This window comes from Numenius arquata, chromosome 8 (genome assembly GCF_964106895.1).
Source record: "Numenius arquata chromosome 8, bNumArq3.hap1.1, whole genome shotgun sequence".
In the NCBI taxonomy this organism is placed as follows: Eukaryota; Metazoa; Chordata; class Aves; order Charadriiformes; family Scolopacidae; genus Numenius; species Numenius arquata.
In genome coordinates, this window is record NC_133583.1 from 60,235,726 (window position 1) to 60,296,673 (window position 60,948).

Below are 60,948 nucleotides of genomic sequence, written 5' to 3' on the forward strand. Positions count from 1 at the left end.
TGCGTCCCCCGGGAGCTGTGTGGAGAGATTAAAGCTTCTGGGATGCTCCGATATGGTGGGGATTGGGGATACCCAAGGACGATAACAGGAATTACCGACGACTGCTCGGAAGAAAGGGCACTGAGGGCTCCTAACCCCCTCGCATCTGCAGTTATGGTGTGATAAAGGTTTTGGGGCAATTAATAGCGTGTTTATAGCATCAGCGCTAGCCTTCCTGGCTACCCAGGGAAGTGCCGGGACCAGCACACCGCCCTGTTCCCAGCTCTGCAAAGCTTTGACGTGCCGCATCCCCGCTGAGTCCATCCGAAGGATTTTACCTTCTCCATAAAGAAAAAAAAAAATCAGGAAAAAAAAAAAAAAAACAAGGAAAAAAAAAAAAAGCTTGCTTAGGTTTGCACTTGCTGGCTCAGCCCTGCAGACTCCAGATCCCACTCCATGCCACATTTTAGAAGATGTGATATGTCTGCCTCCATCCTCATCCTTCCCTGAGTCCCTGTAATCCCAAATATAACCCCGGCGTGCGCAGTTTCCCAGGCGGCAGCGCCCCAAGCCCATGGCCGTCCTCGCCCCGTGACCCGGGAGCTGCCGCCGGATGACGAGGGGACAACCGGCGTGCGGGAGCGCAGCCGGCCTCCCCGCCGCTCTGCCGCAGGAGCCCGGAGAAGAGGATGCAGGGATCTGAAAGGCAAGGTAAGGAAAGCTCAGCCGATGGCTGGAAGGAAGAGCGAGAGGGGTGCCCGATGAAAGAGGGGACGTTGTTTACGGCAGGTTTGTGCTGAGTAATCAGCGGGAAGGCACGTTTGGATCCCGCAGCTCGGGAAAAAACAACATAATACTAATCATCATCATCATCCTGCTTTAAAGCCTGGTTACATAATGGGTTGGAGGGAAGGTGTTCCACGGAAAACTGCTTCTCCCGGCGGCGTCGCACGTATCGCTGTCTGAGGGCAAGTTACGGCGCTGGGATTCAGCCGCGTACGCCTGGGCATATAGCGCTTAATAACCTCGAGCCGCCTCCTGCGCTGGGTACCTCGATAACTCCACGCGGAACACGAGCAGCTCTTCTCGCACCCCCAGAATAGGTGTCTGTGTGCTCTGGGGCTGTGACAGCTGTTTGGGCATATTGCTTTCCGTGAGGAAAAACGAAGTGATTTTCTGATTTTCAGGCTTTAAATAATAATTGTGGCTGCTACCTGAGCGTAGCTGTGCTTCCTACAGGCAGGGTAATTGGGTGTATATGCCAGGGTATAGATGCTGCTATGAAATACTGATATCCAGCCTTTTGCTGCGCATCCACTGGGAAGCTGACCTTCAAGCCCCCCCCCCCCCCCCCCCCCCCCGTTTTCTTATGCTGAGATAGACACAGAGCTGCACTCCCTTTAAAAAACCCTACTTCAGGCCAGAAAAGAGAGGGGGGGGGGAAAAATAAATATATAGGTAAACGCATACATCATTGCATTTGCTTCAGTCCTGCTGAGGCAGCCCCAGCCGGGTGCCGCGGGAGGGGACAGCAGGGACGGGGGGCTGCCTGCTCCCCACCCTCCCGCTGCTCCAGGTAGGTCTGTATCCCCCTCAGCATCCCCTCGGGAGCACCGCAGCTTTAAATCAGGAAATATTTCATGTTTTGCTGATGCGTTTGTGTGGCTGTCGTTATTATAGTCTTATTTTGGCTACCGCCAAGGAGAGGAGGAGAGGGGGGGGGAGGAGGAGGAGGAGGAGAAGGAGGAGGAGGGCGAGGAATATTTTGGACAGGCCCCCAGGACTGCAAACTACAGACTTTATTCACCTCCGGCGTTTAGACTAGGGCCTCCATCTTCTGATAGCCCTTCGAGCGTGGATTTCTCTTAGTCACAGCCTTCTCTGAGGAAAAAAATAATTAAAAAAAAAAAAGAAATAAATAAATAAAATTTAAAAAAAAATCAGCGTACCAAGTAATTCCGATGGCACAGGCAGCGTGAAGGCAAGCCGGGCTGCACTATATTTAGCCAGCCGTGACACAGCCGGCGTGTTTATGGTCCCAGAGACGCTCCCAGCCCCGAGGAGGACAGGAGGGTAGATGCAGCATTTCGGAGGGGCCGCAGCCTTTAAGGAGGAACCGCGGTTTCGTCCTTGAGGGCCGGGATTTTCCTGCCCGCCGCCCGGCAGCGTAAGCGCCAAGGTTTAATTGCTGACCCCACTAATCCTCCCGGCGGGCGGCTTTGCCCCGCTACAGATTAATCCCGGGGCCTCCCGCCGCCTCGCTTTCGGCGAGACACCGAAGCTGGGGTTTTGGGGCAGGATTTGCTAAAATCCGGCTCGCTTTGCTGCAAAAATATGGTGGCAGCCCCGGGGAGTTTGGGGGGGGGGGGGGAAGCGTGGGAAAAGGGGATCGCTGGAGGGTCGGGGCGGAGGGTTTGGTAGCCAGGTGTGCCTCCCGGGTTTTGGGATCAAAATTGGGCTATCGGGGCTCGGTGCTGATGCCACGGGGTTGTGTTTTATCTGCCCCCCCCCCCCCCCCCCGCCCCCAGCTCTGCTCAGGTGGCTGAAATTCACTTTGTAAAGGGAATTAGCGTCACCACAGCGGGAGGGATGTAGGAAAGGATATAACCCCAGCATCTCTAATGAACGGCTGGTCCCAAAGGGGAGGCTGCTCCTCTCCCGGGATGCTCCAGAGACAGGGAGATGTCTGAATCCGCTCCGGAGCTGCTCAGGGGGGTCCTGTCTTTGCTGGGTGTGTGGCGTCCCACAGCACTCAGATTTGGGGAGGAAAAATCTCTGGCTGCTGGGAACACGGTCTGGAAATCCCAGCTGCAGCTGGACCGGATTGAGATACTGTAGTTTCCATCCACCATAAAAATTAGATTATAGCTGCTTTTTCAGGAGTGGATAAAGCAGCTGTGGGAAGCTCTGAACATTAAAATGCTATAAATATTATTTTTTATTATTTATACTAAATTATAAATAATATTTTATGAACTTTTGTGCTAGTTTACATTGCAATAGGGTATGAGGCCCTGTTTTGATAGGGGCTATAAACAACATAGAGATGTCTTTCTCCTGAATAAGTTCTTGCCTTCGGTAACCAGAAATAATAAGGATGGGAAATGGTATCTCTTACATCCCTGAGTCATGGCTGGGAGGCAGAGAGAGGGAGAAACCGGGTGTGCGGAACAAAATCATGCAGGCAGACTGAGGCGGGGGCCAGGATTTTCTCCAGTTCCTCTGGAACGGGGTTTTTGCCCTGCAGGAAACTTGTGAAGTTTATTCCCTTCCCCGGGCCTTGTTTTGAAGTAGAAAAAAATGACCCAAGTGATAGTTTTCATGGGCAACTTTACAGAAGGAACAATTTGCTTTCTAGCTAGCACAGGTTTCCCTGGGGTACGGCGTCTGTGCTCGGGTCTGTGCCCCGGCGCGGGGGAATTGTCAGGGCACCGTGGGGCGGGATGCGGGCAGGCTCCCTGGCTCTGCACACACTTACTCCTGGCATTAATTTTTCCACCCCAACAGATTTTTTTTTTTTTTCAAGGTATTTAAGCTGAAACACTTCCACACAAAACTCCCAGCCTGGGAGCCACATGGCATAATTATTTTAAAGCCCACGTGGTATAGACGAGCTCCTGCAATATTACCTTTCTGAGTTAACATACATGATGATAAATTCTTTCCTGCCCTAAGTGGTATTGAAAACCCCAGGTGGATCTGAGCGGAGCCGTGTTTCCCCCAGCCCCATCGCCTGCCCCTGGCCCAGGGCAGCCTCGGGGAGAGCATCCCACGGTGCGGAGCAGCTTTCGCTGAGCTCTTACAGCAGCACGGGAGGCATCGCCGGCAGAGGAAGGTTGCTCGGAATCCTTTCTGCTGAGTCAAGCACACCTCATCTGGATGTTCACCGAGCTTTTCTATTGCCTGGCATCTCGAAGGCATCCCAGTGATGCATTCCCAGACAAGCGACCCAGCTGGGGGATCCACAAAAGGCTGATTCAGTCAGTGTTGTAAGGAATACCAAAGTGGGGTTTGTTACCTTTCGTGGTGTAAATGGGCCACCAGGAGAAGGCTGAGGGCTTTCACACCCAGCCCTGCTCCCTGCCTTGCTCAAAGGGGCTGGAATGTTACTGAGGACCAGACTTCTGGCTCCCGCACCGCTGAACTTACAGCCTGCATCCAAAGTCATGATGATCTGCTGGCAGCCATTCCCACGCCGATGCAACTGGGTGTCTCTCCCCTTGAATTTCATCCAAGCTATTCTTCCAAAACTGCAGAGAGCCCTGCGGATTGAAATCACCATCGTGGGAGAGAGCATGCACAGCCCTGTAGCGTCTGCTTGAGTATTGCTTTAGAATGATGAGCAGTTACAAATCTGAACCCAAATTGCAGCAGTTTGGTGTGATACAGGACCTGTAAGTCAGCAGATACTCTGAGCGGAGACAGCCACCATTTTTTAATGTGTCGCAGCCACAACAACAAAGCTCTAATAATATAATTTTTCCTATTAGTATTAGATAAAAAATGCGCTACCACAATCTGTGAGAAGGTGGCATGACTTTAATGGGGATGTGTTGGGTTTCTGGCAAACCCTCCTGGTGTCATCAGGCCCACCTGCCTTCTTCCTACCCTTCATCAGCCGGACCTCACTTACGTATTCATCCAAGAGAAACCCTCACTTTGAAGCTTGGAGTGAGGACGCTCACCCCTGGCCCGTTCTCCCAAAGGAAACCCCCATCCCATCCATCCTAGAATGATGTAGGGATGGGAGCGGGTGAGACGGGCAACAACCCTCGGCAGGGGTTGGCAGTGCCAGCTGTAATTTCCCTTCTGTTTTCGTGGAAAGACTCACTGCATCGAGGGGTCCGTGGTCGGAGCTACCTGAGAGCAACGACCTGACTATTTTCATTCTATTATTGGCTGCTGGAGCCCGACCCTGAGCGCGGCAGCCGTAGCTGGAGTTGCCCTGGGATGACTCACTTGCTTGTATAATTTTTCTCCTTGTTTTTACCACCAGCCATTTTCCAATGCCAAAAAACCCCCCAACCTGCTGAAAAGAAATTCAAAATTACACTTTGGGCTTTTTCTATGTGTTTGAAAAAGCAAAGACCTGGGCATTATATTGTTTTAAATGCAGGTGCTGATGCGAGCTGCAGCTATACGTTGCAAGTGCTTGAATGGAGTAATTCAGCTTTTTAACTCCTTGCAAGCAGGTTTAACACAAAGCTGAGATTTTTCCGGGGTACCGACTGCGAGCCCACCTCTGTCCTGGCTAATGAATGCAGAACTTCCCTTGTTGCTAATGGAAATGCTCGTGTGTTTCTGAACTCGTGCCTTTCATTCTAACAGGGATTACACGTATACATATTTTGCAGGCTTGGAAGCTCTAGGAGGGCTATGCCCAGATATTTCTTGGTATTTAGTCACTAGAGCAAATGAGGAATGATAAATGAACACTAGTTAGGCAGAAAAATATCTGCTTTTTTATCTAACTTTGGCCTGAGGAAGTGTATGAATGGCTGTACAGCCTCCAATTTTCTAAGTTTGCAGGCTGGAGACTTCCTGAGCTAACAGTGATGTGCTCCTATTTAATGGCCCCTTATAGATTTGTTTTTTCCCATATATTTCTCCACCCTTTTTGTGAAGCATGTACATTTTTAGCATCTACAACAGCCTTTGGCAACAGCTCCACGGCTCGGCATTGCTGAGGAGCCAGTCAAATCCTTAAACACTCCGAAACAAAGTCTTGGGCTGGAATGAGTAAGTTGTGTGTCATCCCTGACAGCACTTTAACAAGGCTGAAAGGCAAGAAATAAAAAATATGCAGCCCCAGCAATACAGTTAATGGCGTGTGCCATCACGGAGAGGAAAGGATGGGAAAGAAGACAATAACAGAGTCAAACACTAGTCACATCCTAGTGTCACTGGAAAACAAAATAATAATAAGGAGCTGTGCAGGCTGACTGGTGTGCCCAGATAGATTTGGCAGGTAAGCAAAGCAGGAGCAGCCTTGCCGAGGTTGCGGTGAAACTGTCCTGCTCACAGAATCACAGAATGATATGGGGTTGGAAGGGACCTCTGGAGATCATCTAGTCCAATCCCCTGCCAGAGCAGGTCCACCCAGAGCAGGTCCCACAGGAACGTCTCCAGGCAGGTTTTGAATGTCTCCAGAGAAGGAGACTCCACCACCTCTCTGGGCAGCCTCTTCCAGGGCTCTGCCACCCTCACAGGAAAGAAGTTCCTCCTCAGGCTTAGATGGAACTTCTTATGTTCAGGTTTGTGCCCATTTCCTCTTGTCCTGTTGCTGGGCACCATTGAAAAAAGACTGGCCCCATCCTCTTGACACCCTCCCTTGAAGTATTTATAGGCATTGATCAGATCCCCCCTCAGTCTTCTCTTCTCCAGACTAAAAAGACCCAAGTTCCTCAGCCTTTCCTCATCAGAGAGATGTTCTAGTCCCTTCATCATCTTCATATCCTTTGCTGTACCCTCTCCAGCAGTTCCCTGTTCTTCTTGAACTGGGGAGTCCAGAACTGGACTCAAACTCCCCAGATGCTCTTAGGATAATTATACTCAAGTTTTGGTGCTATGACCAGAGGAAACGCGTTTGTGGGAGTGGTTACAATGCTTTCTCTGCCATCATTGTTCTTGCCAACAGGGGTTTCCTTCTACAGATGCTTGCATGAGGACCATGAACACCTCCAAAATGAAATTACAGCTGTTGCTTGACAAATGCTGGTGAATATGTTCTTTGGTGTCCATCCACTGGAGAACACACTCACTGGAGCCCCAGCTGTCAGCGAGGCACTGAGTGTTGCAGGTGGGTTTCACCGCAGCAAAGGCTCGAGGCTTCCTCTGAGGAAAGAAAGCAAAGGTTTCATTGAGCCCGACATTTGAAAACAACTCCGAAATTTTCTCAGGACCACGTCTGCTTTTCATGAAAGATGAAGACAGGTATGGTCAGTTTGAAAGTTCCTGAATGTCAGGGGGGGTTAACAAAGGATTAGATCATTCGACCCCCCTCTCTCCATCTGGTTGGACACCCTATTGGACTGTGGGACACCATATCCCACACCGGTAAGATACGCTACACTGCCCTGCGTGGCCACAGGCAGGCTGTGACAGCAACCCCAGGCACAGCCACACCATTCCCACATACAGAGAAAGGAACCACATGGCCATCCTTGACTTCAGGCCAAGTACCACTTATTTATTATCCTCAGCACAAGTCCGGGTGCTGCTTTGAAATTGTCTTTCTGGCTCTGGACCAAGAGCCTGTACCCATTTTGCCATCAAGTGCCCGTTCCCAGCGTTGTGCATGGGAATCGATGCTCCTGACCAAGTAATGAATGGAGCCTCCAGGTGAGAGGACAAGAAGTGTCGTACAGGTCACATACGCTCCAAAGCCATTTGTGCTTGACCCACATCTCAGCTGAACATGGAAATGGGAAAAGCTTATTCTACAGGAGTAGGAATTGCAACAGGAGGGCTCCTGGGGTTTTATTTTGACAATGAACTGCCGGGAAAAAAAGCCTTAACGCATCCTCCCCGATTGCCTCGGTGCATTCAGAGGGTGCAAGAGGGGAGGCTGGTGCCTATGGATAAAACATAAGAGTGATGGGAAGGCTCCAGCTAGAGGGAGGGAGGGTCTGGCAACCCAAGTTGAACTGGAACCCAAGTTCAAGGCAGTCCTGGATTGAGGGTCTGGCTATTTTTGAAGAAAATGATTATTTAGAAGACACTGTTTTTTCTAAGCTGGCCTCAGAGATGAGTTGTAAGGTAAATCCTTTGGCTGTACATGTAAAAGTTTATTCATTGCCTCTTGTAAAGGCTGCAACTGATTTGACAATTGCTGTTTTGCTGGGGAGGCAGGAGGAGGTAATTTAGTTCTGGTTTTCTTAGGACAACAAGTAAAGCAAAAAGGGTGATATCACATAACCTCCTGATGACCTCCGTTAACTGTCGTGATTTCTGAATGGGTGCCTTTTAAAAAAAAACAAACAACAAAAAACCCATGACCTTCTTCTGAGGCGGAATTGTTTGGGCTCTCACCACAGCTTTGCTTTTGTTCCTCACCACACTAAGCCTTCAGCAGGAGGGAAATGCAATACTCTTCTAAGGTGACAAGAACCAGGTGAGTTGAATGGAGAGCAGCAATGCAAACAAGAGGTAACACTTTCTTGAAGCTAATTCAAATGGTAGTATATGGCTTAAGTTTTTAAGATCTTTGGTTCGTGTTTGAACATACCAGGCCAAAAATAAAATAGAAAAAAAAGATATTCTTTATCTGCAGCAGTAATGACCCACGATGCAAGTTATTTCTTGCAGCTCATCTGTACTGCTCGCTGGTGGTAACTGGGGTGGCCTCAGCACAGACAAGGAGTTTTCCTGGCTGGAAACAATTTAATCAGGTTTGCTTGACCGGGGTTAAACACCTGGCTCTTATTTAAAATGCTGGCAGGTGTGGAGGCCTTGAGCACCCCAGGGATGGAGATGCTGGTGTCAGTGCTGCCTGAAGAGGTAGGCAGTGGGACAGACCCTTCTAAGAGTGTGGGCATGGGCTATAGAGTAATATTGCTATAGGGTGGGTCCAGGAGGAAAGACCCAACAGAAAAATGTGGTGATGTTCCTGCTTTCCTGCTGGAAAAGTGTTGTAGGTGCTAGGGTTGGAGCTGAACCCCATAGAGCATGGCTGAGCTGCTGTGAGCAGGGCTGTGACCCCATGGCTCAGCGTGGCGGCTGGGGAAGGACTTTAGGTTTGGTCTGTGTTGTTTTTATCAGGACATGGGGCTTCTGGGGTTAAATGTGATGCTGTGGTAGATACAGTTGTTAGTTCTATACCCAATTAGTTCTTAGGGCAGAAAAGATGGCTTTGCTCCACCAAATTTTTGATGACAACTAGATTAATTACCAAGATCTCAAGCAATACCGTGCTACCTGATGTGTATGGCAATGGCTGTCCTGTGGGTCTGGGCACCAAACGAACACAAAAAGGTGGTGGCTGTTATTTTTTTTCAGACCATCAGAACTTTATCAAGCTGCTTCAATTTATACAGGTGCTCAAGCCCTGTTATGCTGGTAGGAAGGCTCATAGCACAGCTCAAACCCTTCATAAGGTGGTAATGTGTGATGGGATGGGTTTAGCTGGGTTTTTTTGGTGGTTTTTTGTTTTGTTGTTTGTTTGAGTTTTTTTAAAAGCTCATTTTATAGAGGACTTGCTATAGGAATGTTGAAGGTATTGGAATGTCAAATTCTGTAGTCTGTGAATTAAGTTTATTTGATTAGGATTTGAGTGCTTTGAAGAGGGAAAAGGCAAAAATGTTAATTCTCTAGAGTACGTACACTTTGTGGAGGGAGAGTTCATTGCTCACAGTGGAGTAACTTTGGAAAAAATGCTTAGTATATTGAGTTTTAAAAGTATTGCTCCAGATATTAAATTAATTTTCAAGCTATATTTGTAATTCTCACAGCACTGCACAGTTTGAGTGTGTTCGTGAAGAACTAAGAGTATAATATTTCACCTTGACTGTTCATCTAGTTGGAGGAAAGGTGGAAAAAAAATGAAACTGCGCCTCAGTAGAACTGGTGCTTGATTACAGCTACGCAAAGGGACTTTACCCAGGAGAGGCTGCAACCCAGACAGAGAAAAACAGAGAGTTAGAGGCTGGCAAATCAATTGACTTTTCCAAGGTCAGTAACGGGGAGAGAGTTTGTATCTCTTGAGTCTTGAGCCACACACAATCCTCCTTTGCATGTCATTAACATCTCCCCCAGCCTTAATGGCACCTGCCAGCCTCACCATTCAAACAGAATCCATCGATATTCTGTAGTATCGTTAGCCACCGCTCAATAAATCTGCAAGGATGTTAATGAATTTTTCTAAGTAGCTGATTCCCTAGCTCTTCTTTCTTTACTTTCATTTTTGAAAGTCACGTGCACTTTAACACGTTATTGATTTTGGGTTATTTGTACGTGGCATTCTTTATACCGTAGACCTCCAAAAGAGAGAAACCATGTGGCCCTTTATTAGCCCAACTTAAAAGAAGAATCAGGGGAGAGGGGAATATCATTTTATACGTTCTCTTCAGCTAAACTTCCCATAGGGCTGGAAAATGCGTGGATAAGAGTAGCTTCAACTGAATCCCACACAACATGCTTCCCTAATCCCATCTCTTTGTGTTTGTAGCAATGGTAATTATGAGCAAGGAGGGGACTTTGAAGTCTGTTTCCTCCTCCCTCCTCTGCCCTGAGGTCCCCTGGAGAGGCTGCACTATCCCTGCTTGGTGCCTGCGCTGATGCTTTGCAGAACCCTCTTTCTCCAGGCTGGAGCTTCGGGGTACAGTGGCAATTCCCCTTTGGGACTCTTTGGTGGGAAAGAAAGCCATGATCCCCCAAGCTTTGGGACAGATGTTGAATCAATTATTAATTCATTTCTTTCCGCAAGGAGAAGCAATTTTTTTTTTTTCTTTCTAAGTGTTACTGTACTCTGCTTCTGCAGAGATGACAGTGGCATCAATGCTGGGTAGGAAACGTTGAGCCAGAGACGTGCTGTGAGGCTCCAGTCAGCACTGACAACTGCTGGGGAAGTTCTGGACCTGCTCTGGTACCTGGAGAAGGGCGAGCTGTAATTCCTGCTGGAATGAACCTCTCCTCTTGCTTGTACCCTTTTTTCCATGACAACATTTTCAGTAGGACTTTCCTTTTGCTTTCTAATGCAGACAGACCCTTGCTGCTCCCCAGTTAGAGACGTGGCTTCTGGGTTTAGGGTATGAAGTTATCTAAGCTGAGCTTCTTGAATTGATGGATAAAGGCAGCAGAGCAGGCCAGAGACCACAGGCAACAGTTTAAGATGGGGGTTAGGTTGTGTAGGGTGTTGTGTTGTGCCAGGTTCCTCAGCTTCTTGCCTCCAGTGGGAGCGTGCTTGAGTATTCATGGAAATGTTACATAGTGCTTATGTGCTTCCTTCACCCAAGAGCCTGTTTTTTTCATGTTCGGGCTGTTTTTTGAGCAAGCAAAATAAATTAAAATCCACCTTGACGCCCCAGATTTCCCATTTTTACCCTAGAGCACAGGAATTGCTGTATCCTAGGTTGACTAGGAGAGACTAACAGGCGTGATCCCTAGTGAAAATACCTGCGCTTTTATTTTTTTTTTATTAAATTGCTGCATATGGGTGCCGAGAGGGAGGGGGACCCATTCCCACCGGGGGGCATTGCAATCTGTCTATTGCTTTGTACAGACCCGTGTATGAAGAGCTCGGTCATGGGTGGGTAAAAAATCCACAGTTCTAACCTTGAGTTCAAGCTGTTATCACTGCGAACTGCGAACTGTTTACGTCAGGTTAGTTCATTTTAGTTTGCTGCTTGTAAATCTGCTTGGATTTTTTCGGAGGAAATTCTGGGTCACAGATGTACCTTGTCTGCTCTGTAATATAAAACTGCAGGAGTTATATAAACAATGGCACATGACGAGGAATGGCTGTACCAGATGCCCACTGCCTTGGAGTGTTAAGCAGGGAAGTTTAAGCCAAGTGTCAGTAATATTTCAAGTTATAGTTATTGCTACAGAAGTGCTTATTGATGTTACAGCTTTAGAAGCAAACCCACACTATTTTTCTAAGCAGAGTACTTTCCGTCCCTTCTGTGAGAGATTGAAGGCATACTTGTGTCTGGATGCTATGGCTTCTTTTTGCCTTTGTTTTTCCTTAAATTAAAAAGAAATCCATTTAGAAGAGTTTAATAGTGGTCATTTCCTCTGGAGCATCCCTCAGTTCGTCTGCTCCATGTACAATGAAATTATGATCTAGTAGCTGTGGTTGCAAAATGCATCGAGCGAGGTATGGCTCATCAGTTGTTCAAGGACACAATTTGTGTTGGTCTAAAGTCTGTTTATTTGCAAACAGCTTAAATCAGACTGGTGAGATGTAACAACAAAAATGACTTAGCAATTGGTGGCAGTGCTTCTTCAGCTGGGTGACAACAGCTTTCAGCCAGCAGTTGCACATGGGCTTGGGATGCTGGTCATAGAATCATTTAGGTTGGAAAAGACTTTTAAGATCATTGAGGACAACCAAACTGATGCATCCCATGGTGCCCACTGTGACACAGGGTTTGGGAGTCCCTCCAGCTACCTGCCCACAGACAGACGTGGTGTTACACCGAACCAGAGATGCTCTTTAGGTTTTTTGGAGGCTCTGTGCAGAAATGCTGTGCCATCCTCCCCTCCTCCAGACTGCAGAACTGGCTCTGTCAGCCTGTAACTTGGTGACCTTGGCCCGTTCCCAAGGAACACACCTTTCCCTGGCATGATAGAAAGATCTTAAAGCCGATTGCTATTTCAAGAACCTCTTCATGCCAGCTGTACAGCAGACCTCTTTCAGGAGAGGCATGCGTTTGCCAGAACGCATGAATAATATGCCCTGGAGAAAGGCAACGCCGTAGATCCAGTGCTTTTTTTTTTTTTTTTTTTTTGCTAACTAATGGCTTGCAGCAGCAGACAGTTGGGGGGGGGACTGAAACTGCGTGGACCGCTATGGCTCCTCTGCAGCCTTCCCTAGCATCTCGTCAACTAATTAATTTGAAGATGCTTCCACCCGGGGCCTGATATCCAACCAGCTCGCGATTGCTTCCGGGCCGGGGAGGGGAGGGGAAGGGCGGGAAGGGAGGGGAAGGGCGGGACGGGGACGATCGTCCCCGTCCCGCCCTTCCCCTCCCTTCCCGCCCTTCCCCTCCCCTCCTCGGGGCGGCCGGAGCACTTGCCTTCCCCTCCCTGCCCGCGGCGTCCAGAGGAGAATTCTCCTCCCGCCCTCACCCATGAGCCTTCTGGGGAGCTACCGGAAAAAACCCTGCAGTGACGGCTATGAATCTTTACAGCTGGTGGACAACGGCAACGCTGAAGGCGGCGGGGACAAGCCCGGGGCTAGCGCGGCGGCGACGGGGGCGAGTGGCCGGAGCCCGGCGCGGCAGCAGCAGCATCAGCAGCACCAGCAGCCCCGCGGCGAGGGCGGCAGCACCATGGACAGCTCAGGTAGGGCCCGTTGCCTCCCACGGGGGTCGCCGGCCCCACGCCACGGGTTGGGGGGGGGGGGGGGGAGGGAGGTAGGGGGAGATTGGGGACATTGGGGTGTCCCCGTGTCGTGGACTGCGCAATGATGGTTGCGTGTGTGTGTGTGTGTGGGGGGGAAAGCTTGAATAGCCGGGGAGACAATAGCGGCCCTTTGTCCAAAGGGGAGGGCGGTGGGATGAAGGAAATCCACCCGCGGCTGGTTGGGAGCGCCGCGAAAACCAGCCGGCTAATAAGTCCTCACGCTCGGCTCCTGTTTGCAGCCCCGGGGAGAGACAGGTTGTTCTGAAGCTAAAATGGATGGAGTGGTTTTGGGATCTTTCCCCAACTGACTTAATTCCCAGAATCATCGTTACTTTCTTTTTTTTCCTCTCCCTCCTCTAAAAAGCACTCAGAAATCTGAGTTGGATTAATTCTGATAGATGATGCACCATTTTATTTTATTTTTTTTTTTAATCGGGGAGTAGGGGAACCAGATGGTCTTTATGACTGGTAATGGGATAGAGAGATCTTCACCTCTAAATCACAGGTTCAAATTTGCCTGGATCACCAGTAATCGAGAGTACTCAACCGATGGCTTTTAAGCGATCTCTCAAAACGAACTGGCTGTGGTTCTGGTTGGTTAGATGTGCCCATCACAATGGACATCTACAGCCTTTGCAGGGAACTTCTCAAGCTCAAACTTGTGCAGGGGAAATACCCCGTTCAGTTGTGGGGGAACCAAATTTGATGTCTGCCAATTACTGTGGGGTGACCCTGCAGCAATACCTGTACTGGTCCATGAAAGAAAGGGCTGGGCCCAAGGCACTCAGCAGGTACTTACTCATTGCCTTTGTTTTAATGTGGTAACATCTTCTCATGGGGGAGGGAAACCCCTAATGGCCCACATCTGGACTTGGGTTGGGAGAAAAACCCCTAATGACCCGTGTCTAGACTTGGGTGGGGAGATTCTTACCTCAATTTTTTTTTTCCCCATGCTTTTTTTGGTGTAATAAGAGTCATGTTTTCCTCTTCCCCCTTGCCGTTTGAATTTGCTTTCAAGAGTTACTTGTTTTATAACTTTTTCTACTCCTGGGCTTTAGAAATGTGTTTGAATTTGCTGCTATGATACCTCTGCTACGGTTGCTTGTAATCATAGTATGTGTCAGTAGATTGTTACTCACAGTGAGCTGCTGTGTTACAGTTATTTGGATACTTACATTGGCATCTGCTGAGATTGTTAGTTAGATATCGTGGTCAGTTTAACGTCTGTTGTTAAAGCAATTATCTGAATGAGTTTCCTAGAACTTTAACTGAAGGTGTTAGTGTTGTGGAAGGTGGTGGTCGCCTCCAGCCAGGTGTGGGAGCATCCTGCAGCTCCTGTCAAGTCATGGCTTTTGTCTAGCGTCAGCTCACTCTATTATTTGGGTGTTGCTGTTGCCATCGTTCTGTTCAGCTTCTTCAAGCCATTCCACTCCCTGCTGAGCGGGGGGAAAAGAAAAAGCGCTCTCGGAGAGCCAAACAATACCTTTATTTACAGGTTTTGTGCAATTTTCAGCCATTTCAACATTTCAGCTACTAACTCTGAAGACATCCCAGAGCAGTAATTGCATCTGTGCCCTCTATCAGCTTCTAGGATGTTCTTCCCTTAAACACATGGGCTTCATCAAGGGCCGCCTCTGGGATTTGGAAGCAAATGGTTAAAAGATCTGAGTTAACCAGAGTTTGCTTTCTTTAGTCCATTTTGGTAATCTCACTGCCTAAATTTTACTATAAATGACACACCTGACACTTAAGCAGCAGCGAACCTCAGGCCTTAATATGGCCCTTGAATTGAGTTTATAGGATTATTAATTTTTAATACCTTACCTGTTTAATAAGGGATTTTTTGGTGTGTGGTTCTAAATCCTGGCATGAAATTAAAAGAAGCTGCATGAGTGTGATGCTCTGCTCTAAACCTGAAGTCCATGCTTGTATCTGCCTTGTTCATTTGAACGCTTTCTGCTGACAAACACCTAGTTTATATCATTTTATTGCAAAGACATTTTTCTCTGCCAAGTATGCAATTATAAAAGCTTAAGGAACTGTACCCACCCCTCAGGTGTGCTTGTGATTTCGAGTTATTTGGTAATTGAAGCTGCTCGTGGATTGTGGGGTGTGATTTATCTTTAATGCAGCGTGAAGATGGATGCTTGGGTGAGGGGGGTGGGATCAGGGGGCAGTTTAAGAGAAAGATGGGAAAATAAGGTGGCTGGGGGGTTGGCTTATTAGGAGCAAGGAAAGAAAACCACCATCCCACCTTCTGTGTTTTGTTTTTTAAAATTAGTATTTATAATATGAATGTATTACAGAATCACAGAATCTTCTTGGTTGGAAGGGACCTTTGAGATCATAGAGACCAACCAACCAAAAAAAAAACCAAACCAAACAAACAAAAAACCCAAAAAACCCAACAAAAAACCAACACCAAAACCAAACCAAAATAAACACTCACAACCACACAGCACACACACCCACAAACAGACACAAAACAACAGTCTCGGGCACTAGAGCATGCCCTGAAGTGCCACATCTACATGTTCCTTAAATCCCTCCAGGGATGGCGACTCCACCACCTCCCTGGGCAGGCTGTTCCAGGGCCTGACCACTTACATCAGTAAAGTAATTCTTCTTAATATCTAATTCAAACCTCCCCTGCCGCAACTTCAGGCCATTTTCTCTGGTCCTGTCATTATTCCCTTGGGAGAAGAGGCCAACACCCGCCTCTCTACACCCTCCTTTCACATAGTTGTAGAGGGCAATGAGGTCTCCCCTCAGCCTCCTCTTCTCCAAACTAAACATGCCCATTCTCTGACACTCCTCCCACTAATGATGCCAGAGTCTAAATTCCCAAGAAGGGCAGTGGTACAGCATGTTTCAGTTGGGGAAAAGAGACCCAGATTCTCTGGGAAGGAGGAGGGTGAGATAATTTGGTGACACATTACAGTGTTAGAGAGGTGTGCTGCTGGGTTTCGGTGGAGCAGGGGAGTCTCTCTTCTGCCTAATTAGGTAGCAGACCCTGATGAGGTGCCCTGGCCACATCAGAGCTTGTTATGTACTTCCCACACACCTGACCTCCCTTGTGTTTCAGTTTTTCTTTTTTTTTTTTTTTTTTTCTGTTCTCTTTTTTCCTGGTTTTAAATAACGGTTTTACATGTTATGGAACAGCTGCTGCTGGAGTTATCAAAATGGCTGTTTGCAGGTGAGGAGTGAAAGGGTCCTGAGGTACAACCCCGTGTCACCAGGCAATTTGGGACACGGTGCAGCAGGCTGGTGTCTCACTCTGGTGGGGTTAATGCCGTGCTGGACCTCAACATCTCTGGGTGCAGTTAAGTGGCATCTTCGGTGCAGTTAAACAGTTGAAGGATCAGAATCTTCTTCTTCTCTCCCCACGAACTAAGCTCCATCTGCCCCAGGGCCATGCACTCTGGGTGCAGAAAAATGGTCTTTTCTCTCTGGGAGATGTGTGTAGATTAATATTAGGCAATTATAGAAGTTAGATGGGTGATTTGTGCTGAAGGCAAAGTGCTGGCAATTCTGGGGCAAATTGCCATTGGTTTTGCTAATGTGACTGTATTTGCTATTGCTGCAGTGACACTAACTCACATGAAAAGAAAGTGGGCCCCTGTTGGGTTTTTTCTATTATTTTTTAGTAAATTAATTCAGAGTAATAGATCTTAAAGTATCATCTTTCAATGTGGGCTAGCAATCTCATAAACAGCTTTTTGCAATGAAAATGATCAGCGGTTACAGCTTTGCTGTAACTTCAGAGTACTTGTGATTATTAGCTTAATATTTTTTGGGGCTGGTATTGCTTAGTGTCCAAAAAAAAAAAAAAAACAAAAACAAAAAGCAGCCAGGAACTAAGAGCATCGTGTGTGTGGGAAGGGGCTGCTGTTGGAAGGCAGGATCTGACCACGGCTGGAAAGGGAAGGGCTCCTGGGGGGCTCTTTGACCCAACCGTGCCCCTGTGCCGGCACGCTGGGGCTGCGAGCGCTGGGACGGAGGGTCTGGCCAGGCTGTGTCTGGTGGCTGAGCCTGGGAAAACCAGATGTTTTTCAAAGTCTCTGGGATTGGTAAAGGCTTGTTGGTTCCCATTGTTAAAAATTCTTCTGCTATCATCACCCACGGCACACAGAGGAGCACTAACGAGAGGTGTTTAACCGGAGCGGTGGCGATTTAAGTTGCTCGGAGTATAGTTTGGGGTACCTGTGTGCTCACAGGCAGCATAAATGGAAGCCCCTGCCCACAGCGATGTCGAGCGCCTCCCTGCTAGGCTGCTAGGGGTTAGCTCAAAGGAGCCCAGAGAAAGAACTTTATTTCAGGTAGGGCGGCCGGATCAGTTACTGCTGGTATCTGATGATGCTTGTGTCATTGGTTGCTTTAAACTTTGCCAGACTTCAACCAGTCAGAGTGACGTATCGGTCAGTGCGGGGTTTAAATCTCAGATATTTAAATCTCAGAGTGTGGGCTGTTCGTACAGGGTTATGGTTAAGTTCTGCGATGCCTTGCACAGAGCTTTAATGCCCACCCAACTTTAGCACATGACCTTAACTGCTGAATGTTCAGCTCCTGATGTAATATTTTAAGCAGCTCCTATGGAATATGCCAGAAGCCACGCCATAACGTGATCCTAGTGCATAACTCTAATGGGACCTATACGTTACTGCCAGTTCCTCCAGAGAGTGTGCGGGACTGGGGCTGGAAGGTTGAAGATGGAGGGAAGGGGAGACTTGAGCTGAAGGTGGCAAGGCAGAAAACATCGTGAGTTTGGAAAAACAAATTCCAAGAAGAGCATCAGTAGAGTACTCCTTTTGTCTCTCTATTTTTAAGTTGCTGAAAGTGCTCAACACAATGAGGAGCAGGCAGTGAAGAAGCAATTTATTTAGGTTTTCACGGTGGCATTCAATAATGCTTTCTTAGCAGCTGGCTGAGCACTGAAAGAAGAAGAAGTTCTAGGAAATAAGATAAACTAACAGCAAGGATACGTGTTACGAAAGGGGAAAAATAACCCACCTTCTTTCTACGCTCTTCTGTGGTGTTTATAAACTAGCTAATCAACAAAATAGCTTTTAAACACTCAGGGGATAGACTCGCTTGCGCTACGTGCTTTCTCAGGCAGAGCAACTGCGAAAGAAAAGTGTTTTAAATAAATTGTCAGTGTTGAAGTTGAGATTTCTTGAACTGTTTTACACTTGCAAATATAATCTCTTGTGCTCTGGTGATTCCTTTTCACTGAGTCAGAAGAGAGACATCTCCATGTCACTGGCAGAGGGACAAAGACCGTCGCTGACAATGTTGTCTTGTATTCTCTTCTAGCTGCATTTTCAAATGGGGAGGTTCGGTTTAATAACTCTTTTGTTTTGTTGGTGTTTTTTTGGACACTTGAATGGTTTGGTGCTGGCAGTAGTGCCTGCCTTTTTTTTTTTTTTCTTGTTGTTGTTTTGACAGGGAGGAGAAGCAGGGAGAACGTCAATCAACTTTAAAGACCAATTTCATGGTTTGTGCTCAGTATTCCAGCCTCACATGCGCTTTGTTCACTGTAGTATGAGCTTTATAAGGGAAAATATATAACAAGTCAAACAAATTTGGTACAGCACTGGGGAAAGTTTTTTTCCCTCCCTCAACTTCATTACCCTTCTAAAGAAGGAAGCAAAAACCCCTCTGGAAATCCTACATATTGCTCAGTTGATGGTGCAAGCAGCAGTTTTAGTTACTACTTCTCAAGTCAAAGCAGAAATATCTTAATTCTTCAAATTTCCATGAAGTTTACATTTAGGTAGTCTCGAATGAACCTTCAGATAAAAAGCCTTGGGCTCATACACTATTAGTTCTAGCATCTTATCATAGAAAAGCACAAGAAGTAGTTCTTGAGCTTCTCTACCCCACAGCTCGCTCTCCGCTGCCAGCGGCTCCGAGTGCTTCCCGGGGAAGATCAGGGACCCTGTCCCAGCCCACACACAGAAAAGGACCGTGACTTCTTGCGGGAAGGGGGAATACAGCTTTTCCTGAAGTCGGAGCAGCTCTTGAGGAGGGAGGTGACACTGCCCACCTGGACATGTGTTGCCCAACAGCCACAGATATGCACAGAAATCTCCCTGTAGCAGCAATTCCTTAAGGTGTGAATGCAAACCTATTCCTATCAAAGCATCTCCTTTAGGAACTTCTGAGTTCCTCCTCTCTTCTTTCCTTCCTCCTAATGTCTATACTATATGAGCCCCTTCTAAGCTTACAATGGCTTTATTTTCCCAGCCTAAATTCATCTGAAAAAGGTGCTCATAGCTTTTGGGAGTGAGAAGGGCAGAACAAGACGGAGTGACCCTTCTGAGCTGCTGAGAAGTTCTTGGGCAGGTAGTAATGCTACTTTGGGTCTTGAAGCAGTTTCTATCTATTCCAGGCAAAAGGTCTGGATAGGGCTAATTGCTGGAAAGTTGCAGTAAAAAAAAAACAACCCAAAGAAACAAACAAAACCCCCCAAACAACAACAACAAAAAAACCAACCCCAACTACTCCCTCAGTTGAATAAATTATTGAAGATGTCTTAATGCTCGGGATGTCTACACCGCAAGATAGATCTGTGCTGAACCCTCTGTGCGCTGAACCAGCCCTTACGATGGAAGGGAAGATATTGCCTGGGGAGCAGTGGCTTTGGCAGCTGCCTGTCCTTGCCTCCTGAAAGCTGGAAGCTCTTTCTGTGCTCACCTCCTGTAGCCCGTCCTCTCCCAGCCTCGCCTGGTATGGCTTCTACAGTTGCAGTTCGTATTACTACCTCTGCCTGTGTTTTATGCAAAGTGCCTGCTTAGGAAAGAAATATTCTGGCTTTTCCCTGTGTTTTGGAGCTGGCCATGCTCTGGGGGAGCTCCCTGCAGCCGTGTCTCCTCTCTGTCAGCCCCCAGCTCGCCTCTGGTGAATGCACCTTTCCCCTCCTGCTGAAAAACCGCTGGGTTTTGTCTTGAGCAGTCTCGTCGTTAATACTCTTATTGCAAAATAGCCAAACTGCACTGGTTTTGGAGTGAGGGGATAATGCTGGTTTATGATTTGTGATCTGATGAGCCCTTATCTTGCGTTAGGCTCCTTGGCTTGTAGTGCGTCTTCTGCTTCCCTGTGCCTTTAGAGAGTCCAAACATCTTTATAGCCTGGTCTTAAACTTCCCTTTGGCCACGCTGAAATCACTGCCCTGGGCTTTAACCTCTTTTCCTTGGGGATTACACATGCTAAAGCAGCCTTCTGCCTGAATGCCTCCACGATGTGCTTTAAAGCGTCAGAGTGAGCACAGGGTCTTGGTGATGGCGTTTTCAAGTGGTGGAGGCTTGTTCTGCTGCAGTCGTCCTGCAGTTCTACCCTGCACGTGTTTCGCTCTTTGTTTTTACAGAATATCTGTGCTCAGCCTTGTAGGGAATCTAACTCCACCAGGAATCTGGGACAGCGGTGGAGGAGGGGACAGATGAGACTGATTTATTTTTTTTTTCCCTTTTTTTTTTTTTGCTACCAGTCTTCAGGGTCTGTGAGCCTGAGGAACTTCCCAAGTAATTTCTGCAGGTGGGAGTGCTCTCCTTTCCTGCAAATGGCCCTTTATTGCTGGTGTAGATGCACCTGTTGCTGCTGATTTCTCCCCCTTTGCCAACCACCACTCGGTGCCTGTTAAAAAGTTGATGTAATTATGAAACTTGGGCTACGTCTGCCCTAAGAGAGGATGTAAGTGCGTATAATGAGGGGCTGCATATAATTGAGAGGCTGAGGGACTTGGGTCTTTTTAGTCTGGAGAAGAGAAGACTGAGGGGGGATCTGATCAATGCCTATAAATACTTAAAGGGAGGTTGTTAAGAGGATGGGGCCAGTCTTTTTTCAGTGGTGCCCAGGGACAGGACAAGAGGAAATGGGCACAAACTTGAACATAAGAAGTTCCACCTAAACATGAGGAGGAACTTCTTTCCTGTGAGGGTGGCAGAGCCCTGGAACAGGCTGCCCAGGGAGGTGGTGGAGTCTCCTTCTCTGGAGACATTCAAAACCCGCCTGGACTCGTTCCTGTGCAACCTGCTCTGGGTCGATCTGCTTTGGCAGGGGGTTGGACTAGATGATCTCCGGAGGTCCCTTCCAACCCCATATCAGTCTGTGATTCTGTGATAATGGAATAGATGTTTTGGAGTCTTTCCTTAAATGTGATAGAGCTCAGCTGTCCAGAAGGGAGCTGTGTGCTGGAAGGAACGGTTAGGCAGGATTGGGCTTCAAGGTGCTGAGGTTGTGCTCTTAAATGTAGTTGACAAACAAAGCACTCGGATCTAAGCGCTATCGATTATCGCTGGATGCAAAGGAGCCACCTGCCTGGAGATTTCCATTTAGAAATACCTGCCACCCCCCCGCCTTGAAACAGGGGTTTAAACTCTTCCAGTAGCATCTGTAAATTGATTTGTAATCCCTTGAAAGATGAAGTGCTGAGCACAGAAGACAGGCTCGGTGTGGGGAACAGCAGGAGCTGGGGATGCTGAGGCCACTCAGGCATGTGGGGACTCTGCTCTGCCTGGCTCAGTTTGGCTGTCTCTCCGTTTTTTGCATACCTATATCCCTCCATAGGTGACGTGCCTATATGAGGATGCTCTAATAACGTTGTGGTAGGGACGCCTGCACCAGGGCTGCTCCTCCTCTCCTCGGTGGGCTGTCGTGCAATGCTGAGGTGAAGCCCGTCAGTACGGTGATGGGGCCACAGCAGCCTGGCTTTGATATCCCTTAATGCTGGTGTGAAATCGTGGCCCGTGTTACACAGGCTTCGCTGGGAGAGCTGCGTGTGGGAGAACGTGAGCTGGCAGGGCTGCTGGGGGTGGTGGGGGGGGAGGAGGCAGAAGCACAAATAGTATCATTTTTTGCTGAGTGTTCCCTAAAAACAATTCAGGCTTTGTTGCCGAAGCCACAACAACAGCGGCTCAACTTCTTTCAGTTCGGGGACCTTTAAAAGGGCCCTTTCTGCCAAGGCACAGGGCAGCCTCCACCACGTCCCTCGCTCCCCTTTCACACTGTGCCCTGGTAATAGTGGGGGAAGAGAAGCAAACAACTCCCCCTGAAATACTTCCCCGAAAGGGAAAAGGCCGTAGGAAGTGGCTAAAAACTTCCAGAAACGTGGAATCTGGGACACGTATGCAGCAGCTAACAAGCTTTTTTTCTCATCATAGTGTCAGGCCCTCACGCTACCACAGAAAGAGAATACAGAGGAGTATTTAATACTCCCAAACTAACGCCCTTGTTTTGGGAGGGCGGGAGATGAAGGCTTTAATGCTTTTCTAGAGAAGAACAGTGGTGAGGAACAGGGAAGGTCTAGCTCCGTCCTTGCTCCATCTCTAAAGAAAGCACAGGCAGCAGCTCTCTGAGCGCAAAAAATAAATAAGAAAAAAAAAAGAATAGTTTGACATTGAAGATACTATTACATATAGTCTGGGCAGACTGAGGTAAACCTGCTTCCTTTCCTATGGCTTCATGTCTGCTTTTTGTCTGCCCTTTGCAGGCAAAAGGGTCTCTCTACTCTTGCTAAGTAACCTATGAAACGCAGTACTTGACTGCCCGATCTGCAATTTCTAGACGTCTTGCTTTCACCTCCCCGCTCTCAAGCTAAGTATTGCTTCATCAGCATAAATATTCCGGCTGACACAGTCTTAAATGCCTTTTAAATGTCAGCTTATTTCCCCCTTAATTCTCTGGAGAGCTGGAATTCATGTCCTGTGGTTTGCAGGGTTTGTGGGTTGCCTGGGCAGGCTGTTGCTCAGGGACCCCCCCCAGGCAGATGAGGGCCATGATGGGCAGATCTTGCAGGGAAAGCTTCCAAATCGGGCATTTCTCGCTTGTCCCAACCAGTGAGCATCTCCACCAGGTGGTGGTAGTATGGAACCCTCTGCTGATGGCCCCTCTGTGGTCCCTCGTGAAACCTCTGGCTGCAGGTGATGGTGACTGGTACCAAAATATCCCTCATCATGCAGGATCACCCTCGTTTCATTCACCCATTTCTGGCCCCAAAACCCAGTCTTTCAAGCTGGACTGGTTTAAGTGTCTTTGCTTTTGAGACTAGGCACAGACACTGCTTGTGGGACTGCAGCAAGTGGGGTCAAAGACAGTGCTCCTTCATGGGGGTGAGGGACGTATTTTCCTTCTGGATACAGCGTGGTTTCTTTCTCTGTCCATGAGATGAGTCTGAGTTTGACTAATATGTACCCTTTGGTTTTGCTCTACTAAGAGAAGACCAATGGTAGCAGGCCTCTTTTGACATTATTGATAAGTATCAGTCTCTCTAAAAGCCCCCAACACCCAAAAGCTGTCCTAAAGCATTTCATGTTGCTCTGGCTCAATGCCTGTGCCTTTGGTGAGCAGGTCATGGTGGGACAGCAGGCGGAGGAGCTCTGCGCAGCCATTCCTATACAGGAGTGCATCCTTCTGAACTTCCCCGATGATCGCAGCGTTCTCCTCCGAAGCTGTGTATCTGCTTTGGTGGGACGTGTCTCTAGGGACTGCGCTGTCTCGGCAGTCTCTGCCATGGGAGAAGTTCTCCTGCACCACACATCCTTTTTCTGGTACTTTGTAAAATTAACTAGAGAGCAAGAAGGGAGCTTAAGTGCTCTAATGAAGCTCTAACTTTCCAGCTTCCATCCCGTGCAGAACAAGGCCAGTGCTGTCAGTAGAGGCTCCTGCAGTTGTAATGTGTCCAGAGAAATCCCACCTTCCAGCTGATGATGAGAAAGCGCTGTGATAGGAAGGCTACTGTATGAGATATTTTAGTTTGGGAAGGAGAGGCAGCAGGTTGTCGCTGTGTTTGGTGACTGCTGGAGGTTTATTCTGAACGCAGAATAGTCTCTTCTCGGGGCAAGTACCTTCAGCCAGAACAAATACAGACTTCACCTTGTCAACCGAATGGATGAAGTTGTCTCTGTCACGCTGCTCCGTTGACTCAAAGCGCTTCACTGAGGAGATCATCGTTGCCATCACCTAACAGAGCTACTCAAGAAGAGCCATCCCATGCATCCCGGGCACGCTTTGCAGCACACGCACAGCAGCGAAACCGCTACATTAAAAGTTCCTTTATTAGGAAATGAAAAGGCTGCCGTGAGCAAGCGATCCCTCTGAAACCTGTGCTACAAACACAGGTCAGAAGCGTGTCTCTGAAGCGCACTAAGCCTTTCGGGGCATATCCAATAACTGGGTTAATGAAGAATTCTTGCCACGCAAGGAACAAGAGGCATCCCTTATACACAGAGACTAATTCTCCATAATGAGACTTCTGGACAGCAACTCCAGCCCACGGTCAACGTTAGCTGAACTGCCATGTGACGACATGCCAAAAACTGGGATCCGAGCCACGTGGCAGGCTCCTGCGTTGCTCACTTGCAGCAAATTATTTCTGCTCGGACAAGCTTGTGACCTCCTGTTTCTGCTGTACCAGAAGATGCTTCTGGGGCTTGTGTGGGGCCTGTGAGTGTTAATTTTGGCTTTGGCTGCAGCACGTGTGCACGTGGACTGTAGGTCCTGGTGGGATGGAGGGAGCGTCATGTGCCCCAGGCACCTATTTTTAATACAAAATGTGCCTTTTGCTGTTGTGCTAAGGGAGAGGACTGTTTCTCGCTTCTGGGTTTACCACCCGACCCTGGTAGGAAGATCTTTCTGTGCAGGGAAATGCCTTTATGCCGCTAACTCAATATCCTGCCCGAGCTCGTGGTGATCACCTCATCTGCACGCTGAAACCTGAACCTCCTCCCTACTGGGCTCCGAGAGGGAGCAATAATGGGCTCATACTTTCGGACTCGGTCAGTGTCCTTGGTCCTCCTTCTACCACAAGAGTAGATCATAGTTCTCTGCCAATGTCCTTGAGGGAAAACTCAACTGCTCATTTTCCAGTGCTTATATGTTCAAGAAAAGCAAACCTATGAAGCCAGCTTCTTCTGAACGTGGTTCAAGGATGCACAGTGGCCGCAGTAGGTGATGCTGGGCCAGGTGGTGACTTCCACAGGAGATGTGTAGGATGTGGGGCTCAGCCCTCCCTGTCCTGGTGAACCATTCCAGCAGCTGTTGCACGTGGTCCAGGGAACCGCAGATGTCCTTTGGGAAGGTCTGCAGTACCTCTGAAGGCCTTCATTTACCAGAGGGGCTTAGCACAGAAATGTTTTATTCGGCAAAAAAATGCAGGGGAAGGCTACCTTTTTTTAATCAATTTTTTTTTTGGCTGTTCTTGTGGATTTCTGTATATATTGTCAGGTTTGTGTGTTAATGCATTAACCTTTTTTGCTCCTCTATATATCTTTATGCTTTGTATGAGATGCTGCCTGGCAGAGGATCCTTTGAACGTGTTTATTTTGTTCTTCTCTGAACAGTCTGTGGGGACTGTATCATTCCCAGTAACTGTGAAAGCCTGTCTTTGTCAGGATGCTGCTCTGAGCCAGTGACTAAAAGATACCCCAGCAAATCAGTGCACCTGGTGTAGGCCCAAGTGCTGCTGCATTGTAAGCTTCCTCAGTCGCTTCACAACAGCTAAGCAACACTTGCCTCATGCTAAATCTTAATCAAGAGCACAAAACTAGTGTTTTAAGTAGCACCAGCTTGTGTTTCTTCATTAACCATCTCTTCTGTCTCTCTGTTTTAGTGTATGTTGTAAACTTGGAATTAATTGCTGCTGCTTCTTTTAGGAATATAGCTAAATTCTCATTCTCTCTCTCTACTTTTCCTTCCTCTCCTGCCTTGGGTTGACCTCTAAAGATTCTAGATTTTCCATGCTCTTGAAGCCTTTCTGTTGCTCTCCTACAGCATTTCAAAGAATAAAATCTGTCCCGTACTATTGGTCCTCTGATCCCTTTGCCCCCCGTTCCTTGTTCCAAGTTACCACCTTTCTACCTTCCTTTCTTTTAAAAGTTGACCTGCAGAACTGAAAGTACCTTTTGAACATTATCTCCTCCTTCCACCCCAGCTCTCCTAGCACAGAGTAATATGAAAGCAAAGGTTTTGAAGAGAGATCAAACACTGACTCCGTACTTGGAAGCCAACAAGCTACTTTTTTTTTTCTCTTGTTTATTTTGTTGGGATTTTTTTAATCATACCTGAAGTAGACACTTGCAAGTGGTTTGGCAAAAGAAATATTCCTGTGCCTTGAGAAGGCAACTTCTGTTCTGAAGCTGGCAGAGTGCAGGGGAGAAGAGATGGCCTCTGATTTTACTGGTCAAGCACATGGATCATGTGTGTGTGGATCATGACCACATCAGAGTGCATTAAGCACCCTCTGTGCACAGGGGAATTAATAGCATCATTTTACCAGTGGAGTCTCCAGCTTGAAGCTAGGTGTAACATCTATTGATAGCTCACTCCAGGTTTGAGAGAGTGAATGCCATTTAGATGGGTTTGGAAATCTACACAGTAAATCAGTAGGAGCTTTTCTAGATGTAGGTTTTTTTTCATGTTTCTTAATAGTCTGAATGTGTGTAGAATATTTCTTTTGGTAACGATGATTGTGAGCAATATTTCAGTGGTGTGCATCTAACACTACTTGCAGATGTGCTATAGAACCAGAGAAGTGATAGTTGTAAAGTCTATTTGTAAAACATATAACAAGCACTGGCAATGCCACCAGCCTGCCTTTAACCATGATATATCTTCCCCATTTCTGGGTGCTGGAGTAATTAATAATGACCAGCGCATTCATTTTACAAAGCAGCCATCCCATGGCTCTACAGCAGGACAAATGTTCTTAGACTTTCCGTGTGCTCTGGGAAAGGCAACTCTTAGTGGATGCCAACTCGATTATGAACCTACCTGAGAGCGTAGCATGCCTTTACATAGGTTGCTTGTTGCTTAATTTGCTATGCTAGGGGATCTAGGATTGCTGACTAATCTGACATAATTAGGTACCAAATGTATAATTACAGAAATGCAGCTAAAGTTTTGCTAAGATCAAAATAGTTGAGGCCTAGTGAACAGAAAGCGATTTAAGTAGGTAAGAGTTTATAGCTAATAAGCAGTTAAAATCAAATTTTACTAGGTTTGTTTCTAACAACTCAATTCTGCAATAACACAAACCCACATTTACCCAAGTCTAAATCCAATTTATTATACCTAACTTTTCTGAGAATGACTGATGCTATTAACACAGCATTGCTATAATAAGGCTGCAATAAATCAGTCCTTGGTTAAGGCAGTGGAATAGTTAGTATAATTGCCAAATGCCAACACTTGAGGTGTAAGGCCACGTCACAGTCCATCAAAATAACACTTTAAATGGCTTTTGCTCTATGTTAGTCTCTTATTGACTTCGCAGCTTCATGCTGTATCAAGCTGTGAAGGAAAACCTTACCGAGGGGGTCAGCTCTGCTCTGCTGTAGCCTTAGCAATTTGCTGAGTCCTACGTTAAGGCCACAAACATACAAATACCCAAAAAGGTTTTCATTCTCAGCTGGGAATTTTAATTCCTGAACTTTCTTCTCTTCTTTCCATCATCTTCCACCAGGGCAAATCTAACTGGACCCTTAAGTGACTTAAAATCACTCCAACTTCCCCTATATCCATAGAAATGGATAGTCATAAGACAACCTTTGGTCATCTGGCTGCAGTCAAACTGGCAGCTGTGACAGTTGAGCTGAAGAGCTCTTGTATATACAAGCGCCTTTTTCTTCCCTCTGTGGAGGTGGTTGTTGATTTGGTCTTGGTTGTGACCGGCAAATTAGCTGCCTGCTGCATAGCTGGTCTTGCTTTGGATTGGGTTGAGAAGTGAAGGAGCTTGTGTGGTGGTTGTCCATACTGTACTGATACTAAACAGTCAACCTACATACAATGCTGAGAGTTGATGATGGTTTCTGAGCCCAGGTGGCAAGAACATGCTCTCTTATCTCTGGAAAATCAGGACTTTAAAATTATTTTTACCCTATGCTTGACATGCAGCAGCTCTCATGAATGTTCATCTGAATAGAGGAGCGGGTGTGTTGGATCTGGGGATTTGTTCCAAGTGACTGATGTTGGCTTTGGCTTTGTTGTACTTGAAGGTGCCTCATCACCAGACATGGAGTCCAGCTATGGGGGAGGCTTGCTGGATATGGTGAAAGGAGGAGCAGGGAGACTCTTCAGCAATTTGAAGGATAACCTGAAGGATACCCTGAAAGATACATCTTCAAAGGTCATGCAATCTGTTGCCAGGTACAGTACAGCTGAAGCTGCCTAATGCAGGTAAAAATCACTAGCTCTGAAGCGCTGAGCTGCCACCTTAACTAGCACAGCCCAACTTCCCGCTAACCTAGAGAAGGAAGGAGGTGAAAATCACAAGTGACTTCTTTGATTCTGTCTCATAATTGATTGGTATTTGGCCTCAAGGAGGCAGGAAAACCAAAGTGAAAAATTTGTGAAAATAAGTGATGCTCACAGTAAGCGAGCATCAACATCCTGAAATCTGGAAAAGGCCCCACCAGTGAAAGCGAAGCACTTGGGCTCCGATTCCTTCATTGACCCCCTTGGCGTCCTTCTGCTCAGCCACCACTAAAATATTTTGTCACTGAAAATTGGCCCATGTTGTATGCCTTCCCTTTGCTGTGCGAGGAGGCTCTTCTTGCTGATTTAACTGTTCCCTTCGCTATAGCCACTTCTTGAGTTGGAGAAAGCTGAGGTCACTTTGCTTTGGTTACCTCTGCTGGTGTTGTCCCCTGTGCTTGGCACTCTACCTGCCTCCGAGCAATGTGGGGCTACAATAAATTTAAGAAACTTAATGCAGGCAAGACCTCAGAGGCTTTGAGGGATGTGCAAAGTGCCAAACTACGAGAGACTTCTCCTGAAAACTGGCACTGAAAATTAATGACAAAAGGGAAAAGGGACCTTCTTAGCAAGCTTCCGCATCTAGTTAATTGCGTATGTAGAAGGGAAGGCTGGGTCACTGTCTGCAGGAAGCTATTTGTACCCTCTTCATGAGGCATAATGATAAAGTACAAAGAATCCATTTTAAGATCATTCTTTTCTTGTGTCAAAAGCAGATCTTTGCGGGAAAAGGCTCTTCTGGTTCCTGTAATGGGCTGTTTTCTGTAAACGTGTGCATAATGTCTGTCTCCTACTTTGTCTTCTTTTAGTTACACCAAGGGGGAGCTAGATATTTCGTACATTACCTCAAGAATCATAGGTAAGTAGTGCTTAAGTATCGGATAAATAAAGCCTGTCGTATCCCAGCGTTCAGAAGTCCATAATCATGTTGTGGTGCATGCTCAGCCTGGCTTCTTCTTGTGTTTCCAGTGATGTCTTTTCCAGCTGAGGGTGTCGAGCTGGGATTCAGGAACCACATTGAAGACGTACGGACATTTTTGGATTCCAGACATCCTGACCACTACACAGTCTTCAACTTGTCACCCAAGTATTATCGCAGTGCCAAGTTTCACAACCGGGTGAGTGTCTTCTGAGAGCTTTAACAAGAGCCTGGGGAAACTTCTTGCGGAAAGGGGCTCTAAGTCGTTTCTGTCTGTTCTGAGTGGCAGAATGTAAGAAGATGAAAATGGAATTACAGGATTTTCTAAGTCTCTGTGATCATTTCTGAGTTTTAGCTGATGCCTGGAACTGTGGGGATTAAAGAGCTGGAAAGTTCAGGGCATCATGCTTGTGTTGGGACCTAGTGAGAGTACACCAGGAGCCCCTGGCTCCTACATGGCTGTTAGAAGCTGCTGTGGAGAAATAAGGCGTAAAACGAAAGCGCTTTGCAAGAAATTACCAACAGAGAGGGTAGATTTCTTTCATGTTGAACAATCCTTCAGTTGTGCTTTAATCAAGTAGGAGCCCTTAGCTGGCGAAGCACAGGACTGGAAACTGGATCTAAGGGGCACTTTTGCCCTTCCACTAGTGTATGACTTTAAAGATCCACCTCCGCTCTCTGCCCCAGTTTCCTTCGCTAAAACCAGAACAGCATACGGGAGCATTGCAAGGCTCCGGTTCATTAATGGCTTTTAGAGGAAATCTCTATGAAATATTGCTGTCAAAATGCAAGATTAGATCTAATCTTTCAGAAAACTTCTGGTTCTTTCCCTCTCCCACACGGGAGAGTGATTTTTTTTTTTTTTAATTTAATTTTTAAAAAGTTCTTATTTTTTGTTGCCTACAACGCAAAAGGCAACACCAGTTGCCAGGCTTAACCCTCGGTCAGGGTAAGTGAATCTCAAGCTGCGTAAGCCTCATTTCATTTTAATTTGAGGTATAGCTGAATCTATCTTCAGCAATTACTCTGATCACCAGAAATCCCTCACTCTCACTTACAGCAAATTTCTCAGTGGCAATCAGTAACCAGCCACAACCTCAAATATGAGTAAACGACTGGGGAAGATTAATTAAAAGCTATCAAAGGCTCTGAATCTTCAGTCTCACTCGGTTCTGGTGCATCACTGTTGCTGTAGGCGAGAGGAGAAAGACAGATCTACTTTTGAAAGCCCAGTGTTAAACATCTGTTGGCGTAGTGCTTGACCTGGCCATAACTCCTCCATTCCCCTGTGCTTTATCTCCTACCCTACCAGCAGCTTAACTTTGTGTGTTGTTCTCGAAGCATGACTAGGTGCTTTGAAAGCTATCGCCTTGACATACACTGGAAGAAAATGATGCATCTTTTAATAAAACACTGTACTTTCAGGTTATGGGCTAGGAAATACCGAGTCCAGGTATTTTTCAGGAAAATGAAATGTGCAGAACAGAATACATGAAATCAGATGAAGCATGAAACAATTATAAATATGAGGTTGAACTTCATCTATATTGGGAAAAATACTAATGGGTTATCAAGGAGGTGAAATCATGCTAAGAGTATTTTCTGCTTTGGATGAGGATGCCAGCTGAGCGGAAGTTTTGAGAGACACACTTGTTCTTTGAAGTGAAAGGCTTTTTTAATTCCTATCATCTTTAAAATTTTTTGTTCCTAAGATCAAAGTAGGTCACTTTGCCGTGTAGTGGCACAGGCAGGAGATGACAGTTAATGTCCTGCTGGGCCATTTTCCTGCCCTGATGTGGCTCTGTGGGGCATGAAGACCCAAATGTCCAGTCTAGTGAGGAGAAGAGGGGACTACGAACACTAAAACCTGCTGCTGAAATCTGGCTGTGCTCTGTTCTCCTCCCTGCCTCGCCTCCCTGGCAGGAGAGGAGAGCTCACGGCTGCTCGAGGAAGTGTGAACAGTTTGAAAACATATAACTCAAATATAACATTAAACAAAACCAGACTTCAAAGTCCCTGATGGGTCACATTCTTGGCTGTTGCTGCCCTACTGCTAAAGTAAAACAAGTGCTGGCTGCTTATTTCCAAAGCTCTAGAAGAATTCCTTTTACTTTTCCATAAGTTTGTCCTTCATGAGTGGTGGTGAGGTTATGTTTGAAATAAACACCGTGCCACACAGTGCGTATTTAATTTCCTAATTGTGAACCAGCAGGCAGATGTGTAATTATAGGCAAAGTAAACATATAATTATGGACTGTTGGGAAGTGTACATTATTCACTTGAAAAGTGATAATGGCTTTTCCAGATGCTTGACAGTGTGTTGTCATGAGGTCTGTTCAGAAGATCGTCTGTGAAAGGGTCACTGGTCATATTAATTCCAACAGCCATTTGCAATCTGAATTGTGCTTTAGTGCCCTAATTGCAAGTGAATCTTGTGCCTCTAGAAGCTGCTGCAAAAGAAAGTATTTGGGGTTGGGAGGAGAAGACTTTTGCTTGATATAAAATAATAAAATAATTGGCGTGACAATATAAAATAACTTGTTTATGGCATCTGTACTCTGGCTCTGAAAAATTGAGTGTTTATAATCCTCTGTAATTCAGATTTTCCAATGGTCCCATAACTGCAGCAGTGCAGACCCTGCCAGGTCCATGGAACAGGAAACTGATGCTGTACTGGGGGTTACCACTTAGTGAACCTTTGGGTGTTCTGTGCCCCCTCAGCCCTTCCTGAAAATGTAGAAAAAAAGGTAGAGGCAAGGGAAAATCAAGTATATACAACAGAAGGAATGAAAACAACCTACAGGTCTGGAGATGGGAGAAGATGGGGGATGAGGACAATGCTGTATAGAGGGTAAATAGGGAGTGGTTGTTCACAGCCTTCCAAAGCTTGAGCATGGTTTGACTTGTTGGGTAGTTTCTACAAGGCAAAACCTGCACTTGCTCACCCAATGCACAGCTGAATTTCAGGATATTGCAGAGAACAAAAACTTTCATGATTCTAAAAAGTGATTGGGCAAATATCTAATTAGATATTGGATTGGGCAAAACTTTCTCCCAAATGCTAAGCAGAGGTCCTCCAGCTGAGGAAGGCTTGGCAGTGGGATAGATGCGCAGGGTTAGGCAGTGCTGCCTGCTCCCTCTGTCCCCGTGTCCTCTGGGTGTCATGGGAGCCATGGTCTGAGACACTACACAGCTTGGTAGTTCCCTGGTTTGAGTCAAGATTCCTGTTTCTGCTACGAGATGTTGTGCAGGTGTTTGTGAAAGAACCTTAAATACAAGTTTTATGAAACCTGGAGCACTTCCTTCCTCTCGGAGATGAAACGGTCAGGTATGGAAATCATATGGCTATTTAAGAACATCTGGGCAAACCATCTCCTTCCTGCCCCCGGTTCTCATTAGGCTGGATCCAAATCTCAGCCGAGAGAGAAACTGATTCTTTGTCTGAGGACAAGCCTCGTGATGTTTCTCCTTTAAATTTCTTCTGGGCAGAAATGCCCTTTAAAAAAGATATTTCAATTAAAACCAGATGAAACGGAGATGTCTGTAGAAAGCTATTTGATGTGCTGTTTGAGACTGCAAGGAGTGTTCTGGAGATAAGTGTTATGACTCAGAACTAGTACATTGATGAATAGTAACTAGACGTACTTTAGGATCTGTGGATTTATTTTTTTTTTTTTCAGCTCTAAGAAGTCATTCAATTTCTGGCTCATATCTTAACTACACTCAGATATTACTTTTTTTTAACAGAAGTTTCCCTTTGATCGATCTAATATCTGTCAAATAGGGCTTGAAAATCCTATGACACAAAATAGCTGAGACCAACAGATGCTCAGTATCCTTTGAAAATCAGAGCTGCAGTTTATAGGGACAAGTTGTACAAAGGCTTTGGAGCAGAAATCAATGCGCTGCGTCGAGACTGGAGTGTTATGAAAGGCCACTCAAGATAATCTGACTTGAAATGTAAATTTTTAAAAATGTGTAGTCAGTGACAATGCATCAATATTACGTTATTTAATTGAGAATTGCCTTTTTGTTTGCCTCCTCATAACTCGCGAAGGTCACAGAGCAGAATTATGCATGAGAAGAGATGGAGTGGGTTTTGAGCACATAAGTCTAGGTTGTAAAAGAGAAGTATGTTTCTTGGCAGGAAGCAGTTGTGAAAGCGTGCCTTGCTTCATGCTCTTGGGAAGCTGCCTTGTGTTCACTGTGCGATTCCTGTAGGTCTCCGAATGTAGCTGGCCGGTGCGACAAGCGCCCAGTCTGCACAACCTCTATGCCGTCTGTAAGAACATGCACAACTGGCTACAGCAGAACCCCAAAAACGTCTGCGTCATCCACTGCATGGTAAGAACACCAGAAAGTAACCACACTTTTAGACCTGTGAGTCGTAAGTGATATTGCACATTGCATGTCTAGAGTCTGCGTACAAGGATGTTGACAATTTCTCAAAGAAAAGTTGCTGGGGTAAAAGGGACCCCCATAGAAAGGTTCATCATCTTCCATGTGCAGCTGCAGAGCTAAGCTGGAAGACCTAAAGTAGAAGCAGGAGTGCAAAGCAAGAGAGGTGACAATCGTTCCAGTAGTGGATTACTAGAGGTGATGAGTAGCAAAAAGGTTGGAACTTCACCTGAGAACTGACCGTAAGGGTTGTCAGCCTGCTGTGGTTCTGCGTTTTACTGTGAGTAGTCACAGGACAAAATACAGCCTCTAGACTGAAAGTTACTGATGGACGATGGGGAGAAAACACGTAGTTGGGGATTCTGTTGACCTATGAAACCGAGATTGTTGAAGTCTCTTGTGGTCACTACCCATCAGGCCTGGCTGAAGAAGTCCAGTTGCCTTCTGCCCCTCTTTGTGCACCACAGCTGATGTAGTGCTAAATCCCCCATAAGGGTTGCTCAGCACTGGGCAACGTATAGGCAGGATGTATGAGAGTGGTGTGAGTCTGTATGAATAACTTGTAATTTACCCCCATATAACCTTTAATATTGACAGTAATGCCCAAAAGGGAGAATTCTGGGTTTTTCGTGGAGCCTAAATTAAATCCAGGAGGCTGTCAACCCTGATCAGCATAAACTGGAAGGAATGGGGGAAATGACTGATCCCAAACTGCGTAGACCTTACATTTGAGTCTGGCATTTCTTCCTCGCATAGCACAGCCAGTGGCTACAGGATATAAATTCCATTCACACAGAGATGAAAACACACTTAATGCCTCCAGTCCTGGAAATCTAGCTCAAGAATCAAATTCCTTTCCTGTCCTTTGAGCAGTGAATATCAGAATAATGCTGTGAAGGACAGGGAGTCCTTTTTTAACACTTTCTAAGGACTCTGCAGAAGCTAAATTTACGTGAACCTGAGAGAGCTTTTCAGAGAAACTGGCAGGGGCTAAACCTTAAAAAAAGCAAATAGCCTGTTATCCTTGAGCACGTGCTCAGGCTCAACAGGTTACTGGGGTCTGGGTCAGCTCTGGTGTGGCAAATCCTACATTATGGCTGGAGTGCCTAAAAGCTGCCTAATATAAATAATTACAAGGAGCCTGTGCAACTCTTAACTTGTGTTTCAGACTTTGAGGGTGACCGATGGGGCAGTAGACTTCCTGCTCCTTCCTTGTAAATGAGCCTTGACTTTTGGGCTCTTCTGTCTCCCTCTGGCAAGTGGGAGATGAGCTGGGTGACATGGCACTCTGGTAGCACTGAGCAGGGTCTCGTACCCATCACTACGCTGTGAACGAGCACCCAAAACTAAGCAGGCATCAGACCTGGATTTTGGTAGAAGCTGGTGGAAGAGTTTTTTCTTGTTTGGCTCACCAGAGCTGGGGTATGGTCCATATGGCTCATCACCTCATATGTTCAGCAGAGCCCTGGGGCACTGGTAATACTTTGATTTTTTTTCTCCTGCTCTTTCTGTATTTTTGGTCTTTTTGTATCGGTCTGACTCGACAAACGTGCTTCCCTTCATCACCACCCTAAATGAAAGGTAGACCTGTTCAGGAGCAATCTGTAGGCTGAGGGCTGCGGAGCTTTTTGGGTGAGGGAACCTTGGGCTGGATTTTTTTTGTTTGTGAACTCTTCTAGGTAAAAAGTCTGAGATGACTGCCTGCAGTTGTGGGACAGATGTACCTTGACCCCTGTTCCAGGCCTATGTTTGAAATAATTATAATATTACAGCTTGGGAGCAGCCATGAAATGCCATTTGTAGACAAAATGTACTTCTGGGCTTTCAAAACAACTCTAAACCATCCTCAGCTTTGGCTGCTTACTGGATGTTATCTTAGCTCTAGTCCAGGCTAGAGTTGCTCACTGCATCCTAGGTATTAAACAAGTGACACAGCACTGGAAATTCCTCATTCTTATGCGGTCTCATTCCTAGTCTCTCTGGAGAAATTATTTTATGTGGTTTAAGGAAGCGTGTGAGTGTTCTGTTGAAATTTTAAAGGATATCTCTGATACTTATATGTTGTTCTCCCCCCGCCTCTTTCCTTAACAGGATGGCCGTGCAGCGTCAGCCGTCCTGGTCAGTGCCATGTTCTGTTTCTGTCACCTCTTCTCTAACCCAGGCCCTGCGGTGCAGTTGCTGAACACAAAGAGACCTGGAATCGTACTGTGGCCATCTCACAGGAGGTACAGTAAACTACCTAAATGCTACGTGAGTGCGTGATGGTCCTCACACTAGAAACTGGCCAAGCAGTGCTCATGCATTAGCCATGGCACTTTGCTTTGACAGGTCATAACTGATGTTTATGGCCACTTCCATTTTACCCACATTGACATAACAGTAATGGAGGAACAAAATCAAATATTACAATAGCTTTTCTCACCAGCCCAGGAAAGCTGTCAAACCTGTAGTTAACAGGGTCTGGATGAACCTCTCTCCCTGTGTCAGCTTCATCCCTTTACACCATAAAAATGTCTTTTTTTACAACTTCTGTTAAGCAGAGGAAAAACTGCCTCTCAGAGTAAACCAAAGATCTAGTGTTATGTATGTAATAATAATGATGATCCTTCAGTACATGACTAACAAAGTAATTCATCTGCTATGTGCATGTAAAATAGAAAGCAAACTTCTACTGGTAAACCAGAAAAACCATTGCCCAGCATCTTCTCTCCTAAAAGGTGAGGAGAAATGGTCTTCAGCTCATTTTTAAATGAGCTAAAGGCCAACTTCCTTCCTCTTGAGCTCTCATTCTTGTAATTAAATGAAAATAGAAGCACAGATTTTGGGCCAGCTGTGAGGATGCTGGGGCTCATGGAAACTCCAGTCCTGCAACTGTGGAAAAAAAAATATCACACTTTCACTGGATTTCAAGGTAGACTTCAAGTTCAGAATGAAAATTACTCACCTGGGATGGAGATTTCAGTAATGGCTTTCTCTCCCTGCAGATACATAGGATACATTTGTGACCTAATAGCAGACAAGCCCGTCATTCCTCACTGCAAACCACTTACTATCAAGTCAGTCACCCTCAGTCCAGTCCCCTGTTTCAACAAGCAACGCAACGGGTGCCGGCCCTTCTGTGACATTCTCAGCGGGGAAACCAGAATCCTTACCACTTCCCAGGAGTACGAAAGAATGAAGTGAGTTGCTGTGGTCTCCTACCATCCTTAGGAGGCTTTCGTTTTGTTGTAATGATGTGGCTAATAGCTGTGCTGCACTCACTGCCAGACTGCCGGCTAAATGATGGAGAGCGTTGATTAATTGAAAGTGGGTGGCTAATGTTGAAAGTTGTTAGGTGGTGGGATGCCTTCGTAGAGATAGTTCAGTGCTGTGTTGGTTTCCACTGTGAAATATTGGTGTTTTAACTAAGCCAAAGATTAAGCAGAGTGCTGAATGCACCTTCTGTTTCCTTGGGCTGAACGAGGTGATGGCTTTTATTGTTGATGTTGTTGATAGGTGGTAATGGCATTGTGGAAGGGAGCTTAACTGTGGATTTCCTTCTCTTCCCCTCAAAGAGAATACCGTGTGCAAGAAGGGAAAGTCCTAATTCCACTGGGAGCCACTGTCCATGGAGATGTTGTTGTTTCTGTCTACCATATGAGATCAACCATCGGGGGACGCCTTCAAGCAAAAGTAGGATTTAGTTTAACTTCTCGTGGAGTACAGGCAATGTAGCTAACTAGGAGATTGCTAAATATGGCGTCTAAGAATGCACGTGGCACTCATCTTGTGATGTAGAAAGATTCCTTGCTTGACAGCAGATATAACAAATTTCAGCAGTGCCAAGTGAAAACAAAGCGCTGCATTTGGAGAAGTTCATGATGTCTCCGGTGTCTTTATGGAGGTGATGTCTGCTGAGGGGGTATAGGATCCTTCTGGCTGATGTAGAAGACATCGGTAACCAGCTCGTGGCAAACCACTGCCAAAGCCTCTACCTGCGCACTCTAAGAAGATGGAAGAAGAAATGGTTTTGTTTTCCTGGGGTACAAACCTGTTGCCCCAGTATTTTCAGTGGAAACAGATATCCATGTCATTTAAAAACTGAAATGTCAAGTAGATCCCAGAAACGAAGACACGCAGGGGATGAAGACATATTCCTGAACGCTGTGAAGGCACCCTGCTGTGTGGAGGCAGCAGCAGCAGAATTTAAGGCAGATGGAAATACTTGGATTTGAGAAGGAAAAGCTCTGCTTTCTGTAGAACAGGCAGAATAAATTAGCTGATATAGCAGTTATAATTAGTCTATATAGTAACTGGTAGTAAGGTAGGCTTAACTAACTGTCTGCATGTGCTGCAAACAAATATTTTTAAATTGAAGCACTTATTCAGTCCGATGCTCTGTGGTTTTTTGCAGATGACCAACACACAAATATTCCAAATTCAATTTCATACTGGATTCATAGCCCTGGGAACAACCACACTAAAATTCACCAAGTGAGTATTTTAAGCTGAACATTAATCAAACCTGAAGCATAAAAGCCTTATGAGGGCTGGAGGAGAATATTCGCAGGCAAAAAGTCTGTGTGCATGCACATATTGAAAGACTTCATATAGCTTTGCAGAAATATCCTTTACCTTTTTAACTATACAGCTCTTGTCCCCATTTAGGCCTGAACTGGATGCCTGCGACTCTCCAGACAAATATCCTCAGCTCTTTCATGTTATACTGGAGATAGAAATACAATCTGCTGATAGACAAACTGAATTAACTCCTCCATGGGAGAACTTCACGACGAAAGACATCAATCCGACCATTCTCTTCTCCTCTCATCAGGAGCATCAGGACACTCTTGCTTTGGCAGGTAAGAGCTGTACGGATTTATTCAATTTAGATGCTTACCTGCATGCGGAACTCTGTTTTGCTTGATTTAATTTATTTGGTGCTGTGTGCCGCAGGTAGAGGCCCCACCGATTCACCCCAGGATAACATCAGAAATGTTGGCCAGAGTGCATTCTTCTCATCTCTCAGCTGGCAAGGTATGCGGACTTGGGCTTCAAAGTAAAATCTGCTACAAACAAGACAAACAACTTTTTTTTTTTTTTATTCCCCCCTCCCTGGAGCAGAGAGTGAGGCTGAAGGATCTGATTGTAACATGACTTTCCCATTAGATCACAGTGTACTGCTCGTCACACCCTTATGTTGCAATTGAGTGGGGAATTAACTTCCTACAACGTCCTCTTCAAACACTGCCTGCCTGTGCTGTAGATGACAATTTTTGACATCATTCTCGTGTAAAGCTTTGCCCTAGATGTCCTCGATTCTAAAACCGAATTTAAGCTGTTTTTTCCTAATGTTGCACTTCATATATAGTGCTGTGAGGATGCTGCACAGAGAGTGCTTGTCCAAGAGGCCGTTTAATAGTGCTGAACGCCTCGAGAATCTCATGGCACTGCGGAATGCAGCGTTCCTCCTCAGGCACCATGCTAGGTAGGAGCACAGTGTTAGAAGATCTTTTTGGGAGCAGTTAGGAGGGTGGTTTGTGTCCCTGCTCCTTTACAGTGAGCCTTGTTCTGCCTGGATTTTGAGGCATGGCTGGAGATCATCCTGGATGCTTGGTCCTGACCCAGAAACTTGTTCAGTTTGCATCTGTAGCCCTTACGATTGCTGATTCCTCAGGCTTGAGGAGAGTTGATGAACCTCTGTCTGTGTTTCCTGATCAATAAAGCTGCCTTCTTACCATACAGCAAAGGCTTTAAGTTAATCTTTGCAAAGGACTCTTATTTTAAAATCCAGCAAAATGCTGCTGTGGTTTTCTCAGTAGCCTTTTGTTCTGCATGTAAGCTGACTTTATTTTTTTTTTTTAATGGGACTTTTGTGATGACAAAACTAACAGCTACCTAATTTTATTTTTAATCATCATTTAGATCAGAAATCTGACAAAAGTAGCTCTCACCCCACCTCAGAGGATCGAGCAGCGTTGGTGCATGAGGAAAGCGAACAGTCAGATGACGAACTCTTGTCCCTTTCCAGTCAGCACAGTAATGCCAGCGGTGACAAGCCTCACGGGACACCAAAACACAGCAAAAAGCAGCAAGAGCCTCCAGCACCACCTCCGCCTGAAGACGTGGACCTGCTGGGCCTGGATGGTAGCCCTATGAGCAAGAGTTTTCCCTCACAGCCCACTGCTGCCCCCTCCAACTCAGACTTGCTGAATGATTTGTTTGGGGTTGGTGGGCCAGGTTCCCAGAGTCAAAGTGGACAGCCCGCTGCTGAGGAGGTCTTCCATGTGGGAGGACCTGGATCTGTGCAGTCAACTCCTCGGCGTTCTGCAGCTTCGGCGTCCCCATCCCCATCCCCAAGGGTAGGAGAAGGTAATAGCGGCTATGCCCAGTGCATGACTTGGTGGGGTATGTGATTTGAGAACCCTTCCTGGGTGGTCTGCTCTGGGCTGTTGGGTTCCTCTTGGGTACACACATTTCATGAAAAATTAAGAGCTGCAAGGGATCCCAAGAGGCCAGCCAGATCCTCTGTGCTGAGACAGGAGTTGGTGCATCTTCATGGTCAAGAATACTAGCCAGATTACCTAATTTGTTCCCTAAAGTCTCTACTCAAACTCAACCAAGTGTTTGGCTGGACCCTTACGCTGACAGCTGCTGGAGATCACCAGTTTTGCTCTTACATGTGTCCATATGCATATGTCCAATAATGCATAGGAGGAGAAGTATCCACTTGTAAATTCAGCCCTTCTCGTTGGAAAAGACAGACAGGATCAAGAAATGTGTTGCCATGACCAAGTGATGTGGATCTCTTGGTTCCCTAGAATTTGGCTGGGGTACTGATACTTTCTGGTTGCTCTCCCACAGTCACATGCTGTCTCCTAATTGGGAGCTGCAGGTATTAGGTTTTCTTCTCCACACACCAGTGTCTTTTTCCCTGAAGCACATTCGCTGTACAAGCTAATGATTTAGTTTTCTCAAACTTGTTTTCACAGCCACTGCCTTTGATCCATTTGGAAGTAGCCCTAAGCAAACTGGTCCAGACCTCCTGGGTTCCTTTCTTGGTTCATCATCTGTCCCTGGTGATCCTTTCCTTCAAGCAACAAGAAGTCCTTCACCAACTGTGCACAGCGATCCCTTTCACATGGGTAAGAAAGTGAGGCTCTTCTAGTGTATTTAAGTAAACACGAAATGCAGCTTTTAAACAGTGATGGAGCCATTAAGTACAAACTGGTGCTTACCATGAAATGACTCGAAACCACAGAAATCCCACTAAACAGGAAAGAGCTTTTTGTCTCTCGACTTAAAGCATATTCATAATTTGAAATGTGGTAGGATGAGACTAGTTTTGCTCAAGTCTTATGCTTAATTAATAAGCTATTTGTATACATGAAAAAAGAGACCATGAAGAACGTCTGCCTGCATATTCCTGTGGTTATGAGGTCTCGTTTGAACCAAACTACCATTAATTGAACTAAATAGAGCATGGCGTATTACGCCTGCTAGAGAAAACACGTCCTTTGGTGTTTTTAGTTACAGGCATCTGCTTTCTCTAGATCTGATGGTAATCCTGGCCAAATTCACAGTTGAATTTGACTCTTATTTGAAGAGAATGATATTTTTTTTTTTTTTTTAAATTGGACTTCTGTCTTTTCTTAGTTTGAAATGTTCCTTAGTTGTCCTCTCCTCCCCTCCATGCCAAAAGTTAATATTGTAACCTTGTCTGAAACCCATCCAGATAGGAATTTGTTTGTGTCTGGTCATCTAACACGTGCCCCTTGGGTGCAACAGTCTCGCTGGAAAGCCAGAATGACAAAAGAGGGAACTAGCGTGCTGCTGGCACTGCTTGCGTCCATGCTTTGCCAAGCTCCGGTATTGGATATTAACTCTGTGAATAAGACGGTTGGGTCACACTTGGAGCTGGCTGCACTAATGAAAGGAATTTAAATGGTAGCCCAGCATGATGAGGTATTAAATTACAGAGCTGGTGTGTATGGATAATGAAATGCTGGCAGGGGGAACGGCATAGATGTACAGACTGTATTTGATACAGGGTTAAAGGAAGGATTCCGTGTATTCTTTCTGGTTTATATCTGTGTGGGCTTCTTTGCTGTATTCCTTTTCTCCGTCTGCATGTAGAATATGTCCTTGGGTTGAGATGTATTCAGAAACACTAAACCCCATGTGTTAGTCTGGTGGTAAGGTTTTTATAAAAAGCTGACTGTAAAATGAACCCTGTAAATCTGTGTCCTTGCTTCTGTATAGCATGAGATCAGAAATAAAGGTTAAATTTGTAATGCCCATCATGGGGGAGAAGTTAGCTTCTAATTGGCAAATGGTAGGTGGACACAATACTGTTTCTCCTGCTTCTTGTCCCCTGCTCTTCCTAGATGCTGGATTATGTTTGTTTTGCTATACACTACTCTGAGATATTTATATGTAATCATTCTGCTTAGCTTCTAGCACACCAACGGTTTCCATACAACCAGATGTTTCCGGTGGTTGGGACTGGCCCAGCAAACCAGGTACATATCATAAAAATTCAAGATACTCAACAAAAATCCCTTAAGGAGCTCTGAGCAAGAAGAGGCAAAGGGGGAAATGCTACCAGTGACCACAGAGAACAGGTTCCCTCTTTCTGCTGCTTAGCACTCTGACTAATCCAACAAAACTTCAATCAGGATTTTAGTTAGTCCCTGTTGTCCTGGTCTCCCAGTCATGCAGGTAAGGACTTCACTAAACTCTTTCTGTTCAACAAAATCTGAGTTTCTTTCCGTGAGAAACCAGGGACAAGTGCTTGGTGAGGGTGGACAGAATTGTGTTTCATTCCAGTGTAGAGCCATAAGAAGGACCCGGGAAGCGATACGAGTTGCTGGGATGCCACTAAATAATAGCATGACTCTTTCTAATCTTGGGCGAATATGTACATCCTACCAAAAGTTGCTTCCTGAGGACTTCTAGTTCTTAAAATACATCCATAATGTGTCATAATTGCTCTGTCACTGCAGACAGTCTAAGGAACATTCTTGTTGCTGAGCGTAAGTGTGAGTGGGTGTGCAACCAGTCTGGGCCAACGCTGAGTTGAGACTGCTTAGGAACCTGACAATAGTACGCTTAAAATTAACAGCAGTCTTCTCACATCACATGACTGAGCACTGGGTAAGAGGCTGCACTCGTGTCAAATGGAAAAACTCTCAGGTTTTATCGGTTTTTTCTTTTTTTTTTTTTTTTTTTTCCCCCCTTTCAGGTGGCCTAGGAATGGGAAGTAAGTCAGCTGCCACCAGTCCTACAGGATCCCTCCATAGTACTCCCACTCATCAAGCTAAACCCCAAACATTGGACCCATTTGCTGATCTGGGGACCCTTGGAGCAAGTTTAGCAGGTTTGCATCTCTTATTTTAAAATAAAATATATTACCAGCTCTGTTTTAGAAAAACAGGGTGAACATCCCAGTATGTGACAAAGAGCTCTATGGGTCCTCTCAGCCTGTCTGCATGCCAGTGCTGCTTTCCAGCTTTCCCTTTTGCCTGATTTTCTGTAAGCGCTCACAAATATGTGCTTTTACTGATCCTCCATCCAAAAAACTGCTCACAACCTGTTGGGACCTCATAGACTATATGGATTGCAAAGAGTAACCTCTGTTTCGTAAGGCTAAAGAGTCTCAGGCTAAGGATGCTCAGTGTTTCACTCCAACTGAACTGTTGCTGCAGACCTCAGAGCAGTGCCTGGGAGCAGCCTTTGGCTCTTCAGATCTATGGGGTCCTTGAGGAATTGTTTCCTTCTAGACTTGACTCGGTTCTGTCCTTTGTGAGGAAACCTGTGGAACCTCCCTGATCTGCCTTTAATTTGCAGTAAAGGAGGAGTCTGAACCCATTTTCATTTGCACCTGGCTGCAAAGGACTGTTTGCTTGACTGCTTAGACAAGCATTTTCTCTCCTCTTTTTTAAATCTCAGAAAACAATCAGCAAACCCTTCACCCCAGTGCTAAAGAGGCAGATCTTACAAATTCTTTAAGTTTTCCTTAAAACCCAGCGTGTCGGCTTCTCTGACTCTGGTAAATAGATTTTTCTTCCCTTTGTCACTGCTCTCAGCTCTTTGCAAGCCATTGTGGTTTTATCTGATGTTTGTTTTCTCCTTTGCGTCAGCACCAGCATGGTTCTGGAATTAGGTTTCCCAGTTCCCTCTGCTGGATCACTGGCTGCTCTGCAGGAGCAAAAATAAAAAGTATGCCAAGACTCATGTCGGAGCCATCGAGGTGCTGTTAAAACATGTATTCTGTAGCAAAGTTAGGGAGTTTAAAAACAAATAACTTGGCATCCACAGGATATTTAACCACATCTTTGTTGTTCATGACTAAGTCCAAAGCACTCGATCCAGTTTCCATGACATGTTTCAGAGCTCAAAGTTGAGGGTGGATGTTAGTCTCAAATAATAAAATATTAATACCGTGTACCTCCCACCACACATTAAGTCGGAGGAGCATCTCCTAAAGTCATAAGGCGCTGAAACACACGACTCTGTGGGACAGCATTACATCAGCATGGCATCAGGAGATACTATTTCAACATATGTTAACCTGATGTTGCCACCATTGCACACAGCAGCGGTGGTTCCCAGTTACCCACATGTAGCCTTCCTTGTGTTTCCCCAGTGAGCTGCTACTCCAATTCCTGTGCAGTCTTTGAAGGCAGGTGCTGTCTTTTAAGCAGCTTTCAGAGCAGTGACAGGGAAGTTGGAGGACTTGGCTTGATGTTGCAAAAATGTTTGTGGCAGAGCTGAAAACAGAAGCCAGCTGTCTGGGGGATTTTGTTTAAGTTTCCTTTTTGGAAGGCAAGTCAGTATCCCTTCCAGTACCTAAAGAGGGCCTACAGGAGAGATGGGGAGGGACGCTTTACCAGGGAGTGGAGCGAAAGGATGAGGGGGAACAGCTTTAAACTGAAAGAGGGGAGATCCAGATGAAATCTGGGGAAGAAGTTCTTTGCTGTGAGGGTGGTGAGACCCAGGTTGCCCAGAGAAGCTGTGGCTGCCCCATCCCTGGAGGGGTTCAAGGCCAGGTTGGAGGGGGCTTGGAGCAACCTGGTCTGGTGGGAGGTGTCCCTGCCCAGGGAAGGGGGTGGCACTGGATGGGCTTTAAGGTCCCTTCTCACCCGAATGATTCTATGATTCCATGATCCTGTTTGCTAATGCTCACTGTCACTCTGGTCCCCATACTCTGCAGGTGGCCCTTCGTTTGCCAGCAAACCGACCACGCCAACTGGCATGGGTGGAGGATTTCCCCCCTCGCCGCAGAAACCCTCTCCCCAGCCCATGGGTGGCAGCGGCTGGCAGCAAGGAGCTGGCTATGGCTGGCAGCAGGCGCAAGCCAAAACCCAGCCAAGCATGCCTCACGCCTCTCCCCAGAACAAGCCCAACTACAATGTGAGTTTCTCAGCCATGCCGGGAGCACAAAACGAGCGTGGAAAAGGACCAGCTAACGTTGGTAAGCTTTTCAGAGTTCAGCATCCAAAAGGTTGGCTCCTCCTGATATTGCTTTGATGCTCAAACACCTTAACAGGTTAGGGTCTAAGAAACTAAGTCATGCTGATCACTTGATGATATATAAGTTCAACACTAGATGTCCTGTCCTAGGCTCCAAAGCATGCTAGTATTCAGGAAATCCTGGATTCCAAATGGGCTTCAATAATAATAATTCAAAGGCAGCATTAGCCTACACCTCTTCTGTGAGAACCTACAAGCTCATTAGCATTGGGAGATTGTTACAGTGATAAGTGTGGGGGGTGGCTTGGGTAGAAAAGCATTGTTGAATGAACTTGAAGTTGTTATCACAATACAGATATTTTTGTTTTTCAAGATTCGAAGCCAAAAGTGTCTGCAGATTTTGAAGATCTATTATCTGGTCAAGGTTTTAATGCTCACAAGGACAAGAAGGGCCCCAAAACAATAGCTGAGATGAGAAAAGAAGAAATGGCTAAGGAGATGGACCCTGAAAAACTAAAAGTAAGCAGTGTTCTTGTTTATGCTCTTAAAATCATTCCACGTGTCTTTCGTTCTCGTCATGCTGGTGGCTGCTTGAAACACCGCCCCTGAAAGCCACCGGCCGTCCCATGTGTGAGAGGCAGCTGAGCAAATCTTTCAGATCATTTCATGCCAGAAGCTGTTCCCCCATTCTGGCACTTACTCTAGTGCGCATCCTCCACAGCGTTGCTGGGTCCCAAGGACCACGTGCTAGCTCCCACACTTGCTTGCCATAAAGTAGGTGTCCACGCTTGATAGCATCATAAACTGCTGTGCTCCCCAGTCGTGTCCCAACAGCAGGGAGCTAGTGTGAGCAGAAAGACAGCCATGAACTGCAGGTGTTGGGGAATATCTGGAAGAATCTCGTCAGATTGAGAGATACTACTTAAAGGCAGTAAGTTTGTAAAATCTCTGCTCCAAAATAGGTTCTTACAAATAAACCAGATAAAAGAGCAGTGGCCATCTCTGCCAGTCCTTCTGTCAAACCCAGGTTTTTGGTGACATGAGGGATGTTCTCCCTGTGATGAGACTGCCTTGGAGCAGAAAGAGAGAACTTCCTGCTGTTTGTTCATATAAATTCTCATGCCTTCCCTGGAGGTGTGAACATCTGTTGGAATAGATTTAGAACTCCAAGGTTAGTTTCTGTCCTAAACCAGACTGTGGCAAACAACAGCAGCTTGCTCAGTGTTACTGTCAGGGCTACTGGTCGTCCACATCACTCCAGCTCTGACTAGCAGGCACAGCTAATGGAATTAATCCTCTATCTCATTAATCTTGCCTGCTTTGGAATTCTCTCATCTCTCCTCAATAAATTCCCAAACTACAGTTATATTATGAAGGGAATTCAGTCTGTCCCACTGCACATTTGAAATGTGAAGCCACAAATTATAATTACAGAAGAATACAGAGCTGAGAGGAAAAGCCCAAGCAAAAGCCAAGCAAACTTCTAGAAAACAGAATGAGCAAATTATTATTTTTAATCTTGTGGAAAGGTTTTATCCATTGAAAAGTGTGTGACAGCAACCATGCTGGACAGCTGTCAGGCCACCATGTGGGCAATACTTTTCCCAATTCATAAGCTACACAACATCAGTGATTCATGTGGTACCACTTAATGATTGCAACTTTTCCCTCCCCAGCACCCTGAAGCACCCAGCTGCTTCTCCCTTCCCAATACAATTCCCTTTGCTCTGACGCATTTAATTTCATGGAGTCACTTCTTCAGGCTGGAACTCTTAAATTTACTTATGCTTTGCTTTTCACGTTTGCTTCCCTTTCCTCTGCCCATTCCCTAGCTGTAGACTAAGATGGCAACCACCAAGGGGGACTACATCATCTGGGAAAGTGGACTTGCTTATTGCTTTTTTTGACTACTAGATTGCAGGTAGCAAATAGGCACGTGGAGAGAATTGAGGCTTCTGACTTTAGAGCTTAAAAGAATTTGTACTGAAGCCAACCTTCAACGTGAGTCTTTAGAAGATTTAATTCTAGACGTGCACAAAAGAGACATCCACAGCACAGTTCCAGTTGAGCTTATTTTAGGTATGACGTTAAGCTTGCTAAAGAGCTTAAACATTTCATTTATCTTTTGACCATTCCATCTAATGACTGTTCATAAGCATTACCAACTCAGTATTTTTAGCAGGGATGTTGCTCAAGCTTAACTTTCAAGCAGTAACATAAAAATTAAGGCAACGTAGAGACTAAGAAATATCTTCCAAAGGCTTTCTAAAGGTTGGAAAGAAATGTAAGATGCTCCTTGGAGTCATTGATATTCAAATGAAGGAACTTTTTCCTACTGGAATATCTAATGTAAGGCATAAATTGAAACTTGTGTTATTCTTTCCAGGTCCTGGAATGGATTGAAGGGAAGGAGAGAAATATAAGAGCCCTGCTGTCCACAATGCATACGGTCTTATGGGCAGGGGAGACCAAGTGGAAACCTGTTAGTATGGCAGATCTTGTCACGCCAGAGCAAGTGAAGAAGGTCTACCGGCGGGCAGTGCTTGTCGTTCATCCTGACAAGGTAAGGTTTTCCCGGTTTAACATTGTTGAGACACTGTTGCTGTTTTCTTAATTATAAAGCATTACATGTAGTTGCTTAATTTATTGGTGCAAAGAGCTTTGTAGACAGTAGTACGTCAAGATCTTTGCCAGTTTCTGAAAGGTGAGGACTCAAACTGCTCTCGGCCCCAAGACTGTGCTTGGTACAGGCTGCTCCAAGCAACAAAGATTCAGATCTTCAGCTTTTGTCACCCTCACTCTGACTCGAAGCCATACTGGTGGTGAGCAACAGTCCAGAATATTGTGCCTCCTAAAGAAGATGGGGGTGTGGTAAAGGCATATCAAAGGATAAGGGTCATAACCCGATTCTTCCATTTTAGATATTTGATTTTTATCTACCTATCCAACTCGTGGTCTTGTTGCTTACACTTGCCAACCGGAGTGCGATGACGCCATGTGGGAAACCCGATGGTGATGAAGCTTCCACTTTTAAGGGAATGGAGGCCCTGAGGGTTTCGGGGCAGTGGGCAAGGCTTGAGAAGATGTGGGCTGCCCAGAGGCTTGAGGGAATATTGCTTTTATCAAGGAACTGTGTCAGGTGGCAGCTCTTTCCCCTTCAGTGCAGGTAAAATGCCTCTTGCAAAGCCCAGGTTAGATCTTTTTGCCAATGGGACTGCAGTGCTTTATCGCACATGGGGGGTTATCAGCTCTGAGGAGCTGAAGAGCCAAGAAATTCTTAAGCTGTAAACAAGGTAAGCAGCCCTTGACAGTGGCTTACTCTTGTCAAAGAAAAAGTAAAACCCATTCATGGAAAGTGAACGATAACTGCTTGAGAATTTAGCTGCTCAAATGTCACCTTTTTGTGGTCTGATTTGATAGATGTGATATTCCTCTTTCTGTTTTTTTATTCCAGGCTACTGGGCAGCCATATGAACAATATGCAAAGATGATATTTATGGAGCTAAATGATGCCTGGTCAGAATTTGAAAACCAAGGACAAAAACCCTTGTATTAGGCACTTCCTCAGTCTCCACTACAGGCCTGTGCTAGTGCTTATATAGTCTCTTGTCACAAATGTCACAGATCAACCAAACTCTGGCTGGAAATTCAGAAGTTGCAGAAAACTAAGAGCCTAATACTTATCATGAAGAACAAGAGAAAGGTTTCCTTATATTTGTATCAAGAATCCTGAGCTCAGAGGAAACCTAGCCACCTGGCTTGCCACGGGAGCCACGGGGTTACAGTTTCTTGTAACTTTTGTATTTTTCTTTGGATTCAAGTGGGGTGAGAGAGAACACATTTCTGGGAAAAAGGTTGAATTGTTCTGTCTCCGACACAGTGTAGCTGGTGAATTTCCTACTTTTTTTTTTTCTTTGTGTGATATGTGATACGGCAACCCTTCAGTTGAGTTCAAAAACTGGTGGTGAAGCCCAAACATTTGACGTGCTTTCTTCCTAGGTTTGGATCAAATGTTATCAAATCTAAGTGCTCAGATGTGGTTTAGACACACTTCTAACAGTCACCATTTGCTGCTTACTTGCTCATATAATATCATATGCCTGAGTAGAGACAAAGCTGAATCCTGGGTTAGATCAGTGTGGCAGCCGACTGCTGCTTTACGCATTAATACTGTACTTCACCTCACAGTCCAGCAGTGAAACAAGCAGGAGAAATTCCTCAGCGTTATGGAGCGAGTGTCTTTTAAAGCAAACAACAAGTAATTGATGTTAAACAGCACCTTGTTTCTTTGTTTGTTTGCTAAACGGCAGTTCTGGGGGAATGGGGAATGGGGGGGGGGGAGGGTGAATCCACATTTGTAAAAATGAAGAATGAGCATGTACTGTGTTTCCCATGAAGTTCTCATCAGTAGCTTGGAACCATGCACTAAAAGAAATATCAACAAACTAAAACTCTGCTGCAAAGTTTTAGAAACTTCTCAGTCTGTAGGTAACCCTTCCCCTCCTGAGGATTCAGAAGACTTTTTTCCAGCCCACTTGTATCACCTCTATGCCTTTATCAGCTCCAGAGCACTTGGCAAAGGCTCTTGGCAGAACGCAACCTGTTGCAACTTCACTTTTCAGACCACGGTGCACAAGCTGTCATGTAGACATCTGTGGACCAGATCTGATTTTTGAGGTAAACACAGTGCAAATCAATTATCTTCAATGTTTATATTGGACCAAAGCAATAATATCACAAGGAAGTATCTCTGATGCTAAAGCTGAAGCATCTTTCCTAGTAAAAAAGCCAGTTATGCTCTTCACCCCAAATTCTGGCATTCTCCTTTTGTAGAATAACTCAAGCTAGCCGTTTATTTACCAACATGTTGTATCTGTATTTGAGCTTTGAAAGGGCAGGTAAAATCAGAAGATGGGCAGGAAATCATTTGTATTTACTGCTTAAGGAACAGGTTGCTACCTGATGCGAGTCTTTAAAGCTGGTGGTTTTTAAAGACAATCCACTTGTTGTTGCACTTACATTTTTCAAGTGGCAAAACCTTTACTGCAGAGAGAGTGTGTCAAAGTACATTGCTTTCTGTATAAAAGTCATCCTTTTGTTGTATTGGTCCATTATTTACTACCATTAATTGAAAATGTGAAACCAACACATAAGTCTCCTTTTATATAAAAGACCTTGAGATAATAGTAACAAACTGGATGTTATTTATTAATGTTTTGATCCAGTACGTGCTTGTCTTATTTAAAGAGATAACTGGAATGTGAATCATGTTCCTGTGATTTGTTGGTTTATTGTTTCTCATTCACATTTGTAGATATTGTGACCTATGCCTATATAATAAAAAGGATCTCATTACTATAATGTACTTTTTTAATAATGAAAACTACATTAGCTTTGTATCGAGTTTGTCATGGCACATAACTCCGGATACTCACTCGTTCACAAAATACAAATCCATCATTAAACTTTAACTACCAAAAGAAACCCTACCCCACTTAAGCTTTGATTACTTCCATCCCTAAAGTTTTTATGGATGCATGAAAGTATTAGGATGTATGTATATCAAAATAGTTAACTAAAAAATTTTCTTGTCATATCTGGTAGTGACAGAGGTTATCAATGTTCAGGTTTACTGTTTGACTAAATTACTGTAATTTTTGTAAATACAGTATATACTCAATGAAATTGTGACTGGTCTGAAACATTTGTATATACATTAAAAAGCTCAAATTAACATATTCAGGTATCTTTTGTGCTTGTGGGGAAAAAAAACCTCCTTGCTTTACACACAGTTCAGAGTAATGTCTCTGCAAATGCTGGCTAAACAACGTATCTATGTACCTTAATGGAAACATCTTTTGCCTACAACGCCTTACCTGTATGACTAACACCTCTGTTGCTCTAGTTTAAGGTTGGGTGGGACCTGTGTGGTACACATAAAGGTAACCATAAATTACTTGCTTTAGAGACAAATACTTTTTTTTTTTCCTAGAGCTTTTCTTTCCTCAAGAGTGAACAAGCTACACGAAAAGCAAGTTCCTGTTACTGCAAGCAGATTATAAGAACAGTAAGGGCTTAATTTAGACAACATTTGCAATGGCAAAATATGCAGCCTTTTGATTAAGAGGAAAAAATTCCCCTTCAGCTGAAACAGAAGGTGGCAACTTAACTTGCTTCTACCTTCTGATTGTTTAGACAAGTTAACTCAGGTGTGTATCTAGGTATATATTGGAGATAGAAACTGTTTACATTAACAGCAGCTGTACCAAGATCTTAAAAAAGTTAGATCATCCAGTGCCACCCCCTGCCCTGGGCAGGGACACCTCCCACCAGACCAGGTTGCTCCAAGCCCCCTCCAACCTGGCCTTGAACCCCTCCAGGGATGGGGCAGCCACAGCTTCTCTGGGCAACCTGGGCCAGGCTCTCACCACCCTCACAGCAAAGAAGTTCCTCCCCAGATCTCATCTCCATCTCCCCTCTTTCAGTGTCAAACCCTTCCCCCTCCTCCTAGGGCTCCCCTCCCTCATCCAGAGTCCCTCCCCAGCTTTCCTGGAGCCCCTTGAGGGACTGGAAGGGGCTCCAAGGTCTCCCCGGAGCCTTCTCTTCTCCAGGGTGAACCCCCCCAACTCTCTCAGCCTGTCCTCCCAGCAGAGGGGCTCCAGCCCTCCCAGCATCTCCGTGGCCTCCTCTGGACCCTCTCCAAGAGGTCTATATCCTTCTGATGTTGGTGGCCCCAGAGCTGGAGGCAGCACTGCAGGGGGGCTGGTCTCCCCAGAGCAGAGCAGAGGGGCAGAATCCCCCCCCTCGCCATGCTGCTGGGGATGCAGCCCAGGGTGCAGGGGGTTTCTGGGCTGCCAGCACTCGTCTGGAGCTTCTCACCCACCAACACCCCTGAGTCCTTCTCCTCAGGGCTGCTCTCCATCCATTCTGTGCTCAGCCTGGATTTGTGCTTGGGATTGCCATGACCCATGTGCAGGACCTTGAACTTCATGATGTTCACACGTGCCTACCTCTCCAGCCTGTCCAGGTCCCTCTGGATGGCATCTCTTCCCTCCAGCACGTCGACTGCTCCACACAGCTTGGTGTCCTTGGCAAACTTGCTGAGGGTACGCTCAATCCCACTGTCCAAGACGTAAGCTTGTATTAAAACTCCTAGGTTTTGTCGTTGTTGATGACAGCCAAAGGGTTTGCAGTGTGGGAGGGTATGGTGAAAGGGGGTCCATATCATTTTCTGTTCACGTTCCTTGAAATAACCCCAGAAACGCTGAGCTCGGATGCTTCTCACAAATGGTGACTAGACCACAAGGTTAACACCATACACCAGCTCGTACGGTACTCGGCCGGTATCGATATTGCCTCTTTGAAGTGGTCACTGATGCCATGCAGTAATTTATGGGCTGGTGGTTTTCCCAAATTAAGACATTTTGGACACAGTTTGTCACTTGCTATTCTCATGCTATTGCACTTCTGAGACCCAGAGAAGAGCAAGAGGGCAAACGTACCACCTAACCAAATTTTCACATGGAGAATTTAGTTCCCTAAGTCTCCTGTTTTAATTAGGAGGCCTTCTTGGCCTGTGGTCTGTCAGCTCTGAAGTAATTAAAAATCATTATGAGATTGGCAAAAATAATCTGTATCAGGCAAGGTATGAAAAGAGAAGAAGGGGCGATAGGCTGAGAAGGGAGAGATCTAAAGACGATCTCCCTGGGGAAGGTGTATTCTAAGGGTTGTACAAAACCTCCCCCAAAAAGGCTGTTCTTGGGTCAAAAACAGGGTCCCCCAAAAAATCCGAGGCTTGAAAAATACGGCTCTGAAAAAAGATGTGCCCTCCTGGGTGCAGATTAGCAGAAGGGTGGATGATGCAGATGCTGAGAAGGCACTGTATGAGACAAGCAGGCGGCTGGGTCCATTTTTTGGGGTGAAAACAGGGGTTTTCAGAAGCAGCCTGCAAACTGGCAGCAACTGAGGGGTGAGGGCACTTTAAAACGGTATTTATGTATTTGAATTGTGCCTGTACACACATATATACATGTACTTCCACACGCATACACTATATATAAAGATATATATGTATGTTTATGCGTATATCTGTTAAACACCCGCCCCTGGGCCTGACTGGAGGCAGCGAGGCCCCGCCCTCGCTCGGTCCCCATGGTTACGGGGCGGGGCCGCCCGGAACGCGCCTCATTGGCGGCCGCTCACGTGGTGCGGGAAAGGGGGCGGGGCTAAGCGGCCGGGAGGCGGAAGTCGCGCGCCTGCCGCCACCTCAGCTCGGCTTCCCTCAGAGCTCCCAACATGGCGGGTATCAAAGGTACTGAGCGCTCCCGGCCCGCGGGCGGGACAGCGGGCTCGGAGCTGCCCTTCGGCAGCTCCGAGCCCGCTGTCCCGCCCGCGGGCCGAGGCCCTTTTGAGGGAGCAGAGCGATCGGGTTGCGCTTCCGCTTTCCCCAGGCATCGCCTCAGCGGGGGAGCGGGGAGGGTGTGACCGGTAACCGGTGAGGCGGCTCTCTCCTCACCACCGCCTTGCCTTGTGCTGTTGCAGCTCTCGTGGCGCTCTCCTTCAGCGGAGCCATCGGGCTGACCTTCCTCATGCTGGGCTGCGCCCTGGAGTACTACGGGTGAGCGGGCCGGCTTCGCTTCCAAAACTTCCCCTTCTTTATATCTGTTAACTGAGGTGTTAATCTCATTTAAATGAGCTGCTTGGCTCGAGTTAGCTTCTAGCAGTCGCCTGCTTTCTGGTTCTTGACACATGGCAGTTTGTTGTGATTAAATACCAGGTCCTTAGCCAGTACTTTCATTTCCATTAAAAAAAAAAAAAAGACTGAAAACAGCTCTATTCTTTCTCAGGAAAAGCGGTGCCATCTTGCTAAACAGTCATTTTTAACCTCGCACAATTCTTTCCCTTACTTCCCTGTTTCTTTAAACAACCCTCCTACCACAAGACTCCACTTGGGATGTCTATTACACTTAAAAATCTGGGTGAAGCTAATGAGAGCTCTTGCAGGGGGAAGTGTGCAAGGGTGTGCCTTCACGGTCAGCTTGTTTATACTCTGGGATCCCTCTAACTTGGGAAAGCTCTCGGTTCCCTTCCCACTTGCGTGCTTTTCCTGTCCCTGGTGTGGTGACTGTCATTTTCATGCGGCGGCAGTGTGAGTTGAATCAGCCAGGTGATGCAAGTGTAAAATAAATTGACGCTTGTTCGCGTGAGAGGGTAGATCCTGCACTACCGTATGGGTGCTTGTGCCAGTATGCAGGGAAAACAAGGTAGGATTGCCACTTTGGGTGCAAGCATGTGGTTAAATCATATAATCCACTTTTCAAACCATAAAGTAGGATTCCAGCCATTGCAATTACTTTTTCTAAACAGAAGATAATTTTTATTGAAGCATCCACCTAAACTGATTATGTATTTCCTTTTTTTTTCCCCTTCCCCAGTGTGTACTGGCCTCTGTTTGTCTTAATATTTTACTTCATCTGCCCCATTCCCCACTTCATTGCAAAAAGAGTAAGTGATGACAGTGATGCAGCCAGCAGTGCCTGCAGGGAATTGGCATATTTCTTCACAACTGGAATTGTTGTTTCTGCCTTTGGATTTCCTATAATCCTTGCACGGGTTGAAGCGGTAAGTTCTGCTTGCTAATTTTTATTGTAAGATACCAGTTATAATCTTTAAGTGCACTGTTGCTGTTTGTAAATCCTGTCTTTAATTTCATTCCTGTGGTGGTTCTAGATTCTGATGAAAATAATCACTCTGCTGAAATTTTGTCTGTTTATGCTGCTTTTTGGCCTGAACAAAGGACTTGCATGACTGAAAAGCTTTTAAGCTGCTTTTTTTTTTTCCAGCTTTGTTTTGATCCAATACAAGATATCATCTCCTCCTACATCTCATGCCTCTCTGTCTCATCACCTTTTGCACCGCTTCTTGCGCCACCTTCCTTATTTTTATCTCAGAATGTCTGCTTTCTCCATTTAGGATGCTGAAAACTTGGTGACTGGAGTGCGTTATCAGTTAAAAGTCCAAACTTCCAGAGCTGCCCTTCTGGTTTTCAAAGCATTTCCCAAGCTCATGCTTTGTCCCCTCAAAGTCTGAGGAAATTCTGCTAGCTTCTTTTCTCTTTGCTTTCTGAACTGCTCTTCAGTGGTGAGATTTTGTCACATTTGTTTGCAAGGCAAAGAATTCCTCTGTCCTGTCTCCCAAACTACCCAATAACGTTTTTATGTGTTGCGTTGTTTTTCCCCTTCAGTCTTTCAGTTTTGCTTAAAACTTATGTGCTTAGTTTTAACTTATTTGTAATGCCCGATTTCCCTGTCACTGCCTTTTAGTTTTTACGTTGTGGACCTGACAGTAGGCAGAACCAGAAGTGACCGCGAGGGGGAACTGTAATGCATAGCTGTATCTTGTGACTTATTTCAGTTGAACTTAGTCGGGTAGACCGTTAAAGAAAGCTATTTACCTTTAAGACCACGTACTGTTTTCCGTACTCGTTACTGCCATTTATTTAAAAGGCGACTTTTTATTTTGTTGCATGGCAATTAAAGGAGAGCACTAGTTTCACCAGATTTTTTTCTATGACAGGTATTTTTTAGTGATTGGTATGGCAAGGTAATTATTTTGTTCTAAAACATAGCATTATTAGCCTGTCTGTTGAAGTCTTGTATTAGTAATAGGAGTGGTTGCTAATTGAGTAATTAGTCACATAAGTTGAATTATGTATTGTTTTGTCTTTTTTCTTTATGCTTTTAGCACCTTTCTGTAGTATTTCGTTTAGTTTATCTAATGCATGTAAATAACTGGCCTGAACCTGTCTTATAAGAACTCCTTTGATTGTTTCATTTCCTTGCATTTCAGATCAAATGGGGAGCCTGTGGTCTGGTGCTGGCTGGCAATGCAGTCATTTTCCTTACTATTTTAGGCTTTTTTCTTGTGTTTGGTAGAGGAGATGACTTTAGCTGGGAACAGTGGTAGGACATCGCTCTGAAGCTGGTAATGTTTTACAGCATGTATCACCATATGTATACTCTGTGTGTGTATATGTCTATATATTATAACATATGTGTGTGTGCTCGCTGAGATGTATGTATGTATGTGCATCTGCATGTGGTTTCACATTATCAGATCATAACATGCTTTTTAAAAAGCATTTCAGCCAAAGGGAAAAGGCCCTTATGACAACTGTCTTAATGTGTTCAGTAAAAGCTGGAATTGCTGTTGCAAATTTGTCCCTAAATAAGTTTACAAAACACAAGCTGTTTTACTCATTTTTTTTCATTATATAGGCATTAACTTTTGTTTTAATCGCAGTACTATCATCAATATGTGTGATATTGGTCAGCACGCCTGTTGGGTTTTTTTAACCATGGAGTCAAAATAGGCCAATATAAAGATTATCCATCTTGGTATTGTCTGACTTGATCCATCTTTCTGCTTTGATTAGGGATAAATGAGTATTTGCTTTTCATTTGAGTAATTGCAATTTTAGTGGTTTTTCTTGATAACGTAAAAACAAATGTGGGTTATGCCAACTCTTTTATTACCTAATGAAAGAAAAAGAAAATAACCTTGGTTAAAAATCTTTCCATTTACGGTGTTCATTTAAAAAATAATCCCCCCTCCCCAAGATACTGAAGCTTTGTCCCTGTTCAACTTAACAACTGTGGATGTATTTTTGGAATAATATACTTTAATGCCTCTTTAGTGCTTAGAGCTGACATTACTTCTCATGTGAAGAAATAAAAGAAGAAACTACACTCAGGACACTTACGAACACAATGTAGTACACAACTCTGTATTCTTACATGTAAAATGTCTGAATTGCAAAGAAGGGAGTGTTCTGCTGGGTAGGACTTCTTATCTCCTCAGTTCTCATTGCTTTTAAAACATACTTATTCAACTACTATTTTTTTATCTGTAAGAAGAGATTGTTATATTAAAACACTATATTTTTAAATGGCATTATCCTAGTAAACGTTCACATGATCCCAATTATAAAAGTAAACTTTATTACTGTTTTGACTTGCTGAATCCTGCAAATTGTGGAGACGTAGTTTTTTAAACAGCCCTAACTCTAGAAGACATCTCAGTAATCTGCAGAGGGGTGAAGGAGGAGACACCTTAGTTTATTCTTTCATAGAAAAATGGACACGAAAGAGGTTTCTGCTCTGTGAAGAAGCTGGATTCCTGCATAGGGCATGTTTTACTATTGCAAGTTCTTTAGACTAACAGATTGCAAATGAGTATTTTATCGTTGTGTGAGTGAGGTGGCAGCTGGCTGCTGTCACCCTGCATAGCCATAAGGGATATTGTATGAGGAGGTAATAGAATCCACCCCACAAGATGTGGCAGCTTCACCACCGCAGTGCTTTTTGCCCCCTAAGTTGTATGGAGCTACTTTTGCTGCTTTCCAAACTCTCTCAATACTCGTGTACCGCAAAAGCGGTGTCCTGTGGATGGCTGTGCAGAGCAAAGGATCACAAATTAAGGATGTAACATGAGCGCCCTGATACTGGGTCTTTTGTTCGCTCTCAGTGCCCTGGAAGAAGGGTAGAGAAATCATTCTGTGGTCCAAGTAATGTCATATCACTTCAGTAGGAAGGGAGTATCATGTTTCAGAAAGGTTAATTACATGTTTTAAATTTAACTTCGGATGTGTGTAAAGTGAAGAGTTTAGTGGTGAGGAATGCTGAGTAGCTGTATTTTATACTGAAGTGGGTCTAGGCTGTCATTCTTGTAAAAGAAGAATTAACATTGTGGCAGGGTTTTTTTCTGCGTGTTAATGCTTCCTCAAAGACATAGCAGGAATATACTTGTAAAGATGATGTGCTTAAACAAGTTCTCTTACGGTGTCTCCTTCCTGACTTTAAGTGAAATCTGTTGGACCCTACTGATTTGTAAAGGACTACTGTGGAAATTATTTGTACTCATTATGAGCCAGGTTGTTTAGAGTAATCATAGTTTCCATGTATAAGTCCTGCTTTGATTTTTGAAGAAGTTGCTTTTTTTCCTATACCGTGGCATTTTTTCATTCAAATTGGTGAAGTAAACCAGCAACAATAATACACGATTTAAGTGCCTGATCCTGTAAATGCCTAAAGTCATTGCTAACAATTCGATTTAACTCCTGTGAAAGTACTCGTGTGCTCGCAGGGTTGGGTTCTTGAGTATTTTTACTCCTTAGAATTTAGGTACCAAAGGCTGCAATAGAAGTCTGCAAAACTACTCAAGTACTGATTTAATTTTACTTTCAAGACAGTGGCTTGTGAAAAACAGTTGAGATGAATTTTTCTTTAAATTAGAGACTCATTATTTATAGAATCTGGTCTAGATCTCTTGGTTAATAATGTGCTTGTGGCAGATTGGGATACAGGCAGTAAACTTATGACAATCTAAACTGAAAAGGAGGACCAGAAAGTACAGTCTTGAAGAGAGGTTGCTTCTTTGACAAATTATTCTGTTGTGCTCTATTTCCTTTGATACCACTGTGGTTGGTGGGTGCCTCCTGAAAGGGCAGGTTAATGTGGAATGAAGAAAGTCGATGCTTTTTTTTTTGTTTTCTTCTTTTGAAATGGCTCCATGCACTAATCCTTAATGTGAACTTCATGCGATTTTCACCATGGACTTCTATTTTAACATGTTTAACTTCAAAAATTGTGTTTAACAGCATTTAAATCATGGCAATTTTCTTTGACCTCCTTAAAAGGAAATTTGCTTGAAACGACTCTTCGCTATCAAACAGTCAGGGTAAAAAAAAATAAATAAAAATTCAGTGCTTTTTTTTATCAAGAGCTTCACTCATTCACACAAACCGGGTGCTTTGATGCCAGTACTGGGCATACTGTCACCATCTACCAGTAGCAATTTACTGTGGTTTCTCTGAAATTGTTTTCCTATATGGAAGTGAATACTATGTATCCAAAGTGCCTTAGTTTCAATACTGTGCTGATTTTGTGAATGCATATACATGGCAATATCACTACGTTTTGTAATCAGGTGAAAATCTGTTACTGGATTTTTATAAAGCTTCCTTGTCAACTAATCATGTTTTGTCATTCGGAATGCAGTGCAGCTTTTGTAACTTTTGTAAACACTATTTTTGTTTTCTGTGCCAGGTTCTTGAGGTGATGAAGTATTAATACATGGAAATTAAAACGTATTCTACTTTTCTTTTTGAATTGTCTAATACAACTGACTTTTTGAATTGTCTAATAAACATATCTGATGCTCAAGTATTTGTCTGTCTTAAATTTCAAAAGGTGACAACAGACTCTTGTGTGAGAGGAAAGATAAAACATATCCGGTGGTGCTTTCGTAATGGTGTAAATGATATAATGAACAAATTTCAGAAGCCATTATCTAATTACAATATCTGGAATTGCTGTTACGGAATGCATTAGAATGTATTGTAGAGGCTGTATTCAAATATGCGGGTAAATTATCATCAGGTATCTCTTAGGTACATGGTAAATCTGTGAGCTTTTTAAAGGTGTTCAAAAAAAGCTGGTATGTGAGGTAGTACTTGACCTCTTCCACTTTCCCTGCTTCGAAAGAGTCCAGAGTGAGACAGATCTGCTCTGTCAGCACTGATGGGCAGGAATGCAGGGGGCATCAAAGCTTCCTTTCTTTTTTAGGTCAGGACTCCTGTAGTTAAGTTGGTGAATATATTAAGTGGGTGATTTTGATCCCACCGGTGCTTGTGAAAGTGAAGTGAAAATCACTTCTCAGTGATTTTAATCAATTTGTGAAAGCACCCACCATCAGGAGGAAGCGGCTGTAGCATCTGCGTTCTGAATAGCTGATGCTTTCTGTTTACAGCAACGATTTGAGCAGCTGAGCTTTGGAGAAGGTGAGTATTCTTGCACTTTGAATCAGTTGGCTGCTGCCTTTGCCTTGTTTTGCAAAAAGAATGTTTGGGATTGCTGTTCTGTGCCGCCTCGCCCAGCTCTAGGCTTGGTTCCTCAGCTCCCTTATTTACCCTGTTTCTGGATTTGCGAGTATTATCTGTATGGTATAACTGGTATTTATCAAATAGAAGAGGAGAGCAGTTCCCTGTCAACTTACGCTTATCTGGAGGAAAAAAATTAAATATGCATAAGTCTTGCACTGATTTTTGTGGCCTCTGCAGTCCTTTAAGAAAGCTGGTAACCTTCTAACTAGTTATGACCTCAGGTAACTTTTAAAAAAACTTTAAAACAGACCTTAATCCCACAAAATGAATGTAAGCTCATTAATACCAAATGAGTTAACCAAACAAACTCCAAATGGAGTTAACCAAACAAACTTGTCCTAGTATGCCACATGTAGACTTTTATTGTTAAACTGAAAACTATGCAATGCTCTAAAATGATCTCTCTAACCCTGATCTCAATTGTTAACACAGCATGTCTTCTAAGATACTGCATCGTTTGCTCTGCAGGGATTGTTTCTGATCTGTGATAATGGATGAAAAGACTATTTCATTAAGCTGGATGCACACCAGGTACTAATGACTAATTGATTTGTTTAAGTGGCCCCTGCAAATACATGACCAGTATGTACTAGAGAGCTTTACAGGGAGGTGTCTCTTGATAAAACACATAAGGAAGCATCGACTGGTGAATTGTGATTGGACTTTAAAGATCAGCTGGACACTCTCAGAGAAACATTTTCTCCAACGGCCTGTTCCAATATTTATCTTTGTTTTATTATTTTGCTTTTGCTCTTTATGTTGAGGTTTATTTCAGCTGTGTCTCTGGGTTATTTTCAAGAGTTGGTTACGGTTGCTCATGCCCCATGACTAGCACCAGGCATTTCACTTTTTTTTTTTTAATTACTACTTCCCATAGACTAGTTCTAGATTTTAACAAATTTTCTGGATTCTGCTTCTTTCTAATGGCTCGTTTTAAATGGACTGG

General features: G+C 45.1%; 2 protein-coding genes across 2 annotated transcripts; both read left to right on the forward strand.

The window, feature by feature from the left end:
* Positions 1–12,770: 12,770 nt before the first annotated feature.
* Positions 12,771–48,617, forward strand: DNAJC6 (DnaJ heat shock protein family (Hsp40) member C6). Its single transcript, XM_074151830.1, has 19 exons — positions 12,771–12,984; positions 28,032–28,182; positions 29,100–29,149; positions 29,260–29,408; positions 33,431–33,553; positions 35,699–35,832; positions 36,592–36,786; positions 37,162–37,279; positions 38,001–38,080; positions 38,255–38,448; positions 38,543–38,623; positions 39,512–39,958; positions 40,579–40,713; positions 42,040–42,108; positions 42,831–42,956; positions 44,802–45,062; positions 45,435–45,580; positions 47,448–47,624; positions 48,516–48,617. Exons 1-19 carry the CDS (start codon positions 12,771–12,773, stop codon positions 48,615–48,617), a joined length of 2,952 nt encoding a protein of 983 aa, XP_074007931.1.
* Positions 48,618–53,296: 4,679 nt separating this feature from the next.
* On the forward strand, positions 53,297–59,281 carry LEPROT (leptin receptor overlapping transcript). Its single transcript, XM_074151943.1, has 4 exons — positions 53,297–53,372; positions 53,603–53,678; positions 54,496–54,682; positions 55,910–59,281. The coding sequence occupies exons 1-4, from the start codon at positions 53,357–53,359 to the stop codon at positions 56,024–56,026; spliced, it is 396 nt and encodes a 131-aa protein (XP_074008044.1). The 5' UTR covers positions 53,297–53,356; the 3' UTR covers positions 56,027–59,281.
* Positions 59,282–60,948: the final 1,667 nt, after the last annotated feature.

What these genes read in the sequence shown, in the direction of transcription:
- DNAJC6 (XM_074151830.1), top strand. Translation starts at nt 12,771, where the DNA reads ATGAGCCTTCTGGGGAGCTACCGGAAAAAACCCTGCAGTGACGGCTAT. An exon ending in CAGCACCATGGACAGCTCAG is followed by an intron (nt 12,985 to 28,031) that starts GTAGGGCCCGTT and finishes TTGTACTTGAAG; the next exon opens with GTGCCTCATCACCAGACATG. An exon ending in CAGGAGTACGAAAGAATGAA is followed by an intron (nt 36,787 to 37,161) that starts GTGAGTTGCTGT and finishes TTCCCCTCAAAG; the next exon opens with AGAATACCGTGTGCAAGAAG.
- LEPROT (XM_074151943.1), top strand. An exon ending in TGCGCCCTGGAGTACTACGG is followed by an intron (nt 53,679 to 54,495) that starts GTGAGCGGGCCG and finishes CCCCTTCCCCAG; the next exon opens with TGTGTACTGGCCTCTGTTTG. An exon ending in TCCTTGCACGGGTTGAAGCG is followed by an intron (nt 54,683 to 55,909) that starts GTAAGTTCTGCT and finishes CTTGCATTTCAG; the next exon opens with ATCAAATGGGGAGCCTGTGG.